A 62,441-nucleotide genomic window follows, 5' to 3' on the forward strand; every position below is an offset into this window, starting at 1 on the left:
TTAACTCACATATGCAACGCATCAAAACTTCATAAAATATATCTAATTGATAATAAAATCGGTAACTTAACAGTAGCCGACAGATTTATATGGAATATAGTTAACCTAGCTTACACCTGCATTGCCAACGCCAACCTTAACTGTGGTGAATTGCACAGCAGCCTTCAATCATCTCTTTGAAATTTGGCTCTATTTTATTAAAATTTTTCTTTTAAAGACGTTTGACTTTCGCGTAATGATATATCTGGGAAGAGGTGTTGAAATGTGTTCAAAACCTGCTAACATGTGAATATGAAGGCGTTTACAGAAAATACCACACGGATAATGGTGAAGTTTTTTATCAATCTGGCTATCATTTGTTTATTGTTTAATCATTAAAATACATTGGTATAGTTAATACACACAACACACATTTTTAAGACAGTTGCATTCCTTTTGCATTCGTTTGACTGAAAAGAACTTTGGAACCACAAAAGAAATAAAGGAGTAGAAGAAAAGAAATATACTCAGAACGATTTTTGTTTTGTTTTGTAAATTAGCGTTTGATCGTGTTATCTTTTTAATTCTTTATATTTGTGTGTGGCATTTCTCATTACCTGATTGTGTACATGCTTTTCATCAAAGGTGATCACCCGGGAAAAACATTGAGCGCTTAAATTTCTTATAGTGAAATGAGCCGCGTCCACGACAAAACAACATAGTGCGTTGCGACCAGCATGGGATCCAGACAAGCCTGCGCATCCGCGCAGTCTGATCAGGATCCATGCTGTCCGCTATCAAGTTTCTCTACTTGTTATAGGGTTTGTATGCGAACAGATGGATCCTGATCAGACTGCGCGGATGCGCAGGCTGGTCTGGATCCATGCTGATCGCAAACCCATTATGTTGGTTATGACGCGGCTCAAATGTACTTTTATTTTAGTTAGGTATTGTCTAGATTAAAGTATTATCTAGAGAACTAGAATGTCCAAGTGACCTCAAACAGCGGCTATACTAGAGCTTCCCAGTAATCTTAATGTAGTACCATTGGCGTTTTTTAACATGCAAAAAAAAAAAGAAATCTCAAACATGTGTTTTGTTTATACAATATCGAAGTCGCAACTAGAGAATCCAAACGTGCTCGTCACCGGGCAAAAGAATGGGTGTTATGTTCAGGTGAACAATTTTAAGTGTATTCGCCAAATAATTATTGTTGTTGTAAATGCCTCGCTCCAATCTGGAATAGTTTTAGATGATGTTTTATACAGATGATTATTACTCTTTTCTTACTTTAATATAAAAAGTTCATATTTAATGTTCTTGTAGAATCAATTTATCTACTTTGATATACTAGATAATGGATAAATATTTTAAATAGATAAAAATAAAATTACGATGCAGAATGACTGCATTCCCTTAAATATAACATTCAACGATATTTTTGCAAACAATAAGAATGCAAACTGATTTGTCTTTCGCTCCAAGTTCACCTTTACCTTTAACCTGCTGAAATTGTGCTAATGACTTTATCTAGCTTTGAGTTTTGCATCCGACCATTCAACACTTGAGCTACCCACACGGATGTGCCGACTGACCTTTGCACTGGTGGGAAAAGGCTAATATCTTGCTGTTTCAGCAGGGAATGGCTTAAGAACAGTACATTTCAATGCAGGTATTTAGACCCCTTCTAATTACACTTAGAAATGAGTATTATAATTATTTTGCAGCCAAGAAATATTCACACTAACTATACCTGGGTTGGGATTATACATATTGTACGAATGAATATCCGGTTGTCTGCAGAAAGAGTACTTGTTGATAAACGTTGATAATTGACTTGGAAGTGTGTGGTTTGTACAAAAATGGTTATTTAGAAGAGCATAAAAAAACCTGGTATACATGTATACATCTTCTAGGAAACATTCTGTTGGCAGTATTCTTAATGGTATGCGTGAAATATCCCAATTAGGAATGCGTTTTGTAAGCTCTTGCTAGATAACACAACGCAATATAATAACCGTAAGAGTATGACTGACAATAAACTATATCTCTCAGTAAACTTGTCTTTATTTTCCTTGTTCTATAAAAATGGTAATTTATTTTAAAGGTTATTGAGCATACATCAATGTCTATTTATGATGGTGTGTTATTGATGACAGGTAATTCATCAGAAGATATAATATAAAGGAAACGACATAGCGTAATATAGCATCACCTGATGTCGTCTTGTATCATGAACAGTGACTTTGTGACTCATGAAATAGGTTAATGTTTTAATGCAGACACCTGACACTCAAACATGTCTTCCCTACGAGCACACATGACGAAATATATACATAAATGGAGTTTTAATGCAAAAAATAACGTTACACACTGTTATTTATGTTAGATAGATAGTTTACAACGAAATTATCATTTAGAATTTTGATTTTTCTCAAGAATATCTTGGTTTCTTGCCTGCTGGAATCAAGAAACATACACGTTGGTGTGGACAGTTGATTCGTTAAGAACAAAGATAGAAGGTCAAATGTAGTCACTATTTATTTTATTTTAGCACCACTTTGTTTACAATGTGATCTAATGAAGGGAAATTGTTTGTCGTGTTACATATACAGCAGGAAAAGTCGATCTGACATATGCTTAACAGGTTGAGACAATTTGCTAAGCAAGTTAGAGTTCGGCCATGACATAATCGTTTTCGTTAGACCTTTGCAATAATACAAAGGTAACTATAAACATAAGCCAAACGCAATTGCACGTACATCATCTTTTAAGTTTTATATAAAGTTTTATGCTGTACGATAAACCTATGTAATATATTATATAATTTACTCAGGTTAAAAAGGCAATTCATAACATTCAAGTTGTATGAAATATACTGTGTATGTGCTATACTAGAATTATAAGCAAAACTTAAGCAAACTTACTAATAAAAGAATGCAGAATAATGTTTTCTCTAAAAGGAATACAAAAATATTTGATATTGAAATTTGGTTGAAACTAGTAACATAAAAAACACAATGCAGCATTTAATCATACCTGAAAGAAAGCAACACGTACCTTAAACCTTTATATATTAGTAATTGTTCAGATAAATGTTCATGTATAGCTTCCTGAAAAAACCAAAAAGTTCCCGTTCCTTTTCAATTTAAATTGCTAAGCATTTCAAATCGTTCCACATTTTTAAAAATTGACCCAATTACCACTTCAACATAATTTAAACAAAATTGTATGTTTAAATTTTTTGAAAAACGGCCCTTGCAGCCGCTGTTAAGTTGTAAAGTGTAGCACAGATTTTAAATTCCTTAGAAAAAAATTTCTTTTAGTTTAAAAAAAAAGTTTTTTTAATTTCTATATTAAAAAAAAAAATCTTTTGAAGCAATTTTCTATTAACGTAGCCATTTTTTTCACCCAAAACCCGGGAACACTGACTGTTTTAAAAGTCCCGTAAATTTTATGTAATTTTTCAATTCTTTAAAAATTCATTACTCAGCTTAAAATTAAAAATTGCAGACCTAAAATATTGTTTACAGTAACATACGTGTGTCCCGATTAGTACACGCGTAATCAGACACCTGCATTGCTCGCGCTACATATGTGTTTAAGCATATCCTACAGGTTTAAAAGTTAGAAAAAGCATTTAAATGTTATTAAAATCGCCACCTCTAAATTCATGCAGAATGCCTTTTCTTACCTAGTACGAGATGGAATCTATTCCCATAGAATAATCGAACGAAGGTATAAATCGAGAATCTAAACACTGACTTCAGTGAATACTCAGCAATAGACGGAAGCCATAGAATTCAAAAAGAAATACACATACTCGAAAACGTCTGTCTATTCTATTATTGGAACATTAAAATTACGTACAGGTAGACAAGATACGAAAAGAGCTTAGAGAAACCCTATCTTCTGCTACTGCTTGCCATATTTGTAACGCGATCCCAGAACGAGGCACCGGACCAATATGACCTCCATGCGAAGAGGTCGTTTCCATATAGAGATTACTGATTGGCCAATGGGTTTACGTTGAAGCGCGCGGCGTTTCTCTACAGGTATTACTTGGTGTTTTTTCACACTGAGTATAATGCTTTCACGGCAACAGCCGAGATGGAAATTTGCTGGCAATATCTGTTTGTTTTATGCTTTATATAATACAAGTGAAAATAGTATACTGTTGTTAAATGCTTCGTAGACATAATTTCTAAGGAAGGGTCGTTAAAAATGTTCCACTTGCTAAAATTTTAATTTTCTTATGATTAGCATAAATGTATGTTTTTGCAAAATATGCTAGAAATTTAAAATCCTATCAAAAAAAGAAAAAAAAATGAATACGAATTTACAAGTTTTTGCGTACAGAAATATGAAAACATACATTGTATGTTTCATATCTTAAATATAACAGAGGTGTAGATTATTGGAAAAATTTTAAAAAAACAGAAGTTTTTCGGGAGGCCTAAAAATTTTAATTTTCGTTTTTCATTAATTTTTGAAATACGGATTAAAATTGGCAAAGATAAAAAAAATTTTTGTTCCCGTATGTACAAATAAACAATATTTCATATCTTTAATATACAAAAATTTAATTACCTACATTTTTTTTAATAAACTGGCTTTGACAATGTTAAGATTCGTTTACCAATTCACATATTAACGCCAGTTTTTTGTGTGACCTGCTTTAGAAGTATAATTTAAAAGGATTATGATAGTACTCGTAAAGAATTCTTGATTTTTTTTTATTTTATATGGAAAGTTTTAATTTGCATTTAGGATGAAATATATCACAAAAATCTAAAAGTACATTTGTGTATCTCTTTGTCATACCGCCATGTTGTGCAATGGAAATAACGATTCTGTTATCGTTGGTACTGCGTTGCATGACATGGTTAAACTCGTGCTTACAAGTATGTTATTTAATATTTTTATATATTTTATGAGTACAGCATATTTGTTACAATTATTTGCATTGTTATACCGAAATAAATATATCTTTCTAACAGTTCTGAATTGTTACCAAAATTAATCATTTTTGTTTAAGGCATAATTTGATATCAAATTAATAAATTGATGTTCTAAACACCTAGCTACCACCAACAACAAAGTTAACAATATGTATTTTCATAAAACGCGAGTACTGTAGATAGACACAGTTTGTCGTCTTTTACCGTCATTTTACACAGTACGATTCTTCTAGATCTGAAATAAGTTAAGCACAATATAATTATATCTTATAAACAAAACTGAAATATTCACAAGTTTTATTGTACCAAATTCCCATAGTGCGAACGGCATAAATATGTTATACATTTAGAAATATTAATTAAAATATGAAAAGTGTTCAAACACATTGCTTGCCTTTTGAACTCGTTTAGATTTTTAAAGTAATATTTTGTGCACGATTAAAATTGCTATTTAAAAATAAAAAGTACCGATATTGTTCTGTTATTACGGGTTTTATCACAGGTAACCTATTATAACAGTACAATTCTTATAGCTACACATGTTAACGCTTGAAAATAAAAAAGTATGAAGTAGCTAATAAACAGTATGTATTAACAAAAAAGTCGAAAAAGTCCCAACATCATCGAAGCAATTATGTTTCTTGAAAAGATATATCAAAACATGATCTTTTAGATTAGCCTGGGGAAATTATTCTTTTTTTTTCTCTGTTACGTAATCAAGAACAAATATGATTGCCATTCTTCCTGTTTCTGTGACAAAAATATAAATTACTTTACCATAATCAATGTTTCTTATTGCGCCAAAATGCATTCCTTGCAATATTGTATATATGAGCCGCGTCATGACAAAACCAACATAATGGGTTTGCGACCAGCATGGATCCAGACCACCCTGCGCATCCGCGCAGTCTGATCAGGATCCATGCTGTTCGCTTACAAACCCTATTACAAGTAGAGAAACTGAAAGCGAACAGCATGGATCCTGATCAGACTGCGCGGATGCGCAGGCTGGGATGGATCCATGCTGGTCGCAAACCCATTATGTTGGTTTTGTTATGACACGGCTCAATTATGTATAAACATACAAAAGCTCGACAGAGAACACGTGAATTTGATGATCTTATTGTTCAAGATGTCTCGAAAAGAAAATGCCTATGTTGCATTACATAACGTTTTATTATTTTCCTGCAATGATAGAAAAGATTTTTTCGCACTTGCTTGGCATTGTTATATTAAGTTTACTCCTTATCTCTTAATAGCAAAAATGCCATGTAAGAATTTTCTTTATAATGCACGGTACAAACATTGTAAACAACTAAACAGGAAACTGCTTATATAAATCAAAGCACTGAGAGCACGGTAAATCAATATCAAATATAGTTATTCTGTTTTCTCTATTTTACTGGAAAGGCATCTAGTAGGACATCATGTACAGGAACGGATCAGTCGGGACATCTCGGCTATTATCAATAATAACTTCTTAAGTTTGACGGAAAGGACCAAAAAGATGCGATTGAGGTACGGGTAAAAAATGTGTAGTAACGACTTAGTTTATACGAATTTATTTAACTTCGATTGTGCTTATTGAATCACTCTCAAATCCGTTCCTGGAACCAACCAGTACTAAATAAGTGTAAATCAAGTGTAAAGAATCTTGCTCACAGAAACAACGGCTCGGTCTTAACGGGGTTTCAGCCAACGCAGCCAGAAAGCCTCAGATCTTTAGTCCAACGTGTTAACCATTCGACTACGCCGCCGTAACGATTTGACTCCTGTGACACATATCAGTCCATTTAACAAGGTTGACGCCTCATTTATTCCGCTGCAGAATGATTGTCTTTCTGCCAGCACTTGCAAAGCCGACTTATAAGCAAACTTCATTTAAGGATATTAAAACACGTAAGCTTTAAGCCATTACCGCATGAGCATTTTGTGAAAAATGGCTGTTTTCATTGAAAAGTCTCCTATTACAAGTTCAAGTTGCTATAAAACTATAAAAACTGCTTCAATACTAATCAAACTTGGCACAAATGTTGACTGGACCATTGCCTTTGTAACAACATGCTCAGTCTTAAATTTCCTGTTACCATGGCAACTAGGGTACATCTTAAAATTGCAAAAAATCACTATTTTGCGTTGATTTTTTTCATCAAAATTGATTTCAAAGTGCTGCCACTTTTCAATGGATTGAGATAGAGTCAAAGGCTTTTCAGCGTTGGTTACACGTTACCTTGTGATCGACCTTGGGTCATTTTTAGGCTCTCACAAGTCCAAAAGTTTCTTGGCGATGAGGGGGACTACCGCCCCCCCTTCAAACCCCCCAAACAGAAGGGGGCACATCCCCCTTCTAGCAACCCTCTGATGTATCTTCTAGATGGGGGACGGCGCCGAAAAAGTGGTCACTTTTTTTAACAACATTTCTCAAACAAAAAAAAGTGTTGGGGGCCTAAATAAGGCATTTTTTCACCATTTGAGAAAGCAAAAAGGGGGGGGGGGGTGAAAAAGGCGTAGAAAGGCGTATATATCTGGTAATGGGTTAAAGCATTATGCATGCATAGATCACTGAAAAGGCCTTATCAACACCAAATTTTAACCGGCGTATTCTATTTCGTTCAATTTTATTTCCTTATAATGATCTAGAATAATATGTAATACTGTAATCATGGAAATCAATTCGACGAGAAATTAGAAAGATAAATCCACAGATGTGCGCATTGCTTGAAAAGACATGACGTAATTATCACCCAAAATGGACGTCACATTGAACATTTGTTATAAATATTATTTTGGATATACAGACAGCGCACATTCCTTATTTAAGAATGGTATGTTATACATCAAACAAAGCCTCTTGATTATTACTATGTGAAAATTATATGCCCGTGTTTGATGATATTAACGCTTTTAAATTTTAAAGTGTATCAAATATTATGAATCACTTTGTATGAACAAGTTAGAGGGTTTCCTGTGGGGAGAATTTTATTTAAACTTTAAGGATAACAGACCTTAAATACTTAAAAACATCTTCAAAGACACATAAACAAGTTGTGAAAATAGGAATAAAGTGACTAACAACAATTTTGATGTTGATACATATAGACGACTTATGTTTGGCCGTTGTTTCTTATTTGCATTGATCAATTGTTGTTTGCATGTATTCTATTTTTTAGCACATGTATGTTCTTATTATTGCACATCTAGGCTAATCACTTGATAAAAGATGTTAATATCAATGAAAATGTGATATTAATAAGGTTTCGGAGAACTTCAGATCTTTCAAACCTGAAGCGAACGTCTTCATGACCTGTACAGGAAACCTCGAGGAAAAGCCAGGGTATAATCAATGTTAGGGGAAGTAATCAAGATTAACTTCGAGCACATTATTTCAACACACTATTCTTTAATCTTTAATATATTTAAAATGAATGTTTTGTTTATGCATTTTTAGTGATTTTTTTGATGTTTTACATGTATCAAAATATCTATGAAATAATTATAAATCATTTTTAATAAAAGACTAATGATCAATCATGTACGGCTTACATATCACGTCTTCCTTCATGTACATATTAAAAACTCGTTTTCTCGTTTCACCAATTTCATTAAATATTTTGAGCGGCTTCGGAAAAAGTTTTTTTAATGACTCGAATTTGAAATAGATGATGGGAATGTGCTATCAACTAAGAATAACCGAAATTTATGCTTCGTTAATAAAATTTTTCTAAGAGACTAATGATACAATATTATACTAATTATTTGCATGTTGTAATTTTTTTTTTTACAAAACAAAGCAAGTTTTTTTAAAATGTAATTCGTTTTTACTAATCATAAGGTCTTCAAATTTCAATGCATTAGGATATCTATAACAATAAGTTTTTCTCTGTATTTATGAATATTGGCATTTTATTATTCATACATCTAAATTTAACAAAGCTGAAGACAGTTGCCAAGGAGGTATGATAAAATAATCTTCTAATACAAACTCTGATTTATAAAAACGGTAGTTTAAACATTTGCTGGAAGGGTGGACTTCATTGTTCCAACTTTGGATGAACCGATTTCGAAGTTTGAACTTAACAAGACTTTTGAAATTAAGCAGACTGGGTACAGATTGACTTAACCAATAATTTGATAAAAGTCCAAAGTATCTATATAAAATATTACAAATCTTATCATCTTTACCATTCAAAAGTTTACACCAGATTTCAGATTTTATTCAATACTCTCATGGTTCATTAGAACATTTGACAAAATTGTTAACATGTTACAACCGGAACACAAACATATATACATGAAAATATACATAAAACAGGAGAATGAGTGATTATTATATTTTACCAATAAAATAAAAAAGATATGATTAGATTTTCAATATTTACCGGAATTTATGCTTCAATAACAAAATTTGTAGGAGACTAATGATACAACACTATACTTATTACTTGCATGTTGTATTTATTTATTTTTTTAAAATAAAGCAAGTTTTTTTTTAATGTGACTCGTTTTTACTATTCATATAAGGATATCTATAAAAAAATACGGTTTAATAATTTTACGTCTACTATTAACAAAATGTGAACAATAAAAGAGATAGTGAAATTCATCACCCAGTTGGTTTGACTCACATAAAGTACATATACGTAAATTTCTCTCTATATTTAAGAATCTACCTTTCCCAATTGGCATTTTATGATTCATACATCTAAATTCTAACAAGGCTAAAGACAGTTGCCAAAGAAGTATGTTAAAATAAGTTTCGAATTCAAACTCTGATCTATATAAATGGTAATGAACTGATCTCGAAGTCTGAACTTAAATTGACTTTTGAAATTAAACGGACTAAGTACAGATTGACTGAACCAATAATTCGATAAACCAAGTTCGTCCAAAGTATCCTCCACGGTTATTCAGTTTTATATCTAATATATATACTGAGTATGCAGTCTTATATAAAATATTACAAATCTTATCATCTTTACCTCTTCTCCAAATCCCTCCAGATGCGTGCACGTCGCGGAGAAGGCACACGGCAGGTCAAGTCACATTAAGTACCAGAGATGATTGGTTGACATGTCGTGACTAACTCTGGAGGGTTGGCGTTAACAAGGGTCGTTTTTGTTATCGTTGGTCAGGCAGCTGATGTCGTCTCCTTCACCACCACTGAACGAAGAACAGGCTACCAGAAGATTCAGCATGAAAAAAACGTCCCCGATGTGACTATCATAGTGGACCGGCAAGGATGCTACACTATCGGACATATTGTTAATTCCGGCGCCGAGTATAAATAAACTCAAAAACAAACAAATCATCTTTACCATTCAAAAGCTTACACCAGTAGTTAATAATTCTTTTTATTTGCAAAGAGTAAATCCAAGTTCACCATATAACATTGGGAGTACTTTGCTTGAGCTTAAGTATAATTTTGTAAAATTTAAGCTGAAACTGATCAATACACTTTAATTTTTCTAATCCCCAAACTTCAGAGCCATAACAAAGAATAGGAACAATCATTTTGTTAAACAAGTGACAAGTGGATCTGTAGATTTACAGATAGTAACAATTTTCTAGTGTTTTGTTTGTTTGTTTGTTTTTTTCAGAAAGAGCATTGTTTTCTTCGCTTGATCAAAATTAACAAATTTACCATTTTCCATAAATTGAATAGATCTACCTAGATAAGAAAAATCATGTACTAATTCTAAGTTTTCATTAACAAAATAAAATTGAGGTGCATCTTCCATACGATTCCTGCTACCAAGACAGTTAATAATCTTTTCGCTCTTTGCTCTTCTTGTCGCTAAAAAAATCAGCATGGCGAACTTGCGAGACGAAATTTTGAAACTCACGAATCCAACGCCAGTTTTCAAAGATCTTGAGGACAATTCAGATGATGGTAATAAAAATGATTTCTAAACTAAATGATTGTGAGATGCCATCGGTTTTACATACGATCAACATATTTTTTTATTATTTATTCATTGTTGTCACATATTTTCGCGAGGATGTTATTTGCATATTTTTAATTTCTGCAAAAACGGTCTAATAACTTTATTAATTTCTTGAAGTTTGAATTTGTATCATTTTTAACGCCTAATAAATGGATTTTGTTTTAAATTTTTTTTATTTTTATTATTTATTAAAATATATATGCAGTTACAGTCTATTCTAGGAAGGGGGGGGGGGGGATTCATTCTTATTTTTGAGAATTCCCCCTATTTTTTCAGAATCAGGGGGAAAATTTTACAGAGAAAGAAGGAAAAGATTGTCAGATGTAATAAATTCTCACTTTTTGATAAAAATCCCCCGTTTTTCAATCCTAGAATAGACACTGTATATCATTATTTGCCTTCGTGATTTCCCATCAATTTGTGACCTGGTGGTGGTGTTGCCCAGAGCACATATCAGCCACCGCATTGTTCCTGGATGGGGTGTCAATCATTTTTAGCAGTACTAGTTGCCTTCATTCAAGCAAGGAACTGAGTACTTCTATACGTGTAGAGGTACAGTGCGAATGACTAGAAAGGATTTCATGATCAATCACAACTAAAGTGAACTGGGTCGTCTCAGAATCAAACCCAGGTCTCCCAATTCACAGTCCAATGCTCTACCTATTGAGCTAACCAGACGTCTACACCTATTCTTGACCTAGATAAATGTCAGGTATAAATACTCTTGTTAGGACATATGTTATACAAAAACTACACAAGTTTTTAGCCAGACTTCCCGAAATACGTCCGTCCGATGGACATGTCCGATAAATTATGATCCGGTCCGACGATTTTTTATTCCGGATCGGTCTAACTGTCCGGCTTTTATCGAAGCCGCATCTATACAAAATGGAGTCGCTAAAGGTGCCAAACCTGGGAAAAAATGAAAATCTACGTTATGGGAGTGCGCAGAACAGCAATAAAAGGATGAAAAGAATAGACCTGAGACAAAATTTAATGAAAAATGGAAGCAGGACCATGAATCGTTGGTGTATGACAGGGAGAGATTAAAATGCGCTGTATGGAATGTGCCGATTTATACGGAGAAAAAATTAAAACCAAAAAGTGTGTAGAAATACAAACACAAGTTTTTCCTTGATTTTGATCAATTTTATTTGGTCTGACAGATTTCATTTCGGTCCGACAGATTTTCATGGTTTGTCAGACCGAATGTCTTGACAGTTTTTTTTTAACTTTCGGGAAGTCTGTTTAGCTGACACTCGATCCTTAAGTTTATCCAATCAAAATGCATAATAGAACAGGTTTAAATATGTTTATCCTACAGTCCGTTTGATGACCTAATCACTTTATTGATCTTATATTGAATGTTGATGTAATAAATTTATCAAATACACATACAATCAAGCAAAAAAAAAATTCTCAAGATTTTGAAACAAATATTGATCAGATCTGACGTAAAATAACCAAGCTAGCATTTAGTGGGTGATTATAAGTCGTGATGACATCACAAGGCTAATAGGATTTCATGAGTCAACGTGTAGGCGATCAGCTTAAACTTAAAGACAGTTTTGATTCACATGTTCAGATGCTCTGTTCTTTGAACAGTTGTTTTAAGAAATAATTGAAAGTTTTATGAACTTTTAGATATTGAATTTATTTAACATTTTTTTAAAAATGAGCAAATTGTATAGTATTACCTGTGAAATGTGTTGTACATGTGCAATATTTCTGAATAAGAATTACGAATCAGCAAAAGAAAAGCATAAGTTTTAAGTTGTAAGCCCAATTATCCATTTTGACCATCCAGTGAAAAACTGAACATTGCATGAAGAAATGATTTCATTTGAATATTGTACATATGAGGCAGTGTTTTTTTTTCTTTATATAACTACAACCCTAAAACGGTACCATTCCCAATAGAAAAGAGACATTAAAATTCCCAATTTCCAATGTTAAATTCCCAAAATGGCTGTCCTAAATGCCCACAAGGCCAAGTGATTTTTCTAAAATCATTTAAATCCAACATATTCATATAAATCACCACTCAATAGTTCTATTTTGACAGTAGAAGCTGTTAGCTATCTTTATTCATGATGTCTAATCTCATTTGTAGCTGAAAAAATGCATTAAAAAAATTCCCAATTTTAGTTAAAATAACGCATTTTTTTCCCAATCAGTCTGGTACCGGCACCATTCCCAAAGTAGAGAAAAAAATGCTGTGAGGTGACTCGTGTACATGTATGTAGATGAAAGAAAATTTGTTTGTTTTAATTGTAAAATCAAGGTATATTTGCTTGTAAACACATGCTCTTATATTTTCTTTTGTGGCACTTATGAAAATATTACATCTCGTGTTCAACATACATGTGGATATATATTAATCTTACAAACAATTGTCCTCTATGAATTGCATGTAGTTCAATTTTTAATGAGTTTAAAGTTTTATACATTTTGTTATTGCAGATACAAATGCCAAGGTTGTAGATCATGATTTAGATCATTATGAAGAGATCACTCAGCCGAGTAAATTGAGACAGAAAACAGCAATAATACTTGCTGATACAGATAAGAAGTATGCAGGAAAGAAGACATCAAGGAAACATTTTAACACTGAACTTAGTGATGGTTAGATATATTAAATTTCTACAAATTTGGAGTGTTTTAAAAACTAACAAAAAACTGTATATATGCATTCTTAAATGCTAAACATAACATTGGTATTAGTTTTAAACCTTTGAAGTGAGCCTTTGTCAATTTTTTTCTTAAGTGAAGTTAAAATATTAAAATGTCATTTGCATGTATAAAGTAGTTTATTTCAATTTTACCTTTTTTTAAAAAAATCTTTGTTAAATGTTTTGCGTTTTTAATTCATTTGTGAAAAGCATGGGGAGATCATTTGCTTTGACTGACTTGCTTTGGAGTTGAAACTTTGAAGACATTTCGATTTTTTTCTGTTGTGGAAGCTATCCAGATAGTTTTCTGTGGGTGGGTAGATCATTTAGGGTGTTTGCTTATTCCTGAAATTACACACATTACAGAGGAGCTCGTGTTGAATTCAACCATCAACATAGTTTATAAAAATTTCTTTATGACTTCTGTTAACTGTAGTGAGTATGGTAGTTAACTATGGACTATAAATGAATAAAATATGTAATACATGTTTGACTGGTAAATTTTCATTTACATTTCAGACAGTGGAGAAGAATCTAAGGACAGTTTTAATGATGATAATGAAATGGGGTCAGATGATGGCAGTGGCCTGTCTGATGATGATAAGCTTGTTATAGATGATGATGTTGGTGATGAAGAAGATGATGATGATGATGATAGTAATGATGATGATGATAACAATAGTGGTGAAGAAGAGGCATTGATGACTGTAAATAAGTTCAACAAATTTGGAGCAAATGAATTTTCGTAAGTTTCATAAAAAACCATAATGCAGAATTTTTGCTGTGGCTTGTTTTAAGGATGCAGTGTAACTCCCACCCTTCTGGAAGTGAAAGTGGTTAGCCCTTGCCACAATTATATACCTAGTCTGACCAGTCTCTACAGTATACTGTTGGCTGACTGTTAGTGACTTTCAGTATTTATTTTGATATCCAATACTAGTAGTTCATAATGGACAGTTCCAAATGGAATGCTGGTCAAGACCATTTAAGAAATTCAGCAGGTACAGGCTTAGGTTGGACATTTTGCTTAATGCTAAATAAATTGTTTATCATATTGCCAGCATAATTTCTTAACTGCAGCAAGTAAACTGCATAATTCTTTCAAAACTCTGATGTATATCAATTAAATATTTTTGCCTCGCCATGACAAAACCAACATAATGGGTTTTCGACCAGCATGGATCCAGACCAGCCTGCACAACCGCCCAGTCTGATCAGGATCCATGCTGTTCGCTATCAGTTTCTCTATTTGTATTAGAGTTTGTAAGCGAACAGCATGGATCCTGATCAGACTGTGCGGATGCGCAGGCTGGTCTGGATCCATGCTGGTCTCAAACGCATTACGCTGGTTTTGTCGTGGCGCAGCTCATTTATTAAATTTTTTCAGGTTTAAAGATGATGGAGATTATTCTAAGTTTGCTGATGATGAAGAATTTGATGATGATGATGATAATGATGAGGATGAAAGTGATGATGATGACAGTGGAAAAGGTGATGAAGAAATGAGTGATGAAGATTTTGATGATGATAATGGTGATATTAATGATGATAAGGAATTGGATAGTGAAGGTCTGTTTAACATGAGATTTCAATAAATTTTGATAAGATAGGAATTTTAAATGGTCTTAAAACATTTTATATATTATGATAACATGTGTCACCATCACATTTGTAATTTGTTTAAGTTTTTGCGTGCAAGTTGTTATTTTCAAAACTACTGAAGGGAATGGGTTGAAACTTCACACACTTGTTCTCTGTGATTATCTAACATGATAGGCACAGGTCCCATAACTCTGACTTTGAGTGCCAGTAAACAGACATTTTCACCTAAAATGACCTGTTCGTAAATTTAGTAAAAAGTTCACAAATTGAGAATAGCCCCTTTAATGTTCGACCAATTTTACATGTTGCTTTACTTGATTGTACATTACCTGATGCATATTTTAACTACCATGTTTTCAGATGAAGGAATACAGAAATTCTCTTCAGCAGCGACAGATGAAGTAGCCAAGGGTCAAGCTGCTAAACATCAACTTGGTATGTCTCTATACACTGACTTACTTGATGTACATATATGTAGGCAAAAAAAAATTTCTTCTTACACCTAAAGTACATTTGAAATTGTTTACATATACTGTTGACTCCACTTATAACGAACTTGCTTATAACGAATAATCGTTAATAGTGAACTGAATCTGAAATCCCAGGCCGATTCCTTCTTTATTTTATATTAAATCACATCGCTTAAACAAATTTTTGGCTGTATCGAACAATTTTTTCAATCCCAAAACGGAGAAAAACACACAAATTTTCTTGGTTTAAACAAACTGTTATAATTGAAATATCAGGATTCACTGGATTAAAGATCAGTACATAAATACTGCTATCCGATAATCATTCAATCAAGTTATTGCACAGTAAAGTTATGGCTTCAGGGAATAAAGATTTTTATTAAATGTTCTCACAACATAATTTCCTACTTGTTTTTCGCAATCTCATTTAATAAATTACTGTGAAATCCCGATAATTACCAAATTATCGATTCTCTGTATGAATATTAACCAAACAATAACAAATAGCAAAATAATGCAAATAGTAAGCATTTTATAGACAAGTCCTACATGTCTAAATACAGGTACATACATGTAATATATTGTTATATAAAATGCCCCGCATAAAATTACTGCTACCATAAAAAAAACGATTACACCGGTGACAGGTATGTCTTTTTCACAGCGAATTTGCCCACTTAACAAGTCAGCATGTTTTTGCTACTTCCCTTTTAACAAACTTCAGATATAACAAACAATATTTAAATGTCCCATTGAATTTGTTATTAGCAGAGTCAACTGTAGTTCAATACTATGGTTTTTTTCTGTGTTTAACATTTGTGGTGGAAACCCTTTTAACAAGTGAAGTTGGTCAAAACTTTCTGACAAATGTTATTTCCTTTAAGTTAACACACAGGAGTGAAATACATGCTTGTTATATATGCTTGTTTTAACCTGATATTTTTCTTTTCACAATGTTTGGAATGTGGAAGATCAACTCGGCTGAGATATTTTTGAATAGAGAAAAAAGTTAAATTGGACAAAATAATATCTATGATATTTACATATTTTTAAGATTATTTTCAAAAATTGAGTTATTTTTAGCAGTTGTAAACACATATATTTAGTAATTTATCAGTTTACTACAGATGGTAAATAAAACAGTAATCTACCAGTACTACCAGTATTTAACTCAGATTATTATTTATAAATTTAACTAGGATTATGGGATACATTACTGGAGGGTAGAATTAAACTACAGAAGGCAGTATCTATTGTAAACCAGCTTCCACAGAAACAAACATGGTCACAATTTGAGCAGACGTCAGATATGTTTGAAGAGGAGGCCGGGAAAGGTAATTTAAAATAGACAACAACAGATGAACCTGTGGCATTTATTTTTAAATATTTATCTATTCTATTTCACTGAAAGACTATTACTTGACATGTTTTTAAATATGCAAGTGGTACCTTGATTCTGTAAAATATCATGAAAATTGTAAAAATAGTAAAAATTTTAAACATATTTTATATAGATTTTATATATTGTTATCACTGGTCTAAGTATTGGAATACTTTTAACATAAGAACTTAGGGCCTTTTGATAAAAATATTTGTCTAAATATGAAACATGCACAAGAGCCAGTATAAAGTCTCCCCTTTATAAAAAACCAAACAAAATTTTGCTTTCACAATGTTTCAAAATCCAAGATTGTGTACAAAATGGTCTTCAGTTCTTGGCTATTTATATCATGATGTTTATGAGGAATTGCAATATTAGTAAACTTATGAACTGTCATAATACTCTATTATGAACAATTGGTCTTTAAGTTTTTCTATATTTTGTCTTTCTCAGATAGCAAATCAATCTCATTAAAAGATTTATTAAGTTTATTATCCTCTTAAGAGGATATTATGACAGCAAGTTCTCTATCTTAATAGAAGCACTAACCTTTGTAAGATAGCTGCATTAATAGTCAAAAATGCAAATCTGAAAGGATACTAAAAAGGCAAAATTGAAAAAGTTGCTGGCTTGGTTTAATGGAGTCTGTTCATGGATAGAAGTGGAAAATGCAAGCTTCCAACCAAGCCCCCTGGCACTGACATTTAAATATGTAAAAGGTGAAATAATTTTCGAATTTGAAACATTTGTAGATGGGTTAATACAGCTGTAATCATGCAACCAATAAAGAGAAAAGATTCAAAGTTGGTAACCTCAGTCACTTGGCCGTAGAGGCTGCTCATACCAATGAAATGGCTGATGCAATGTTGTTACTTTTAAACTGTTGTTTAGATGTATTTTCTGTTGTGAAATAAACTGAAAGTGTTACATTAATCAGACATGTATATTGTTTGTTACAGCTCAACAAGCGTTAGGACACCTACTTGCTAGTCTTGTACATCTACAAGATCTGATGCTGCACCAAAATACAGAAACTAGACATATCCTTGATGGCAAACCAGACACTAATAAAAAGTAAAATTGTTTCTTACAACAGAATTTAGTTTAGTTCCAATTTTATCAAGACATTGTAATGCTTCCTGAAATGTTTCAGTGCTGTATTAATTTAGTTTCTAGTTTATGCTGACCTTCAATAACACTTAAGTTTTCAATAAAATTTAAAAAAAGGGTGATCCCTTGGAAGCATTAATCACAATTTACATGAAAGTTGTAGAGTCGATTTGATTGAGTCTGTTCATGAGAAAAGTGCAACATCCCTAACGTCCCCTAGCACTGGCTTGAGCAGTACTCAATTTTCAGTGCTGGAATAAATGATCCAAAAGGATTAGAAAATATTACAACACTTCCATTTATTGACTGATATCCTAGAGGTTTTGTTTTGTTGATACCTTCCATTAAATGCTGGAATTTGGTGGTTTTATTGTTAGTTGTATAAAGGTCACTTAGACTGAAAATAGTTTTCTCATTCAAAGGGCTAAGGCCATGTTTATAGACTATAGTAATTAAAGAATTTATGGCCAGAAAACCACAAGTCATTCAGGCTAGTGGTTGTCATCTATTAGCACAATTATGTTTTGACAAGCCCAAAACGTGAAAAGTTAGGTCAATAGAATAATGAGTTACACAGTTGGTTTGTAATACAATTTTCTACACAGAGGTACTACATTATATTTGAAATCCATTAGAATCTAAGGTTATTGACTGCTAAATTTTCACAGGCCAGTTGGCCTAGTTACTTTGAACATTAAATGAGCCTTACTGAAAATCAAACAGCCATTTCCCAAATGCTGTAGACTGTTTTTGTCCATCTACTTGTAATCCAAAAGATAGATATTACCTAAATGATAATTTCACTGGTTCTGTATTGAATGTAAGATAGTTGTTTTAAGATTTTAAAAGATATTATATGTTATACCTTAAGAGCATCTGACATTAATGATGATGATGATGAAGAAATACCAAGTGACACTGATGAAGAGATAGATAAAGAGGAAGCCAAGCCTGCATCATCTACAATAGTTAGAAAAAGAAAACTGAAGTTAGACGAGTATCCTGAAGTATTAAAGAAAAGACACACCAGTTTTACAGAATATAGGTAATGTCACAACAACTTTTTTTACAGGTAGAGAAAGAGACCCCACTCTTCCCTTAAGTTTTGGGAAAAATAATACAGTATTTTTGCAAAAGAGAAGAAAAAACTTGGGTGCAAATTGAACTTTTGGCAAAAGCTGCATGATTCGAAAGAATTGTCTTGAGGGGAAGTAGTCCTTCTATATAAGTAAAAGAGGCCCTCAGAATAAACATTGAAACTAGAAGTGAAGATGGTCTGGTATGAATGACAACATGAATGGTTAAAAAAGCTTGGTATTTGATGGCCCAATCAATGACCTGTTCAGCTTACTAGAAAACTTTTGTCATTTTACATATGTAGAATGTATTTTGAAAGAAATTATTAATAAATTGTTTTACATAGTATGCTAAAGCTCATATTCTCTGGCTAAGCTTATTATCAAGAGCATCAGATTTGGAATTGACTTATTTGATTCTCAAGCAAGGTGAATTTCTCTGTGACAATTGATTTAGTGACATTGTGTCATATGGTCATTTCTCTCTTACTGCTGATTCAGAAATCATGTGGGATTAGTAGTCGGTCACTTGCAGAGAAATTGGTATTTATTGGCTAGATATCAAGGAAGGCTCTTGATATTTGGCATACAGCATTAACTAGTGGTCCCATAACTTTGGATTCTATTTCATATCTGTCGCTCATCCATTTCCTGTTCACCGACTTAGATAAATTTTCGACATTAATGATCAATGGTAGGAAATTTTCGTAACAGTTTTCTCAGCAACTACCAATCACAGTCTCTTGATATTTGGCATACAACATTTACATGTGGTCCCATAATGTGGGATTCGATTTCAGATCTGTGGCTCATCCACTTCCTGTTTACTGACTTAGTTAAATTTTCGACATTAATGGTCAATGGTAAACTTTTTTATTTAACATCACATCCTCATGATATTTGGGATACAAATGCAACCCGGCCTTTTCTGTCTATGACCCATTTTATTAAAAATCACATTGTTAAATGAAACACTTATTGTTTCAAATCTGTTGACAATAACATATTTCATTAATATTACAGAAATTCTACCATACAGAAATGGTATGACAAGACAAGGCTAGCAGCTGGTAAAGTGAAGGGTAAATCATTTAGTGCATTCGATCAATCAGCTGTTGTACAGATTAATCAGGTTTGTATCTTTTTTATACATCACACAGTCGAAATAATGATTACATTGAATAACACAAAAATGGGTGAAAATTTTTTGGTGATGATAAGATATGAATTTTTGCTGTATTAAAAGTTTCTCAAACAGCTTACCTCCAGATTCAAGCTATTTTTTTCGGAAAGAATTTGAAGGAGAACAATTTGTCCAGTTAGCAAAAAAAGTAACTTAAGAAAGCACAGGGTATAACAAAAAAAACAGCACAAAATGAGTTAGGGACTTTCCCTGGAATCACTAATTTTGTAACTTAAAAGTTAGCCAAAACAGCAGTTAATTTGAATTATGATAATATCATTATTCATGCGGGTACAAAGATATTAATAGTTTATCTGCAGGAGAAATGATAAATAAATGATCATAACTAGATAACTGCAAAATTACTAAACTTTAGAATGATAGACAAATCAATCCACAAATAAAGTATTAATCTTTATAAACATTTACCAGAACGCAGTACTTATATAACTAAATGCAATAAAACATATTGCACAAAAATGACATTGAAATAATGAGAAATAAAAATATTTTTGCTTTTGTGAATTTTGTGATTTCACCAAGACTTGTAAAGAACATGTTAACACTTACATGGAATTTATTCAAGAACATTCATATTTTTTAATCTAAGAGGAACCAAGTTATAAATCAATTCATGATTCATCCAGTGAACAAACAGTAGGAAAAACGTTGATAGCTCTTAATTAAACATTTTTCTTCTACTTCAGTGTTATATACTGAAACAAAAAAGAAACTTTCTCCAAGTTTGAATGTAGATATGTTAGTACAGTTTTTCAATCCTTTTGAAACTCGATTTTTACGTTGAATAAACATATCGGGCTTTTATACGGGGATTAGCTGACCGGTTTTGCAAACAAAACGAGTTTTACAAGCTACTACATGTATATATGTATGTACATTTAAGTGGTACCCTTGAACAACTGGCACATACTTTGCGAAAGTTTCTTTTTTGGATCAGTATATTAAATTCCAAAAAACACATACTTCCTACCTTGTGGTTTCAGCATTAATGTATTTATGCATTTTATGTTTTCAAGCTTGTGATTTCATTATAAGTTTATTGTATTATTTTATGTATTTTCAGATTTTAGCTGATAAAGACAGATTGGTAAAGAGAACACAACTGAAGAGAACAGTATATAGAGTACTTGGTACCAAGCCTAAAGTTGACCAACCAGAGATCTTACCAGCTCCACAGGAAGTTAGTGAAGCTTTTATATGTTGTATAGAAGATGTTGTTTTTATCTTGACTGTACAGAATTGTAAACGTGGAAAGCACATTCTGTATCATCACACTTATAAACTTTTCCAAACAACCAATTGAGATATTACTTTCAGACATTTTACACAGGAGAACATTACTCTGTTATGAACTGAACAAAATGTTCTTGTTTTAATTTTGACCTTAAGTTAGGATTTTGTACAACTTTTTTTTTTCCACGGGCCATCCCTTCTTACCTTGAGATATTGGTTTGAAATATTGAAAATTCATTTATGACCTTGATGCCCATTAAGGCAATTATAGTTGACTTGTTTGACTTTTGCCCCATTTTACTTACAAAGTTTTGTTCTTATTCCATTTTCTAACCTGAAGAATAGTAGAGCTCTTGTAAAAAAACACATTAAAACAAGGAATTGCAATCATCTTTCAAGTCTATTGTATTACAAAGTTGGTGTTTAATCTTGTATGATTTACAACCTCATTTATACAAGTATACATGTTATTTTCAACTCTTAACGGTATTTTGTAGATAAAGCACACCGATTATACAAGCAAATTTATGTATAAAATCCTTCATTGTTACCATAACTCATACATGTATATGGGTTGTTACTTGAATGTATTTACCTCCCTTTACTGGCAACATACTTACAAAGCCATCTTTTAAAAATCTACATAAACATGAAAAGTAAATTCCACATACCACTGTAATTAATTTGTTTGGTTTGGTATATATAGAATTTATTTTAGTTTGATTTTGTAGGAAGCTATTAGCTTAAACATGTAGTTTCTGGAACTAACCAGTGTTAAAACTTAAAAGGCTCTTGCTCAAGGTAATAAGAGCTTGCCCACTGACAGGGTTTGAACCCATGCAGCCAACAATACTGAGAAGGGTTCATCACTTGACCACCCACCATTTGTTATAAATTCAGTCAAATGGTTTGTTATAAATGGCTATTTTTATGAATACTTTTAATGGACACACATTTATTTTTGTTATCTAGCACATTATGCCTAAAAAATGTGGTGTTTTTTAAAAATTCTTTAACAATGTTGAAAAAATGTAAGTATGTTTTAATGATGGATTTAGAGAATGTTAGTTGTGAACAACTGAAGAAAGTAGCACTGAACATGCAGTAATATCTCCAAAAGGTAGCAAAATGTAAACAAAGTAGTGTTTTGACTTCCCTACAAACTACTAATTAACTATAATAATACCGATTGCCAACAGAGCTTTAGTTGCAAAAGAAAGTCAATGTATGTAACAAATGAGTATTACTTTTAAAACTGTAACAAGATACTAAATATTAAAAGTTTTAGAGAAATTAGATTGGTGGCATCTCTGAGTCATAATGTGCCTTTAAAATTATAAATATTATAATGATTGTTTCAGGGAGATGAGAATGTTGTTAAGAAGGATCATGAGAAAGACATTGACATGGAGATATTTGATGATGATGACTTCTATCATCAGTTGTTGAGAGAGCTGATAGAGAAAAAAACTTCTGATGTCAGTGACCCTGTTGCCCTCAGCAGGTAAACATACTGTCTGTTTGGTTTTAAACTCATGTATTGATTCTCATTGATGATGAAAGGCACAAGCTTTTTTTAATTACATTTGTATGTACTTACTGGACTGGCTACTAAAAATTGTCACTGAACCAAGCAGAGCAGGTATCACAGAGTTGTCATTAGGACTAGAAAACACAATTTGTGATATGTAACAAAGTATCAAAAAATGACTGCCTCAAATTCAAACCAAACTGTCAAAGAAATTGTTTAAAGACAACGCTATTTCATGTTTAGATTAAAATGTTACTGAACTTTAAAAGATTGAAACCCATTTGAGTTAAACCGTTTGAACCCAGGAAGAAAAGATGCTATAATACTTTGGTTGAGTGACAGACAGATAGACACCTTAATCATAAGGACACAGCCCCCTTGATATCCCCAAAAAAGAAAATGATAAAAAAACTACTTAAAGGGTGTTTCCCAGCACTCCATTCTCCATTTGAGCCAAGTCTAACAAAACTTAATGCATTTGAGACCAGCATGGATCCAGACCAGCCTGCGCATCCACGCAGTCTGATCAGGATCCATGCTATTCGCTTACAAACCCTATTACAAGTAGAGAAACTGATAGCGAATAGCATGGATCCTGATCAGACTGTGGTGATGCGCAGGCTTGTCTGGATCCATGCTGGTCGCAAACGCACTATGTTGGTTTTGTTGTGACGCAGCTCATATGGATGTTCAGTTATTTTGTTAGCAAGTTGAAACTTAAATCACATACTTATTTTAAGTAATGTATTTATGATCTTACAGACAATGGTTAGAGATACAAAAAATGCGATCTAAGAACAAGAAAGCAGTGGACAATAAAGCTAGTAAAGGGAGAAAAGTCAGGTAAGCAGCTATCTTATCCCTTCAAGTAATTCTATGTAAGTCTTGGCTTGTTTGCTGGCTTAATTTTCAGACAAACTATATTGATCAAACTTTGAATGTGGCTTTACTATAATTTGCTGACTATTTTGTGATTGTAGTGAGAAATGGCCTCACCCTGCGGATCACTTATTTAACATAGACTTCTTATAGTAAAAATGCCTCAAAAATCTTCTTTGAAAAAAAAAAAAATACCAAGAGCTTAGATAGTTTGCATGAAGCATCAACTTCAATTAAGTAAATCTTGTACCTTGGGTACAAAATGACCCCACCCTGGGTGCCATTTATTTTACAAAGACTTGTATAGTAATTTAGCTAAAAAGACTTCTCTTTGGAAACTACAATGCCCAGAGCTTAGATATTTTAGTAGCAGTATCTAGTGGTCTTCTTCAAAAAGTTATATAATCATGCCCCTGGGGTCAAAATTGGCCCTGCCCAAGGGGTCACTTAATTTATACTGACTTAAACCTTTTATAGTAGTGTAACTCAGGTGACCATTCCCGGGCCATGATGTCACTCTTGATATTATTGTCATTTAGTTGACGAAGTATTCAAATTCAAAATCAAATGGTGTACAAATGTGCTTACTCTCATGCATAGTTCAGTCGAGGGAAAATATGATAAATTATAAATGAAAGAAATGCTGTATTATTCGTATTGCAGGTATGACGTACACAAGAAACTGGTAAACTTTATGGCTCCAGTAGATGATTGTAAATGGTCTCACGAAGCAAGGTGGGTGAAGTCTTGTTATAAATACATGATTAAATTCTTCATGTACTCAATTATAATCATAGCAGTTGAATTTACACTTGGAGAATTTAATGTTGGCCAGGCAACAGTATAGATTTTGCTCAGACTGTACACAATTTCAGACTGGCCTGTCTCTATAATGGTTGCATACATTACATTTATCACATTCTGTTTATGTAGACATTGTTCTTTAAAGGAATGCTTTCTTTTGGTGCATAGTAAATATACATACTAGTTCCTTGAAGTCATCAAATAGACAACAAATCATACGAAATACTATTTTTTTCATGACTTTTTTCTTTAAAAAATCTGCTTAACTGTTAAGGACAGTTCAAAGTTTAAAGATTATTAGTCCCCTACCGGTTTAACCGTCTGTCTGTCTATCTGTCTGTCTGTCAGTCTGTACGAACCCAGAGGTACTTGTGTGACTTGGAGAGCAATGGGTAACAGTAAATTCTCTTTGATCCTATTCATTCTGTTTTTACTTGTGTGTCTTTTTTAAAGCTTTGTGTGACTAAAAATGGCCAAAAAGATCAAAGGAAAAGTCACATAAGTACCATTTTGTGAGTACGTCCTTCATTCGGTCCGTCAACAAAACTGGATCCCGCGATAATGCAAAAAGTACTGAAAATATTTCTATGAAACTTGATATATAGATAAATGGCAGTATGGAGATTATGCATGTCTTTTTCTTTTCTTCCTATGTTGAAAATTCTGGTTGCTATGGCAACAAATAGACTGAAAATATGGCAAATTTTACACATAAACTTAATCCAGTGATAACTCAAAAAGTACTGAAAATATTTTCATGAAACTTCAAATATGGGTAGATGACAGTCTGGAAATTATACACATCTTTTCTTTTCTTCCTATGTTGAAAATTCTGGTTGCTATGGCAACAAATAGACTGAGTTTCAAGATTTCTGATTTGAAATTATCAGAATTACCTCCCATGAATTTAGAATTTTTATGAAAAAAATATTTTGTTTTTTTAATAACTTCTTTATTTCCTAATGAATCTACTTCAAACTTCATATATATGTTTCTTATTATCACTCAACATTAGTGAGAAGGTTAAATACTCTAGCAAGACTATTTCTAGAATTATGTCCCTCTTGAACATAGATTATTTTCGAGAAATTGGTATATTTTACTCCATCTTCTTCATTCCTTAAAGGATTTACTTTAAAATCCCACATCATAATAATATGACAAGGTTTATAAATCTAGACCCATATCTTAGAATTATCTCCCCCTTAAGCTTTGAATTTTTCTTATTCATTCTTTAACTTTCTTATTTCTTCATGGATTTTCTAAAAATTCAAAATAAACATTCATTATCAACACCTACATTATATTTTTGTTTTTAATTTTCCTCTTTGTTAGTTACTATACATTATAGTTAATGCTATATTTGAAAATTGTTATTTTTTTTTACTTATCTTCTTTGTGACTATATGGTATCTTTAAACTTAAAGTAAAACTCACATCAATGTTCATAAATCTAGCATCGTTATTTCAAGAGTTATCTCCTCTTTAAGAATTTTGTATTAAAATATGTTATCTTTTGGTAACAGGGATGTTTAAAAAATAACTTAAGAGTCTCCTTCAATCTGTCTGTCTGTCTGTTCATAAGAACTGTTTCCTGAGATCACTTTTAAAGATTTTTTCCAACAAATTTACTTAAAATAGAGAAAAGTTGAAACATTAGAGTCAATGTACCCGGTTCCTTACAGGACCCGGTCCCGCACACTTTCCCATTTTTCATTTTTTCTTGAAAATTCAAATGAATATATTCAGTTTTCATTTGTGTTTCACTGAACTGGCATGTTTTCAACAGGATATGACATAATTTGGGATCTTGCACCCTAGCCTCTCCCAGGAGAGTGCAGACGAAAATGTAAATTCATGTACGTGGCTGTGTAGGTCACACATAAAAACAACTTATTCAGCAAGTAAACCATGCTAATTTCTATTTTAATATTAAGATTATTATAAAATATATATTTGAAAAGAAATGTATGTTTTTGTTAATATGGCAAATTTGCTGTTAGTTATGAAATATATGCACATGAATTAACTTCTCCCAACTACCAAACGTCAAGTCATTTCTCCTTGATTCTTTTGTTAAAAATAATACCAAACTCTTAATCAAACAAATCATAACTAAATAGATGAAAAAACTTTCAATAATATTTTTTTATGTCTGTGTTCACTACCTACAAGTGGTAAAAACATATGTTTCCATTGCTATTACATGTTTCCTGTGTGCTAAGTATGCTTGGAAATAAATGTTTGTATACTGTAGTAAGAATGTGCATTAAATTTGTTTGAAGTCTTGAAAATTTGCAAAATTTTTTTATCTTATCTGAATTTAGAGATGTTAAAAAATTTATAAAACATGTTTAAGATGTAAAATAACCTTTCAGTATAAAAATGGCCTTGTGTACTGAACTGAGTCCACTATTTATTATATTTTGCCCATTCCTGTTGCTTAAAATCAAGTGCGCCTAGAAGTATGACCTACTTAAGATAGAAACGTTTTGGTAATCAGTTTTTATGGGCAATGGATGTAATTTTCAAAATAATATCAATTTTAAGAAGAATTTTAATTATAAAATAATTTTCTAATTTTTCCTTAAAAAAGTGTACGACACTGGGTACACTGACTCTAGTTATACTTATTCATCCTGAGAAAATTGGACCTTTGGATTATCTGTTGTATAAACATAATTTCCTTACTAGGCAGGGAAACTTAACACATTACTATGATATAAACAAACTTAGAACTCAAAAGATTTAAGTTCATTTATGTCATTCATTCACTGGTAAAATTGAATGGCTAATGGCCCATCAGAATGTTGTTGGTGTTCTAATCGGTAGGGGACTTATGGATTGCTTGCAATACTTTGATAAATGCTTGTTTTCTCAAACAATTAGATCATTGTTGGTTTCACTAACTTCTAAGTAGAATTGACTTTTTCTTAATGTCTTTGAATTAAGTTTGGTTAAAAAAAATCCTAAATTTGACTTTCTTTAGTTGAAGAAAAACCTCACAACTTTAATGTATAGAAATATATTGACTGAAAGCTGCATGCCTGCAGATGAGCCAAAATATTTCAAGAAAATCAATATGGAGAAAAATGTACTAAAATTTTAAGAAAAGTAAAAACATTCAAGATCCAAGTTATATTTTACATGTTATGTGCGGTTTAAGACTGATTTTGCAGTATTGTATCACCATATTTCTACTGCATTACTAATGCACTAAGGGCTGTGTTTGCATATATTGACCACTTTTTGGTAATTTTCTTGGGTTGTAAGAGCTGATTGCAATATGTAAATTACTTTATTTATTCACCTCACAATATTTTACATTTAAATACATTTCATAAATTTTCATGAAAGTTAACATGAAACTGGAGGAGTGCTGCTTTAAAGACCATAATTATGTGTTTTTTACTGTCTAAAATTATTGATTTTGTATTTTCTTTTTGTTTTATCACATCAGATACAATAATTGTTATGTTTGTTTGTGTTTCAGGGATGATCTTTTCAAGTCCTTGTTTGGGAAGAGATTTTCAGGAATACAGCTTTGATAATGTCCTATAATATTAAACTAAAATTATTGATTATTATTGTTTGATTTGTACAGTACATGAATGATTTAATGAATAAATACATTATGTATATAATTTTGTCATTTCTGGTGTTTTTCAACTACATGTTCATTATCTGTTGCAGCAAAATTACAGTGATATCAATAGTTGCTTTCCCTGTAATGATTAGAGAGATAATCTGAATGTTTTACCTTTTCCTTTATGAATGTGTATAAAGATCTTGTCCTGATTTGGAATAATCAATTAGTAGTGAAACATTTAGCCTGTATCGTCTGTATGTACCAATGCAGATCAAGACTAGTCGGCACATACGTTTGTTCATGGTCTGCACTGTCAGCTATCCGGTCAGTACTTGAAATTTTCCCTGGAGATGTTGAATGGTTTTGTCCCGATGAAAAGATGGGCAAGTCCATTTAAGATATTTAGCATGGTAAGGGTTTGGAGACTTTGATATGAAAATGCATGAATAAAGCAGCCAATAACAGAACCCGGTCAGACTGAATAGACAACATACTGTTTTAACCAGTTAGTCTTGCAGCATGGAATGGTTTGAATTACTTATGATATTGTGATAAAAGTATAGTGTAGAGATAATGAATAGAAAGATCTTGTCAAGGTACTTAATTGACTTCCATTTTCCATGACTTATCTCCCCTTAAAACTGGTTAAGGTGCATTGTATTTATGCAAGTAAGATAAATGTCTATGACATTATCCAATATATGATTGTTTCAGATAACATTACTGCAGCATTCTTTTTCCTTAGTTTTCTATTTTATTCACTGATTATGACTGCAACATTTTTAGCTCGACTTTTTTTTTTTTTTTTTTAAAAGTAGAGGTATTGTTATAGTCAGGTCGGCGTTGCCGTTGCCGTTCCCGTCTGCAAACTTGTACCTGGATCATAACTTTTTTATTTCTTGGTGTATTGTCTTCATACTTGGCTACAACAACCCTTGGGACAAGACCTTTCAGTAGACCACACTAACCTTGACCTTCATCCATAAATGACCTTGACCTTCAAGGTTAAAAGTCCAATTTTTGCTTGTTCATGCTGTTATTGGCTGTAACTTTGTTATTTTTGAATGGATTGTCTTCAAACTTGAACATAATAATCTTCAAGGATATCCCTTAAAAATAACCCGCCAGACCTTGACCTTCACTCATAAATGACCTTGACTTTGAAGGTCAAATTATTGAAATTTTCATTTTTTTGGCTATTATTGGCTGTAACTTTGTTATTTTTGAATGGATTGTCTTCAAACTTGAACATAATAATCTTCAGAGATATCCCTTAAAAATAACTAGACAGACCTTGACCTTCACTCATAAATGACCTTGACTTTGAAGGTCAAATTATTGAAATTTTCATTTTTTGGCTATTATTAGCTGTAACTTTATTATTTTTGAATGGATTGTCTTGAAACTTGAACATAATAATCTTCAAAGATAACTGTTAAAAATATACCGAAAGACCTTGACCTTCACTCATTAATGACATTGTCTTTGAAGGTCAAATTATTGAAATTTTCATTGTTTTGGCGGTAACTGACTGTAACTTTGCTATTATTGAAGGGATCAACTTCATATTATAACAGAACATTCTTAAGGACCAGACCTCGTTGTTTATCAAACCCAAATTTGCTTGGGCTCTTTAATGACCTTGACCTTGAAGGTTAAATTACTGAATTTTCTCAGATTTGTGCATTAAATGACCATAATTATATATTTATTGGTGTGTGTGTGTGTGTGTATATATATATATTTACAACAACAACAACAACAAGAATTGCGTCATTGTTTCTATTTATAGAATTGCGTCATTGTTTCTATTTTTAGAAATTGCGTCATTGTTGCTATTTTTAAAAATTGTGTCATTGTTGCTATTTTTAGAAATTGCGTCATTGTTTCTATTTTTAGGAATTGCGTCATTGTTATGCATCATTGTTTCTATTTTTAGGAATTGCGTCATAGTTTCTATTTTTAGAAATTGCGTCATTGTTTCTTATTTTTAGAAATTGCGTCATAGTTTCTATTTTTAGAAATTGCGTCATTGTTGCTATTTTTAGAAATTGCGTCATTGTTGCTATTTTTAGAAATTGCGTCCTAGTTTCTATTTTTTGAAATTGCGTCATTGTTTCTATTTTTAGAAATTGCGTCATTGTTTCTATTTTTAGAAATTGCGTCATTGTTGCTATTTTTAGAAATTGCGTCATTGTTTCTATTTTTAGAAATTGCGTCATTGTTTCTATTTTTAGAAATTGAGTCATTGTTGCTATTTTTAGAAATTGCGTCATTGTTTCTATTTTTAGAAATTGCGTCATTGTTGCTATTTATAGAAATTGCGTCATTGTTGCTATTTTTAGAAATTGCGTCACTGTTTATATTTTTAGAAATTGTGTCATTGTTTCTATTTTTAGAAATTGCGTCATTGTTGCTATTTATAGAAATTGCGTCATTGTTGCTATTTTTAGAAATTGCGTCATTGTTTCTATTTTTAGAAATTGCGTCATGTTGCTATTTTTAGAAATTGCGTAATGTTGCTATTTTTAGAAATTGCGTAATGTTTCTATTCATATATATATACAAAATATATAAACAAAACTAATGTGACAAGACAGACCAACTAAATTTATAAAAAGGAAACGCTAAGATATGTTCAAACCTTTCTATGTTTGCGTTTAGAAAAAGTAAAAAGTCGAGCGTTGCCCCCGCCCGGCGGTGGCTCTTGTTATTCCCAAGTTATAAAAGGGTAAGGCTAACCTTATTACCAGGTTGGTATATCTAAAGTTCTACTAGTCGTTGTTTCTATGAGCAAGAACCTTTACACTAATTGCTTTGAACTGGTTTGTTTCAAGGACAGATTCGAGTGTTTGAAGAAGCTTATGGCTTCCAACACGGTTTTAGTTTATAAACTAGTGGCTCCATATTGTACACCCTTATTTTTTGATCAGAGATTAGTTATTAGGTCTATCATTACCTGGTGATCTGCTAATGTTACTTAAGCCGTAACAGGGACCTGGGTCATAACTGGGTCCAGCTGTATTGTGACAGTTTACATTGGAAAACATTTAAATCTTGTGGAAAACTGCCATTGCCTAGTGAATATCAACAAATTTTGAATAAATAAATCCCTGGGATCAACATCGTTGTCATACTTTGGGGCGACATCTAAATCTTTTGTCCTTGGACTTAGATATTTGGCGTATAGCATTGAATATGCCTCGCCTACAAATAGCACTGATAAACAAGCGAAACAGACTATTTAAAACTTGAGATTGAAAAAAAACTTGCTATAAAAACCTGTTATATAAACGAGAACATTCAGCATGCGCCTGCTGGCTGCTACCCTAAATGACAGCAAATCGCTTATCTACGGTGTCCTGAGCGTGCCACGACAATGCGAAATGAAATCGCGACGACAAAAATATACATTTTCTTTCTGTTTTAAAGACAGTGCAATATTTTGTTTGACATTGTCCCCAGACACTTTGCGTTTATGTAGTAATATTTATCTGGCTGTATTGTAACTATACTTAGAAGTAATTAAGGCTACTTCCTGTAATCACTTACATGTTAAATAATTATCATATGTTCATGCGCTCACATATTGTTGTAATTGTACATAGTTCATCCTCTTGTATATGCTCATATTATGCTTACTTGTTTTCAGTGAGTTTAATCATTCATGTCTTTTTTTTGTATTTGTCATGTGTAATATGTATATATGTTAATTGTATCATGTAACAAGAAACATAACTTGTTTACGTTACTTAATAAAGAATCTTGAATCTTGAATCTTGTATTCAAATTGACATCAAGTTATCCGTAATATAACACGTACTGTCTTGCTAACGATTTAAATAATTCATGAAATTCTTAAAGCGTTAATGTAATAATCAATATTACCCTGCAAAGTGGAAAAGATATACCTTACACCCCTTGTGTATATAATGTGCAAGTCGATATAAATAATCTTAATAAAGTTTAAACGACTTTAAATTTGTATATTGTATTGTAACCATAAAATAACAGAGTTTTATAGCGTTGTACTTCATCCGTGACACACATCACATCTACAATGTAATATGCGATTTAAAAATGCATCTAAATAATTTTCAGAAAAAAGTCAATACCTACCTATATAGTTAAAGTAGACTTCACCGATGATAGTTTTACGCATGCGCAAAGAAACACGGAGGGCGGATGAATTAAAGCATTTTCATACATCATAATTGTGTGTATATTTAAAAAAAATAGGATTTCTCTTTTCTCAAGTGCTTTGTGTGATAATTTTGGTTTCATAAAATTGTTTATTGTGGAAACAAAACGAAAGGCTGTTCAAATTATTAGTATAAACTAAAGTAAGTGACTTTTTACACATACTAAACAGTAGTGTTTTCTCCACCAACTAGTTACGATTCATTTCCTCCATTAAAATATTTATATATGTCCCTGAATTAAACTGAACTTACTCTCGTATTATTGGTTGTATATCACCATACATAATGTTTTTTTTCTTCTTTAACAACAATTTTCATAATATCGATGTTGTGTTATAAACTTTTACATTAGTTGGTTAATGTTAATTAATGCGATATCTGCATGTTTGCAGCTATGAAATGCATTGATTCAAGCTGCATACAGTATTTGAACATTTCGTTAATCTATTCTAATTTATACTAATAGGCAGGGGAACAAGAAAAACCAGAAACACTATCAATTAAAATCAAGAAAATGGAAAATTTAGATGGAAATGTTGACATTGTTACAACATCATCAGAGGAATATGTTCCTAATATTTGCGAACATTGTGACAGTGATGGAAAGCGCGCTGAAGCCGACGGGTTTTGTGTTGATTGCAGTGAATATTTGTGTAATTGCTGTTTGTTGTACCATACGAAGTATAAACCTGAACATTCAACTAAAAGAAAGGATGAAATGCCCCTGGATGTACGTTTTGAGAAATGTTTGAAGCATCACATGAAACAAATGAAGTATTTTTGCACGGAATGTAATAACTTCGCATGCGCAGAATGTATAACAAACGAAGGTTGTAATCACGAAGACGGATGTCGAAATAAAACATGGACATCTCTTTACAAAGTTGCTTGGGAAAACAAGGTATCGAAAACACAAGTTGACACGAAACTTGCTGAAGCAACTGATAAACTGGCAAACATTGAAGACACAATCGATAAATTAACGACAAAAAGGAAAGATAAAATTCGAGAATCTATAAAACAACACAGACAAAACTTGGAAAGTAAGATCAAAGAGCTTGAATGTCATTTCCTAAAGAAAAGTGATGAGATTGAAAACACTTTTAAACCTTCGATAGATTCTCTGTCGTGCAACGTTCAATCTATGAAAACTATGTTACGTTCTGTGGAGTCTCAATCGGACAACTGTTGCTCAAACTTTACTGCCGTCAAAAACATAGACCGGATCATTGCTCCAGTCGAGAAGGGTCTTGAATGCTTAAAGAATCAAACTGAGCTTATGAAATACGAATTCAAAGCAAACAAAGGCCGCATAGTTGACAAATCTGACTTTGGAAACATATTGTTCTCAGAAACTTTCCTGACAAAAACAGCTTGTTATAAGCATGATATTGATGTTGATCTGTCTTATTTATGGTTAAGTCCTACAAACATGAGTCATTTATTAATCAAAGATGATTGCATCGTTGTTGTAGCATACATGCGTAATGCGATTGTGTTGGTTGACCCAATCCGGCGAAATGTTTTATCAAAATTATTTATGTCATCAAGTCCAATGAGTGCAGTATCCATTAATGGGACTAGAGTAGCAGTATCTTTCCCACTTGATGGCAAAATCAAATTCTTTGACATTATGAACTCAGAATTTGTCGATAGAAAGGAAGACATTGAAGTCGGAAAGGATTGCTACAGTCTGGCGTACAGCAAAAGTCAATGTTGTTTGTATGTGTCACATAATGAACCTACAAGCAAAATTACAATACTCAATAAAAGTGGTAAAGTAGTTAGATTACTGGATAGAGACTATTTTGGAAACAAGTTGTTTACGGATCCGAGAAGTATAATTCTAAGCTTGGACGAAGAATCGCTCTATGTTTCTGATGCACATAGAAATGTGGTGATCAAAATACATTCCGATGGTAGAATTGGAGCTGTGTTTAAGGACAAGGAACTAAATAGCCCCAGAGGATTAGCGATAGATGAACATGGAACGGTTTTTGTTGCTGGCAGGAAGTCAAACAATATTTTTCAATTAACCTCGGACTTGACAAAAATAGGAATCCTAGTTGGATCGAAAGATGTATATGGGCCTTTGAGTATCGCAATTGATAAGCATACAGGGAAAGAATGTTTATACGTGGGTATGGTAGATAATACTAAAATCAAAACATTCGAAATCAGATGCATGAAACAAACTATACTTTAAGCAAAAATCAAAGATATAGGTCTAGTATTATGGTTTGCTGACATCGTCTTTTAACGGACATGTGTTATGAGTCAACTTTGTTTTTGTAAATTACCTTAAGCACCATTTTAGTATACACTTATGGTCTGGTAAAACCTGAGCGAAACAAATTAAATGGCATGTCACACTGTCACATGTGGCATGTGTGTACGTGCAAAAGTGGTAACTTGTTTAATGTTTGATGTAGAAGCACAAGTTTTATAATATTTGTTTAAAGTGACACTATATGAGAGAATAGTTAAACATTCAATAATATTAACACCTTTTAGTAAACAAAAATATCAAAGACTACTGATTAGTAGGGACATACTCTATAATGTCCTATTTATGGAGTAAGTATCTTTCTAAGCTTTCTTATTTAAGTGAATATATTGCATCTTTTTTGACCGTGTTTTTGTAGACTGCTATGGACTTAAAAACTTATTTACAATCTTTTCTCCTATTTTGAGAATTTTCGTTTAAAGAATTTTGAACGACCACATTGAAATTAATTGTAAATATATAAATTAAATGTCTTATTTTAACTTCCTTGAGCCTTTAAAGGCAACTACCCGTATTTACAAGTTGCTCCAGAAAAGGACTCAAATGATTAGAAATAATTTATTTTTCCACGGTCATGTTATATGCTATTGATAATACTTGAAGGAATTGTTGGACAACAAATGTTTAATTACTTTTATTTGGATATGCATGGATTTCACAAACTGTGATTAAAAATGTTTAAAAATTTATTGAAAATTGTCGTACTCAGAACCAACATGATAATGTTAATTTATGCCCGTCGCGTTTCTCATAAGTAAATACCAAGAGTTTGTGAAGCTTGAAAGACACAAAAATAAAACAACGCAATTGCATAAGTTGTATATGGACTTTTATTTTAAGCCGATAAATGGATAACATTTTACATGTACATTTTTTATGTCTTAACTAATAACTTAAGTCGCGCCGACTTATATTATAACCAATTTGAGAGTTTGCTTTTTGTCTATTTAAAAGCCATTAAAACATTAAATTGCTTAATCAAAGTTCAGATGTTCAACATAGAGATAGGCAGACATTTAAATATTTCACACAATGATCGTTTATGTGCTACTTGCTTAGAAAGGAACATTAGATGTATAGAATGTGAATATCATGCATTTGCAACTGTTGTAAATATACCGATGTTAGAAATGTATATCTATTTAGCTGGTATAATTCTGGAACTAGTGTAGAAAACTTCTGTTATTTGTTATCAGTTATCCACCTATATCAATCATCGTTTGGAATGTATTAAAAGTAGTAGATAACGTCATACACTCGTAAATATTAAATTTTTATTAATATTATATTGACATAACCATATAAAAATGCTGTTTTTATTGTTTGATATATATTTTGGACCAGAAGCCTTAAATTATGAAAGAAAAAGTTGAGTCTTATATTTAAAGATATACTATGCTCATCGTTGAGTAAAATATGTGAATCGCAGAAAATTATTGATATCTGTGAAATTCTTTCTATTTGTCTAATTTGAATAAAACAACGAATAAACTATGTATGGGAAGCTGCGTTCCCTTTTACATGTCAAGAAAAGTTGGTCTTTTCTTAACCAAAAAAAAAATCGCAGATTTTTAATAACAGTTATAATACTATAATTTCATATTGTGACCACCTATTAGTGTGTATAATTTTAAAATTTCTACTTTGTGTGAAGTCGATAATGTTTATTTAATATTCACAAAGAGACAGTGTAGCAATTACTAATATTTTCTAATATCAGATTTGAGTATAGTCTGTAGTATTGTTGTGCTTACGTATGAAGAAAAGTCCATGCATAAATAACACAGTTATATTTCATTATCGCACAAATCAAGCAAAATTCAATCATTTTGGCCTTCAAGTTCTGAGTCATTGATGATTGAAGGCACAAATCAATTTGATCTACCTAAAGCTCTTTTCCAAAAGATTATTTAATCCAGTTATGAAGATACTCCATTTATAAATTACAAAGTTATAGCCAATTGCAAAATTCAAAACTTTGACATTGAGTGATTTACAATTCAAATTGACAAAGGGTACTTATTCATATTGGATTTTGGTTACGAAAAATGATCCTTTGTTCAAAATAAGATAAATAAACGGCCCCCTGAGTAGCCTTTAAGGTGAAACTATAGAACATATCTTTTGGGAATGTATTCACAGCAATAAATCAATGCACTAATTTTGTATAGATAAACTAAACATGCCAAAATTGAATAAAGAAACCATGCTATTTGGTTACACTAACGGAAACCAAAAAAATGTGAACAAGATATAGTTCTTCAGTATATCAAAATGTATATTTTTACATGTCAAAACAATAGTAACAATGCTATCTTTTGCTGGAGCAATAAGTTATATTTCATATGTTCTTAAGGTAAATTAAGCAAACTTTATCAAATGTGGGTATCTTGACCAGTTTTAGAAAGACTTGGATTTAAATACATGTCAATACTCAAAGTAATAATAGTTTCCTACCCAGTTTTTTCCTATTCTGACAGTGATAATATGAATTAGCAAAATATATTTGATATGTGGATGTTTGGAGCGGCCGTTGTCATCTAGCATTGAGTATACTTTTAATTACTAAGAATAAATTCATATTGAAGTATATTTCTGCACTGGTCAAAAGTGTATCTTTGATGTTTTGTTGTGTTATATTGTTTTCTTTTGTAAATATTCCTTTCATTATCTCTTCTATCCTCAGACCTGGCAACTTACCCCATTTAGTAATGTAACTTAAAAAGTTGCTATGAGTACCCCAAATAAATTGTGCCCCGTAAAAACTGTTTTGTAGTGATATTTTCTACTTTTTTACCTTATGACCTCCTTGACATATTTATTTTTTCTAATAAATGTGTGCAGTGTTTTACATATGATATTTCTATGTCAAATTATAATACTTTTTATTTTTATGCTTTTGATAGTAATCCATTGAAAATTTCACAGTGAAAATGATCAGAATATAATTTCACACTTTTCAATGAACAGACTACTTTTAAAAGAAGATTTTCTGCATGTGGTACATGTACCTCTCTTTTGTTTGTGCTTAACATTCCGACATTGTCAGGGTTGTTTAGAGAAAAGCAAAGCTGAAATTAATAATTAATTTAATTTTCAAACGTTCTAAAAAGATAAAACCTTCTTCACCATTGGCCATATATCGTCTCTAAGTTTTGATTTCATTTAAACAGTCTGAAAAATAAACTTCCTTCCACATGACATTTCGGCATATTTTAGTATCCTATGAGCAATAACTGTAATGCAATGTGAAAAGCAATGACAGTCACCACCCCCAAAAGATAAGTTAACAACCCAACGTTCATAAGACAGCCTTAAAAAATCCATGTTTTCCAAATTCTACATGCCATTATTAAGATTTATTCTTAATTTCCATCAAATATTTTAGTTCTTTTATGAAAAATAGACTCTTAAGTGCAATAGTTACAGTGGCGTCAACTGGATTTGGACATTGGATTGTTAACTTTTACCTGTTATCTCTTACAGTGGATTTAGGAGGGATTTCCCCTCCTAAAGACTTAAAATCTTTTAAATGACGCTTTTCCCACACTTTCTAATGATTTTATGATAGCGTTTTAAAAATTATTAACGGTATTCTTCATATTTTGTTTACTTATGATTTACGTTATCGAGTTGCTCACGAAAATAATGCTCAGTGAACTTATTTTGTTATTGGAGCGTTCTTTTAAAAAACATTTTTCAAGCACTCGTCGTACTTTGGAAAAGTTTATCCAGCAAGATGGTATCTCCAAAAAACTGAAGGGTGGGGTATATTTGAGGGTAAAAAGTAACTGTTCAAGGTCCATAACTCCAACATGGATTTTATCATAATCTTTTTATCATCGAAAAATATACATTACTACGGCTCTCATTTTACTTTCAAGCACGGAAAGTCGAGCAAGTTGTCCAACTGACACTCTTATTATGAATATGCTTTAGAAATGCTTTTATTTTTATTTATCGAAAATTTATTTATTTTCGGTGATTTGTGATTTTTTCCAAAAGATTACTTATGGGCCAATAACTTAAACCATCTTTTCCTTATATTAGTTATAAAAGAAGGTAAAAATAGAAATATTGAAAGAAACCAACAATTCTGTACAAAATGCAATATGAAACAAATTGAAACTGAAATTGAAAATCTTTTTTATTGGTATATGTATGTCCATGTTTACCTAGATAATATTGCTCATGACCTACCCAGATAAATTCATATCAATAAAAAATGTACAAACAAAATTGTAATTGTTGACTTAGCAAAATATCTTTAATCAGCAATGCAACTATGAATTGAATCTACTTAAAACATTTGTTCGAATTATTGTACACTGAAACATATGTAGATTTTATATTTATAAGTTTTAATGTTAAATTCATAATGTATAATTCATAATGTATCTTACTGTTCTCTACATATACTACTCAAAATTTGCTAAGAATCACTTTTTCTACAGTGCGTTACTTTTGTGTAATTGTAATAAATGTGAAAATTGATTAAAAGGAATTAAGTATAATTAGTTAGGTTAGAGTTAGGTGTACATGACAAATCGATAACTTAAGTACACACGATTTTGAGGTCCCCAAGGTGTATCGTTAGCGGAAATATGATTTCAATATGATGATTATAGGACTGAAATATGCAATGTCAAAAAGGTGATCCGTAGCATATTTTGTGTATATATTGTACCGTCAAGATGCTACTTGGCGAGGACATATATATGTTTTTACCAGTAAATAAATTATGTGACTTTTTGACTTGACTTCTATCATTTTGGCAATAAATGAAATTATGGTGATCCAGTATTTTGTAATTGGAACTCAAAATACTATTTTGTTTACATTTTCCTACTTTAGGACAAATAATTTCATATTACGTCCTACTTTTTTCCTGGTATCAGCAGCGAAAATGATATAAAATCATTCAATCGCTATAAAACTTATGTAAGCCCTTCCTAACGAAGGGTAACATTATTGGTTTCTCAGGCATTATGTGCCTTTAAACAAGCAAAAAATGCATTGATATTAATACCACATAATATCCATCTTGTTCAACAATTTATGTCAAGATCTTGCTGCGAGTTCTATCTGCATGTATTTCGATGACTGATACTTCATACCATTACGAAAATGAATAAATTATGTTGCTTCAATACTTGAACAGCGCGGTAGGAAGTTTATAAAAAGCCCATTAGCTAGTCTATTAATATTCTACTATTCATATTGCAAATGGTAATACCGACAGGAAAAAAAATATAAACGCTTGTTCTGTCAGAGAAAGACGGTTGGAACTACATTGTATTTGCAAATGCATTTGCTAATTCGGATGACCTTAGTTCAGGTATATTGTGCTGGCAATGTCAAACAGGGTATACTGCATGATTTGAAAATTATGGTTTAAATATTGACAGGTGATCCTATAATAATAAGTAATTTGAAACCTGCAGCGGTTCAAATTAATACAGCACACATGAAATTGATACAGAGTGACGGGCAAAATAGGCTGTAACGTAATACAAAGTAAGTCCCTAAATGGGCATTTACAATGCTGGACGTAACTCTTTTCGTTGGATATTTGTGACGCTTATATAGTTTAAAAAAAAACACCACTGCTGTCAATTTTATATAGTACACACACGGCTGTCGTCACTTTAACAAGAAATTATTTTTTTCTCTCTGAATGATTCGATGAAGTCGTTATAAATAAAAAAATGTACCTAATTATATACATGTAAAATGAGCAGCTCACATTACAAGACGACACGGCCATACATAGGAAATATAGGTCTGCTTCACTTTTAATAAACATTCCTGGTAAGTAAAGCAATGTTACACCGCACTTTGGGGGTCAAACATACTGTTGGACCCCAAAATGCGGTAAACTGCACAGCACACTTTGTTATTGATCCCAAAGTGTGTTAATATGCTAATTATCAAAGTACTTTGGGTTCCAGAGTTCTGAACGTTTCGACCGAGTTGTTACTTATTTTTGATCTGCAACCTAGAAATATTTAAGTGAGTTCAATAATATGACTGTCAATGCTTAGGTATATCACTGGGCAATCTTAATAAGTGCCATTTAAATTCTGATGTAGCAGTAATGAAATATTTTATTATATATTAGTTGCTTAAGTGGTAAATGTTTTATGAGTTTTACTACTTTAAATACGATATATTTTTCTCCGTGTTGAATATACCTCACCTACAAAAAGCACTGATAAACAAGAGAAACTGAGATAAAAAAAAACACAACAAAAACAATTAAATCTTGCTATAAATGAGAAAATTCAGCATCCGCCTGCTGTCTCACTTCCCACTTCCCCTCGGAGCGTGCACGTCGCTGAGAAGGCAAAGGGCATCGGCAGAAGATTTACAGCTTGGCTGGTAGCAAACACAACTCAACTAAATAGAAGCCCCCCGTAGGCTGTAACAACGGGATCGCTACTTCGTCAACAACTGCGGACCAGCTGCCGGTGTCCTGACAAATGCCGAGAGGGGAGTGGCCCTACAAGTAGGCTGAGACGACGAGGATGGTGTGCTAGGGTGCGTGAGCCTTTAGTACAGATAGACGGCTTGTAAGGCTGGCCTTTTGCTGGCACCAACAGCCCTTTTCAGGGCTAACCTTTCATATTGTCACAAGTTACTGTACATTTAGGATCTCATTGACCGCCGTACAGTGACCTTCTTTTGGCTCAAAATTCATATCTTTGGCTAATACCCCGTGGAAATTGCATGGAGGTAAATTATCACCAATTTGTGCTTCAAAATTAACTCTTTAAGGGCATGACTGGTGACATGTCCGGGGTCCGTACTCGACAGCGAAAAGTTGCATTTTGTGCCCGAAAGGGCGGATGGACCCTCATTAAGCATTAACTACATACAGTCTAACTTGCCCATGCGACCACGTGTATTAAGCGACTTTTGTCTTAAACGACCACTTTAAATTCCCCCCGATAATTTTCTCTCTATATCTTTAATGTATTAAGCGACTTTTGCTCAACGCGACCAGCGACCGCTAATTAGTCACCTAATTGACATCAATCTTTTCATTAAACGACCACTTTTACCTGTCAAGTAATTGTGTTTTTAGAGAACGCCACCTCATTATGTCACAAGTGTCAGCAATCAAAACACAACAATAAACGTGTGAAAAACTCTATTTCCCATACCGTTTTAGCGTATGCAAATCAAGTTAAATATACGCGTGACGTGTATTATCCAATAATATCGGATAAACAATGCAACGCTCCGCCCATACTGAGATGGTGTATACGCTTCGCTTGTTGACATTTAGACTGCATTGAATTGACCTTGAACTTGATCAGCCATTAAATTAATCGTAACAAATAGATGTAGTTTGTTTATTTCAAATGCAAAAATGCACAACAGAAAACATCTTCACTAATAGGGTTTTCGTGTTGGAGACAAGGAAACACAACGGAGAAGTTAAAAAATTCTGGAAAAAATGTCAAACATGTACGTAATGGATCAAAACTGATTTTGTCAATAAATATCAGAACGTTATTTGTACATTTGCATCCGTTTAGATTATCGGAGCGTACTTATTATTCAACATTTATATAAAAATGAAGTTGAAAAACAATTCCATCGAATAAAAAAGATGTCATTTATAAATTTTGACTTTTATATCATGCTGACTGTCTTAAGAGACCGTTTCATTAAGCGACCGTTTTGGTGTTTCCCTTGCCCGGTCGCTTAATACACGTTTGACTGTACATACCGCCTGCTGGCTAGCAAATCGCTTATCTACGGTGTCCTGATCGTGCCAGTTATAATGTCGTCTGTCGTGTTAATGCGTCTACACACGACAATGTGAAGTAACATCACGACGAAAATAATATATCGTCCTTTTTTGAAACTTTCGTTTGGAATTGTCCACAGACACGTGGGGTTATGTGAGTCGCTCCCTTTCGTATACATCACAACTAAATTAACCTAGAATACCGCTTATTTGACCACGTTTAAAACTCCCTAAAATGTCATAAAGTGGGTAAAAGAAATGGCCTTTTTAAAATGAAACAAAATCCTGTAAAAAATTGTTAAACTGGTATGTACATAAGTCTGTTATCTCTATCCTTTTCATTAACATTGTATTGCGTGTAATCATGGGAAGTAATCCATAGTACTATGCAAACTGCAAATATTTACCTTACACCCCTTGTGCTTATAATATAAAGGATTAAAACTTTGTCATTCATTGTACTGTAACCATAAAATAACGGGGGTTTATAACGTTTTATCACACACCCGTGCCGATTTTGCGACTCCGTAAATATGGTATTGCACGGCCGTGCATATATTTTGACGTGACGTCATTAGCGTAATACAAACATAGTGTAAAGACGCGCTAAATGTTAGCGTTATACTATAGGCGCGTCAATGAAAAATGACTCTTATTTCACTTTAAATGGTCTTTATTTTGGGTATGTGATAAATAGAATATTAAATTCGTGTAAGTTCATTACTGAATTTATTGCACTCGTTGAATAAAATAATATTATGCTGGCCAGAGGCTCGCATAATATAATTTTATTCAACTCGTGCAATAAATTCAGTATTGAACTTACACTCATTCAATATCCTCTATGTACTACACCCCTGTCACACACCGAAAGTATGTGATCATATCAACAATGTAATTTGTGATTTAAAAATGAAACTCATAATGAACTTTTCAGGAAATAAACCGGAACCTTACTATATAGTTAAAGTAGACTTTTCCGATAACAGTTTTGACAATCCAACAATACGCATGCGCAATGAAACACGAAAGCAGTTTCATACCGCATATGAACAGGATTTCTCTTTTTTCAAGTAATTAAAATTGTGAATTTGAAATGGCAATTTTGTTTTAAATTATCAATTATACAACTGTTTATTGTGGAAACAAAACAAAATCTGTTCTAAGTAAGTGACTTTTTGCAAATACTATTTCTCCATCCAACAAATTACGATTCATTTCTAAAGAATTCTATTTATCAATGTCCCCAACTTAAACTGAACTAACTCTCGTATTACGTCTCAGTTCATTTTTACCGTCATGCAATTCTTGTATTTCTATTATTGTGAATGTCGTTGTAGCTCAAAGAAAAAAATTTAAGTATCTGTAGTTTATTCAAATCGAAATTTGAACAGAAAGTTAATAAATGACAACGTTTTATTGATACGAAATACCCGAACCGAATACGCTACGGCCAGTAATTCTGTATGGGGCAGGGGACATATTCGAATGATGGCCCCGGGTCAAATTTTTTAATAACTCAGACATGGTGTTTTGAAGGTACTGATAACTTCTGATATTTCTCTGTCATTGTAATTCTTTTATGTTTGTGTGTAGGAAATGAGCAGTATTTTTGGGTTTTAGCTTTGACAGTTGGCACCAAACAAGTAAGAAACTTTGGATAAATTTTTGTGAAAAATCTAAACGTATGACAGACATTTTATTGGTCATTTTTGAAAATGCCATGGTTTGCACTGCGTGTTACTGATATTTTTAAAGGAATCGGGCGGATTCTGGAGTATGCTGCACCTTCATGAAGATTGCCCATATTGGTATATTTTAGGTGTGATTTTGGCTGGGTGGGGGTAAATATTAATTGCTGTCAGTTTTTTTTGAAGGAGCAATGCATGCAAACTATTATTTTCTTCAATGTATGTCATATATCATTGAATAATGCTGTGCAACTGGTTATCTGCCTTTGAAACATATTTTGAAATATTTGGAATTGTGTTTCTGGTCACACTGAAATACAAAATTTTTCATTTTTAGGTCCCCTGCCCCCTTAAGGAGAAATCACTGCGTGGGAGAATGCAGATTTGCAACACCTTTGGAAATAACGAAAAAAAACCTGAAACCCGAAAAAGAACCAAAAGAAAGCTTTTTTAATCTAAAATACTTTGACAAACATTTATTATAAACAAATCATTCAATCGTTAGCGATTATATAAATACTTCATAAATATGTCAAATAAATGAAAATTATAAACTTTGTATCCATTTCACATAATAACTGATAATGCCGGATAAGTTCGTTTTTCTTGTGTGCTTTTCGCTATAAGTACCCGAGATCATGGCCGTACTTGTAAGTGGTGGTCTCGTTAATGTTTGATAAAATTTATAACTTGTTAAAGCAGCATCAAATAATCTGTAGGTGGATGTGTGGTAATATAGAAGTTGAGTAGGCATTATATATCTGAAATTTAATTTGTTAGTAATTTAAGAACTGACCAATGAAATGTTTTCAAGATTTCAAGATTTATTCAATACTGTCATTGTTCATAGGAACCTGTGACATAAAATACAAAATTGTGAACATGTATGAACCGGAATACAGAAAAATATACATAAAAGCAGGAGAATGAGTGACAATTATCTTGTACCCGTAAAATAAAATGAAGATATGACTACATTTTTAATAATAACCGGAATCTATGCTTCATTAACAATTTTTTTCTAGGAGACTATTGATAAGGTCAATAGTTTATAAGATTATATAATGTTGGATATAGACTATAAGATCTTCAAATTTGAATGCATTAGGATACTTATAATAATGTGGTCTTATAAATTTACGTCTATTATTAACAAAACAAAATGTAAATAATAAAAAAGTTAGTGAAATTAATCACCCGGTTGGTTTGATTCACATAAAGTATATATACGTAAGTTTCTCTCTATATTTAGGAATCTACATTTCACAATTGACATTTTATGATTTATACATCTTAATTTTAACAAAGATGAAGACAGTTGCCAAGGAAATATAAGATGATTTAGATTTATATTTAGATTTTATTCAAATATACATAAAACAGGAGAATGAGTGACAATTATATTGTACCCATAAAATAAGAAAAAAAAGATATGACTAGATTCTCAATAATAACCGGAATTTATGCTTCAACGACAAAATTTCTAGGAGACTAATGATATAATATTATACTTTTTATTTGCATGTTGTAATTATTTCTTTACAAAATAAAGGTTACACATAGGAAATATAGGCCTGTTATTTGAGCAAATACAATCTGTAGTTATTTAGCAAGGTTTTTTAAATGTGACTTGTTTTTACTATTCATAAGATCTTCAAATTTCAATGCATTAGGATACCTATAATAATACGGTTTAATAAATTTACGTCTACTATTAACAAAATGTGAACAATAAAAGAGATAGTGAAATTCGCCACCCAGTTGGATTGACTCACATAAAGTATATATACGTAAATTTCTCTCTATATTTAGGAATCTACCTTTCTCAATTGGCATTTAATGATTTATACATCTTAATTTTAACAAGGCTGAAGACTGTTGCCAAGGAAGTATGTTAAAATAATCTTCGAATACAAACTCTGAGTTATATTAACGGTAGTAAAAAAATTGCTTTAAAGATTGGACATCACTGTTCCAACTTTGGATGAACTAATCTCGAAGTCTGCTTTTGAAATTAAACGGACTAGGTACAAATTGACTTAACCAATCATTTGATAAACCAAGTCCGTCCAAAGTATCCCTAACAAAATAAAGCCACGGTAATTCAGTTCTATATCTAACATATACTGAGTATGCAGTCTTATTAAAATATTACAAATCTTATCATATTTACCATTCCAAGCTTACACCAGTAGTTAATAATTCTACTTTTTATTTGCAAAGATATCGGAGTAACTCCAAGTTCACTATATAACATACAATTGGGAGTACTTTGCTTGAGGTTTAGTATAATTTTGTAAAATTTAAGCTGAAACTGATTAATACACTTTAAATTTTCTATTCCCAAACTTCAGAGCCATAACAAAGAATAGGAACAATCATTGTTTTAAACATGCGGATCTGTAGATCTACAGATACTAACAATTTTCTAGCTTTTTTACCAGAGAGAACATAGCTTTCTTCGCTTGATCAATAAGACGTTTTCTAGTTTAACAAATTTACCATTTTCTATAAATTAAATACCTAGATAAGAAAATATGTACTAATTCTAAGTTCTCATTATCAAAAGAAAATTGACGTGCATCACCCATACGATTCCTGCCCCTAGAAAATATTACAACATTTGTTTTTGCAGAGTTCTCCTTTACATTTATTCAGTTCTTTCCTGTAAATTTTACAGCCAGTCAAACAGAAAACAAACCGGCCTTCGCCCGGAAGAAAATTGCATGACACTAAAAATGAACTGAGACGAAAGAAAATGAATACGAAATAAATTGTTTTGTTTGTAGTTCTTATCTACTTCTTCTTTACTTATGAAGGATTAACTTCAGACTTTACATTTTGTTTCTATTTAAAATACTTTGCTTGTGCAAACATATGCATAAGATTTTAGTATTTCAAAAATTTAAAAGTAAAATTCAATAAATGGCACAATATCATATTCCTTATGATTCTTTTTCCATGTTTCCAAAGATACGATATACAAATAAACCAGTTTTTGTTGTTTTGCTTTCTTCTTAGACAACAATTTTCATAATCATCACCCCCCCTCCCTCAGAATATCAATGTTATCAAGACTAATTTATTTGTTATTAACCTTTACATTAGTTGGTTAACCATGTTAATTAATGCGATATCTGTATATTTTCAGCTATGACAATCTGCATACGGTGTTTGAACATATCGTAAATCTTTTCTATTTAAACTCATAGGTAGGCAACAAGAAAACCAGACACGCTATCAATAATTCAAGAAGATGGAAAATTTAGATGGAAAAATGGACATTGAAACAACATCGTCAGAGGAGTACATTCCTAATATTTGCGAACACTGTGACAGTGATGGAAAGCGTGCTGAAGCCGATGGGTTTTGCGTTGATTGTAGTGAATATTTGTGTAACTGCTGTTTGTCGTGCCATGCTAAGTATAAGCCTGAACATTCAACTAAAAGTAGGGATGAAATGCCCATAGATGTACGTTTTGAAAAATGTTTGAAGCATGATATGAAACAAATGAAGTATTATTGCATAGAATGTAATAACGTCGCATGCGAAAAATGTATAACAAATGAAGGTTGTTATCACGAAGACGGATGTCAAAGTAAAAAATGGACATCGCTTTACAAAGTTGCTTTGGAAAACAAGGTATCGAAAACACAAGTTGACACAAAAATTGCTGAAGCAACTGATAAACTGGCAAACATTGAAGACACAATCGATAAACTAACGACAAAAAGGAAAGATAAAATTCGAGAATCTATAAAACAACACAGACAAAACATGGAAGGTAAGATCAAAGAGGTTGAAAGTCATTTCCTAAAGAAATGTGATGAGATTGAAAACACGTTTGAACCGTCGATAGATTCTCTGTCATGCAACGTTCAGTCTATGAAAACTATGTTACGTTCCGTGGTGTCTCAATCGGACAACTGCTGCTCAAACTTTATTGCCGTCAAAAACATAGATCAAAGTATTGCTCCCGTCGAGAAGGGTCTTGAATGCTTAAAGAACCAAACGGAGATTATGGCATACGAATTCAAAGCAAACCAAAGCCGCATAGTTGACAAATCCGACTTTGGAAACATATTGTTCTCAGAAACTTTCCAGACAAAAACAGCTTGTTATAAGAACGATATTGATGTTAATCTATACTATAGCTGGATTTACCCTACAAATATGAGTGATTTATTAATCAAAGATGATCTACTCGTTGTTATATCATACATGTGCAGTGCCATTGTGTTGGTTGACCCCATCAAGCAGAATGTTTTATCAAAATTTTTTATGTCATCAAGTCCAAAGAGTGCAATATCCATAAATGGGACTGGAATAGCAGTAGCTCTACCACTTGATGGGAAAATTAAACTGTATGACATTATTAAGTCAGAATTTGTCGATAGAAAAAAAGACATTGAAGTTGGAAAGGATTGCTGCAGTCTGGCATACAGCAAAAGTCAATGTTATTTGTATGTGTCATATTAAAGAACCTACAAGCAAAATTACATACTAAATGAAACTGGTAAAGTAGTTCGCCTTGTTGGATAAAGACTGTTTGGGAAATATAGTTGTTTATGGATCCACGGTTTATAATTCTAAGCTTAGACGAAGAATCGCTCTATGTTCTGACGCACAAAAGAAATGCGGCTGAATCAAAATACATTCTGAATCGGTAGAATTGGAGCTGTGTTTAAGACGAGGAATTAAAAATGTCCAGAGGATTAGCAATAAATGAGAACATGGAACGATTTTTTGTTGCTGGCATGAATTCAAACAATTTTTCAATTTAACATCGAAACTTTTTGATAAAAAATAGGAATCCTCGTTGGATCGAAAGATGTATATAGGTCCTTTGAGTATCGCAATTGATAACCATACAGAGAAGGGATGTTCTACGTGGGTATCGAGAAAAAAATACTAAAATAAAAACATTCCAAATCAGATGCATTACAAGAAACTATCTTTTAATAATGGCAATCAAAAGCACAAAACAAAGATATGCTAATAGAGTCCGTAATTAAGAGAGTTGGTTACGGAAGGTCGGCGTTTTAGCGAGCACGTAAACAGTGTTAATGAAGTTCAAAATTTATTTTTGTTAAGTTCGCTTTAGGTACCATTTTAGTATAAACTTATCATGCTCGTTAAACTTAAAGAATGAAAAATTAAACGACCATGTCACAGACAATGGCACATGTTTAATTTATGGAAGGGACGTCGTGTGTACCTGCAAATATGTTAACTAGTGGTAACAGTTTTATAATGTTTGTATATGTGAGACCTTATAAGAGAGAAATATATATCGACATCTTTAAGTTAACAAAAATAATATAATACTACTTATTTGTTGGAACATAATGTTACAGTTACGTATGGAGTAAATATCTTTCTAAAAATCTGGAAACAAGTAAGTGATCCGCTCGGAAGCATTAATCACAACAAAATTACATAAGAACTTGCAGACTCGGTTTTGATTGAGTTTTCCTTATTTCAGTGAATTTATTGCATCATTTTTTTACCGAGTTTTTGTAGACTACTATGGACTTAAAACGCTTTATTTACATGAACACTTATTTACAATCTTTTTATTTTTTTATTTTGGGGAGAAATTTCCTTGCTAGAAATTTCAAATGAACATATTGAAATTATTTATAAATATAATTATCAAATCGCTCATTGTTTAATTTGCCCGAAAATGGTCCCTGTACAAACAACTAACGGATTTACAAGTTGCTTCTGAAAAACGACGCGAATAATTAAAAAATAATTTATTTCTCCCATTCATATTTTTCGGTCAAGTTGCGATAAATACATAATTGTAACATTCGTTTTTACGCCCGATCAAAATAATTTTGTCGTGTGTTGGTATATATGATTAAAAAGCGCTAAATGAACTTAATCCAGAATTGCATAAATCTAGTGATTTAAATTGAAGAAGTTTATATGTTACAGGTTTTATTTAAGCATAGTCACGCAACCCCGTAAAGCAAAAGGAGATTAAATTGATAATAAATGACCATGAGCTATTCTTATCAACTAAAGAACTAGACATGCCCTGAAATGCATCCGCACGGCAGTCCCATTATATTCTAGTGATAAACTTTGCTTGCATTCATTTATTGTATGCCCTTGCAATATATATACATGTAACATTATTTAGAATTATAAGAAAAAACGAGCCACAACAAATTAAGCTATGTTAAGCAAAATAACATCCTTTTGATTGGATTTAAGGGTATTACACAACAAAGTGTATAATTCTTTATGCTGTTACACATATACATTGATATTAGTTTGATAAAAAAACTAACAAAATGAATAATAATTTACAAATATGGAAAATAGGTGGCCCAGTATAACTAAATCTTTCGTTTAAAAAGGCTAATTTATAATGTTACAAAGGACCATAATCCAATAACACATTGAACTTCAGTGAAATTTTAAATCATTTCTTTATTGAAATACATATTCAGGCCAATAAAATCAAACCGAGACTGACAATTTTTATTGAAAGAACCTATTTTAAATTTTCAAGAGCACTATCATTCTATAATATATCAAATTCAAGAATCAGATTTTGACAGTAATTTGATGAGTTGAGTTTTAACCATATTACAATATACATTCATGTTGTATTTTCATTACATTCCCATTAACTACTCTCTAACTTTCCTTATAAATGTATTTTCACTAGTAAAAAGGCAATAACTCAAAGTTATCAAGTGAAGAGGTACATTTCCTATATATTGCATCAAATTATAAGTATAACGCTAATAATAACTAAAATATGTTCCTTTCAAAGTGTGATGGACAAAAGTAGAAAACATATTTAGAGTACATGATTTTTTTTATTTACATTTATGTGGCCTTTTCTCAACATGATATCGTGAAAATTTCTACTATAACCAATTAATTGGTCTATAATGTATCCTTCTTTTGAACTAAAATTATGAACGTAATGAGCCTAATAAAAAGTATATCGGTGGTTTTGTATTTGATATCTTATAGATAGTAAGCCTTAAAGTATTGTATTACTTTTTTAGGATTGTTGCAGAGATCCAGGGGAATGGTGGGCGGGGTGTCTGCCACCTCTGATTCCCATGTGAACACGTCTGTGCCCACTACCTCCCATGGACTGTCTGGGATAGGGTGACTTTTTAGAGGCTCTTTAGTGTTTTAATGTCTGTGTAAGGGCCCGTCTACACCTATCCAAGTCTTGAATGCAAGTATCATATTCTCTTGTATCGGATAGTGTAGACACCCTACTTGAATGAGTTTTAAAGAGAAATTATGTGACATCCAAGAAGATAATTCCTTGCAAGAAAGTTAGAACACATTCTATTTTTCTACAAGTTTTTGGCTGTCAAGACACTGATAACACCGGTTTGACACAAAACATGTGCCCGAAGGTTTGATAGTGCTGTTATTTTTTATTATTTTCTGACTTTTTTGTTGTTGATTCAGTGTACATGCCCTTTTGAATTTCAGTAAATGATTACAATGTCTTGGTCAAAGGAACAAACCAATACGCTGATACACAGAAGAGCAAAAAAACATAAATAAATAAAAATAATTTACATTGTAAAAAAATAAAAAAGAGCTCTTTTTCAAGTAGAGTCAAAATGGATTTAAAATGATCTTGTTCATTTAATGAATAACTTTCATCAAATAAAGAATTTGCATCAAAATAATTTTTTGTCACATTTTTTCAATTTTAAAAAAGAATGAACGCATTTCATTTACTCCATTCTGTTTTAGCTAATTGCATCATTTTCCCGCTTTTTTCACATATTTTACAGAAACATGATAGTCTTGCAAAGACAAAGGTATAAATCCTGGGCTATCTTAATGAGACATTTAAGTAAAAATTGTGCCTGAAAAAATGTTGAAAGGGCCATTTATTTAGCTTATCTAAATGTGACATGTAAGAAACTTGAATAGGTGTAGACACGGCCTAACATTATATCACCTGCTCGTTGCAAGTATTTTTAACGCCGCCGATATGACCTACATGAACAGCCTTTATCATTTCCTGCCTAACTTAGGGCGCGTCTACACACAATCAAGTATTGAATGCCAGTACAATATTCTTGTACTTTAAATAATGCAAATCATTTTTAATGAGAAATTAAAGATAATTCCTTGCGAGGAAACTTAGAACACGTTCTATTTTTCTACAAGGTTTTGGCTGACATGACACTGATAACAACGGTTTGACACAAAACATGTGCCCTGATGGTGTGATAGTGTTGTTATTCTTGGCGTCCGCGCCAAAGCGCGGCGCCAATCAGATTTTGTGACAGGGCGGCAGCAACTTCTCGGGCCTTTTCGTCGGTCATTCCGATTGGTATGAGGGTGTTTGATTATCAAAAATGAAATGTCGCGAACAATGAATAGCGAACTGGAGAATTTCGCAATGCAAACATATTCAAATGAAATTATCCGTCAATTAATCGCGCTCTTCGGGGTTTTTTTTATTAATCATTTTGTAGTACACACAGTGGGTTATTGTGTATAGCTGCGCCTATAAATAGAATGATGACCTTAACATTGTGAAAATCCGAAAATCTATTTATAAAAGTACATTTAGTGTAGCGCTATGGTTATAAATAACGAACTGGAGAATTTTGCAGGAAATGAAATATGAAAAATGAAACATATTCAAACAACTAATTGCACTTTGGATATTATAGACCTGAATTTTTTTGATATTATCGTTAATATTGATAGAATATCAAGTTATTGTAGAAAAAAATAATATTATAATCTCTAGCATGTCTACCAAAGTTCATGATGAACAATGTCTTTCGTCAGCCCATTCATAAATATTATACAATTCTGGTAAAAACCAATTAACCATTGAAAAGTTTATAAGAATATCTGGTCATCAGATGTCTACTAGTCAATTTTCACTTGCTGCATTTCTTGCATGGGCGCCATTTGATGCTTTGCATCAATGCTTTCCTTGTTACTGTTATATGTGTAAGAGTTTACAAAGTTACCAAACTCTTCCCCATATAACTGCAAATTGGCTCTTACAGATAAAAATAGAGAAAGTGTCAGCTCTTTAATTAAGCATAACATTCTTTTTCCCAAACAGTCACGTCCTTAGGTCTACAGGTGGATGGCGTCAAATTATTTTAACTAGCATATAAAACAATGAGTATCCACATCTTCATCATAGTCCCTCCCATTGAATTGATCCCCTCCCAATTGATCCCTTACATACTTTACTCACTAAAAAAAAATTCTCAATGAGTAATGCTTGAAACATCTCCATTTTTTTTTTAAAGACTATAATTGTCACAGGGCGAGATTAATGTGCAACCCGATCGAGACTCAAACTTGGGAGCCCCTCGGAATGCCTTACTGTGACTTTACTTACTGAGCTATCCGGCCGCCTGCAAACTTCCTCTCCTGATTAGTGAACAGTTCAATACCGTGACATAATCATTTTCTGAATAATTTGGGATTCGAACATACCACAACTTTGGGTCTCCTGAAAAAATTTTCAACATCATTTTTACCCCATCTTATTACTATGTTAACCTTTTAGCCCGTATTGTTCTGGAAGCGCATTATCAGGGGATAATTGGGAAATATGTCACCTGTCATCCTGGGAGGTCTGTTTCAACAAGTATTAAGAGAATAGAACATGTCCTGATCTTGTAAATAATAGTATTAAGTTGTATGAATTCAACACAAATAGTACCTTCAATACATATAAGATTTGCTTGTACATCTTAGTTTTAATTTCGTGTTGTCATGCAGTCGCTATCGTGTGTTAGGTCGTGAAATTATAATCCTAAGAAATATCTGACTGTTTATATTTTCCGTATCAAAAAGATTCAAAAGTTACTCTGTTGTTTTATTTGTCTCTGCGAGCTCGCGTGTATTATCTTTGCTATAAATTTGAAAATATCCTCATATTGAGAACACCTGACCTCGCCTAATGAAAATCTGCCTATCTCAGCACAGGTCTCTTCATAAAACAAGAGGACCATGAAGGCCCTGAAGTCGCTCACCTGTATATGGGCGACCCCGGGGCGAGGCCAATTTAAACCCCAGGGCTTTTATTTGAACAAATTTGGTAGAAACCCATTAGAAGATGTTTGATGCATAAATATCTAAGCTCTAGCTCTTTGATTTTTTAAAAGAAGATTTTAAGTTTTTATTTCACACGTATAGGGAAAAACAGTGAACCCCCCCGTCTGGCGGGTCCAATTTTTTCCCCAGGGTTTTTATTTGAACAAACTTGGTAGACTCTCACTCAGCGGTGTTTCATGCTAAATATCTAAACTCTAGCTCTTTGAGGTTTTACTTTACACATATAAAAGGAAAATCAATGACCCCCCCCCCTGCGGGGCCAATTTTAACCCAAGGGCTTTTATTTGAATAAACTTGGTACTTTAAACATATAGTTAAAAGAATGACACCCCTAGGGCTGGGCCAAGGGCTTTTATTTCAACAAACTTTGTAGACAGGAATGAACTGCATTTTCAATCCTAGATATTGTTTTACATGCAAGATTAAGTAATTGGACCCCGTCCACCTGTAGACCTAATTAAGGAAGTGTTTTTGTACGTGGCTGCTGAGAAAACATAATGTGGTTCTTATTCAAAGAGGTGACACTTTCTCTATTTATATCTGATATGGAGTTGTAAGAGCCATTGGTAAGAGTTTGGTAGGACTCGCTAAGGTCGTCTTAATACAAACTCTTACCCATACTTAATCACGGGGGAGGAACTGTTACACGAAGGATGGAGTTCTTATGATAGTTTGTATCATTTTATACCATAATAAACAAGTATATAACCATAATAATGTCCACACCTATGTCTCAAAAAAGTACGATACAGGATAGAAACTCAATTGTGGTTGACTCTAACTACCGATCTCTAGAACAAATGTGCACGTCCCTCCAGGTTTGAGCGAACTTAGTTTGACTATATAGTCTTGTTATCAATTACAAACATAAAAGTAGCAGAGTTTCCTTCACTAACATTACATAGGGTAAATACTCATCAAACATCGACAGAAAAATATACATGAAAATACCATATTTATTGAGAGTATTTTTCAACGCGGCATTTTATCACGTATGTAAATGCTCTACATAAATCCGTTTTCCCAGTCTACGAAATCTGTATCAGAAAAAAAAATTTATGAAAAGAAACGGGGGTAAGAACTAATATCTCTGGAAGTAAAATACACTCAAAACAAACATTATATATCATAATTTTTGTGCAAACGATGAGCGTACTACATTTTCATAATGATTTACAATCTCGTTTTGAATAATAAACAAGAAAAATATTACATACATTCGTATGTAATATAGGTACGATTGCATACTAACTTCTGTGAATACTTTTTATGCTTGCTGCATGAAAGGTGTTATGTAAAATGAACAAATATGTCATCAGATATTTTTTATATCTTTAAAAATTTTCATGGAATGTAATAAATCGTGAATATATTTTGTAATATAAATCCGTGGGAATAAATGTATCATAATATTAAAGTTGTATGCTTCAGATGAGAAAAAGAAAAGAACAATGCATGCACGACCAATTTACTGCTTTCAAAACATAAACACAAATTTACACACATCTTCCACTGAACAGACCATATGAAAATCTTGCAAACCCACAGAAATAGAAATATAAACAATAAAAACCCGTTTTTGCTCGAGTATTTCTTTGCTTTCTGAACTCGTAAATCTGATCACCAGTTTATAAAAAAAACAAAGCTAACACGGACACGATCTTTTTTCTTTCTTTTTTTATCTTACAGTACATTAAAAACCATTCTAATATATTAAAGGAAGAATTTCATTGAAAATCATAGTCACAGATTTGAGATATTATTATATATTTACAAAAAAAATATCATTATTTGTTATCGATTGATCCAATAAAACCCAAAAGATACGGTTTGTAAATATTTATTACAAATATATATAAAAAGACATTTCCTATCCTATACGATAGTTAGCCCATGTTAGCTACATATATATTTATACTTCCCGCGTTAAGTTAAGGGCATGACTGGTGACATGCCCGGGGTCCGTACTCGACAGCGAAAGCTGCATTTTGTGCACTTACGGGCGGATGGACCCTCATTTAGCATTAACTACATACATAAATACATAAGTCGCGGTGGTGCTTGGGATAATCACGTGATACTGAAACGGCAGCCATATTACGATACCAAAATGCCTGGTCCTCCTCGGACAGTTTCTTCAGCCGGAAATATAATATGAAATTAATACTTGCAATTCAAAGTTTGTTTGCTACATAAAAATTTACTAATTGCAAACCTTTTCCATGCCCGACTATGTTGATGTTTTGTCATTGGCTAAAACTATCACGTGATCAATACACATTAAGATGTGAACTAGTTTCATGGTCATTAAAATTATGCCTTTAATCGGACATATAACAATTTTATTTACAAATAAATTGATAAAACAATCCCAGAATCATTTAAAATAATTGAAGTCGTCGAAAAATAGTAAATGCATATAAATTGTAAATTTCTGTAATATGACAACTCACCCCCTAAACAAAACATAATAGACTCAACCAAAACAAGCGTCTGCTTCTTTACCTAATTATGTAGTTGCATGACCATGATTTGCAAACCAAATTGAAGTGTAAAAAATAATATTATGACCATAGCAGATTTCGTACAGAAAACGCTAAAATGTGCCGTGATTTAGCGTAAGAGACACACTGGAAATAACAAAAGTTATCATAAGAACTCTGTGACATCTTCAGAGTTATCACAAAAACTCAAGGACATTTGAAAAATCGGGTATAAATTTGTTAGCCGGTGCGTTTTGTTTGCAATTTTGCATTATAACTACATGTAGGTAATTATGTATGGCAAGGATGAAGACCAGAAATAAACAGGTCAATACTTGTGAATTGGCAAATAAATTGAAAATTTTACTCAAAACTACCAGATTTTTAAGCAAGAGGCGATGAAAAATGGCCTTTGAATTAGTTTTTGACACATAATACAAGATGTGAGACAAGCTTAATCATTAAAGTATAATTTAGCACCTAAACCTAATTTTTAGAAATGAAAATAACCATTTTGACGAGTGTTTTTGTAGTATATACAGATGTTTTCCGACGAACTCCGTGACAGTTATCACAAGAACTCCTGAACAAGTTATCATAAGAACTCCATCCTTCGTGTAACAGTTCCTCCCCCGTGTAAATGTGACATGTAAACTTGACTACGTGTAGATGTGGCCTAAAAGTGAGAGGTATGATTTATTTTTGACCTCTTAATATTTAGTCTTTTCACGAATAAGTCATCACTGTGATTCCAGAAATCTATGACGGCCAACCACTTAAAATTGTATCAGTTAGCAACTGACATTGCATATCACTGCTAATTGCTTGTGTAACTTGTTCTTTTTTATGGTCGCTCACAGCTATGCTTGAAATCACTGTGTGAATATGTAGGTCAAGATCTACTTATATAATTCAGGATATGTTTCTGGACAAAAGATCACTTGGGACATGGACAATATTCACATCATATTTCTGCAACTGTAACAACATTCGTTGTAACTATGCTGCATTACATCATGAGGCTTGTGATCAGATTCTGGAGAAATTACTTTATAATTACTGTAAACATGCTGATGAAAGTGCTTGCATGAAGAAAAAAAACCTATAATTGACATTTCTTTCTCAATTTGGGCATAGTTTATTTTAGTTTTTGTAAGCGTTTTTAAAGCACAGACTTCGAGCTTCCCGTCCTGGAATAAACACTCCCTAGCCCATCCTTCGAAGCATCACATTGTATAGTAATTGGTTTTGTATGATCAAAGAATGTAAGAACAGGGACAGATGACAGAATAGTTTTGACTTCCTGAAAAACCTGATTTTGTGCATCTTTCAACTCAAATTCTACAGCTTTCTTAAGTAAAGCACGCATAGGGGCTGTGACAGTAGCTAATTTTGAAGAAAATTTTGACATGTAAGATATTTAGGCAGGAATACATGTTACACAGAATCATCGGAAGTATATACTTGCTATAGCGATGATATAAATGAATTTTAAGTACGTAATTCAACAGGTATGTGATTAATAGAATACATGTATTAAATTCAATTCGAAATGCTATATACACTGACAAATATACTGACCATATTGTACAACAGGCAACAAAACTGAAGTTCGAGACTATATTAAATGTTGCAATAGTCTTGATATAACTGCAACGCAGATACAAAATGAATTATCTGACGTATATATGGACCACCGGCTATTTCAAAGCGCTAAATCTTTCGGTGGATCAAAGCTTTTAAAGCTGGGAAATGGTCAGTCAAAGATGAATACAATTCAGGTAGGCCTACAACCTCGGTTACCAAAGCAAACATTGTTGCTGTAAAAGTTATAGTAGAGCATGATGCATGATTATCAATAAAATAGATGTAGTTGTATTGGCTAACAGAATTCTAAACAAGTGTCTGGGTCTAAGAAAGGTTTGCGCTAGGTGGGTACCCCATTTTGGTCATCAATGAGCAAAGAAAGCAATGACTTAAGTGTGCCAAAGATTTTCTGAAAGCATACAAAGACTGTGATAGTCGGGTTATTGCTAACTTGTGACAGGTCGTGAAACTTGGATGCGTATGTTTGAGCCTAAAAAAAGGTCCGATTACAAACAGTAGTTACGAAAAGATAAAAAGCGGCCCTGTATTGCAAAAAGGACCATTAGTACAAAGATGTTGAATGCGATTTTCTGCAATGCCAATGGATCAGTTGTAAACTATTCGCCTTTTTCTTCTGACTGAAGCCTCTGCGACTTCTTTCAGTCTTACAGGCTTAAGAAAAAGCTTTCTACTATATATTTGTCAAGGAGTTCTCTTGGCAGCGGAATTAATAGGTGTCTGTGACAGATTTCAAAATACTATTTTTCGAAACTGGACATTTCCGTGGAGGGGAATACATTGTAGGTTTGAAATAAAATCATTCTTTATAAAACGTAGCAGTTACTAGTCTGAACCACGTGGCAGAACTTCCGGAGTAACCTTCGTAAATAACTACAATCTCGTTTAGTTATGCTTAAGTTTTCATCATTCATTTGTAAAAATCTTTAAAACTTTTCGGAGACTTTCGCTTATGAACTTATTTTGATTTTTGGGCGTCTTTAATAAATCCTTTCTTCTCATTGTTATGTAATATAAGAGGATGGTTATGTCCAATAATGTGTTAATAATATATACTTTGTAAAAGAAGAAAATTATAAATTAAATTATTCTCTCACACCCTCATCACCTCTCGTTAAACTTTGTGTTGCAAGTTGGTATCTCCAAAACAACTGAAGGAAATATTTCACTTATTTGATAATATAAAAGGAGGTCACTGTCTAAGTTACACAACTCCAACATGGATTTTGACATAATTATGGCCCTTTTTGAATATAGAAGAGTTTACATTACCATTCCTCTTTTTAATTTTCATGCTCGGAGAATAGTCGAGCACGTTGTCCAACTGACAGCTCTTGTTATTATATAAACTTGTTACAAAAATTACCTATAGTTTAATCACAAAATTGAACAAGAGGATCATGATGGCCCTGAAATCGCTCACCTTAATATAAAAACTGACAAAGGACAAGTAATATTTTAAATTATCAACAAAAGCAGGTATAAAATATTATCTTAAACCGATATCACAAAGTTCAAATTTGTTTCTGAAATAGTGCATGTGTATTAACATTACTGGTTGCTATTGCTAAGGGAAAACAGGAAAACAACAGTTCCAAAAGATGTGTACATATAAGGAAAATCAATGACATCCTGGGGCGGGGCCAATTTTGACCCAGGACACTCACTAGACACTCACTAGAAGATGTTCCATGCTAAATATCTAAGCTTTTGCTCTTTAGGGTTTTTTTAAAAGAATTTTCTATACGTTTTTACTCTTTACATAAAGGGAAATTCAATAACCCCCTTGGGCGGGCCAATTTATACTCAATGGGTTTTATTTGAACAAATTTAAAGAGATGTCGTTTAAAGTAAAACATACAGCCGGACAAATTGTGATCACAAAATAAAAACTCATGTGTTATAAAAATATATAAGTATAACTACATTAAATGAGCAAGAAATGTATTAATGTCAATACAAAAATAATATCCATTTGGTTTAACAATTCATGTCAAAATGTTACAATTTCAATCTACATGTCTACTAAGACTTTAAACCATTAATAATGTTGTTTCAATGCTTGAACAGCGCCAATAGAAGTCTATAAAATGCCTGTAAGCTTATCTATTAATACGAGGGTTGTCCAAAAAATTCGTGCACTGCAGTTATTGTCGTGAGAGTTATTAATAAAAACAAATGAATTATATATCACTTGAAAGAGAAATCTGTCTCAAATAAGAAAACAAAAGAAAAAGCCGAGTAACCGGCGTGTCGTGTAAAAGAATGGTCATTGAGTTTTAAAAGCAGTGATATTGATGGAAATGTAGCAGATTTTTTTATTGATTCAAACGAATTTATTGCACCATATCTTGTCAAAATTTTTAATGTTATTTATGATAAAGGTGAATATCCTGAGACATGGAGTAAAGGAGCAATTGTTTCAATTCATAAAAAGGGTGATTATACTGACCCTGCTAATTATAGAGGGATAACTCTTGTAAATGTTGTTGCTAAGATATTTTCGCTTGTATTACGTAATCGTATTAATAAATTTTGTGAAAATGAAAATGTATTGAATGACAGCCAATTTGGGTTCAGAGATAAGCGTAGTACTGCCGATTGTATTTTTTCTTTTGCATGCGATAATTCAGAAGGTTTTGTTAAATAAGTGTAAACTCTATTGTGCCTTTATTGACTACGAGAAAGCTTTCGATACTGTAATACACGAGGCTTTATGGATAAAATTAGTACAGTCTGGAATTAGCTGCAAAATTATTAAAATGATAAAAGCGATTTATGAAAATGTTAAGTCGTGTATAAAAAATCATGATAATAGCTCGAATGCTCAATTCTTTGATATCTCACTCGGACTGAAACAAGGGGAACCACTCTCGCCCCTTCTTTTTATTTTATTTGTAAATGATATATCTTCTTGTATTAATTTCTCACAACTTTCCAATGATGATATGATTTATTGTCAATGTACATGTTATTGTTTGCTGACGACATTGCACTATTTACTACCAATCCTGACAGTCTACAACTCCAACTCAACCAGGTATATGAGTATTCACGAAAATGGGGTTTGAAAATTAATGTAGATAAAACCAAAATATGTATTTTTGAAAAGAGAAAATCTAGACATAACTATACCTGGTTTGTTGATAATGAGCCTATTGAAATAGTTGATTCATTTTGTTATCTTGGTATACAATTCTTTTATACTGGTTCTATGGTTAATGCTGTAAAAACTTTAAGCGACCAAGCTCTGAAGGCATATAACAATTTGTTGTCCGTGTTTAGTAGAATAAAACTAGACATTAAAACTAAATTGTCCCTATTCGACTCTCTCGTTGTTCCAATACTATTGTATGGATCTGAAGTCTGGGGAATATATAACTGCAAAGAAATCGACAAATTGCATCTCCGTTTTTGTAAAATAGTCCTTGGTGTTCGACCTCAGACTTCCAATGCTGCTGTGCTTGGAGAGCTTGGTCGCTTTCCTTTATCTGTTATCTGTAAAGAACGTGCTCTTAAATACTGGTTAAATATAATGAAATATCCAGGGTCATTAGTACATACAATATTTTTGGAACAATGTGCTTTGTTACCTAATAATACCATGTCTACTTGGTCATCGTCTGTTAAAAAACAACTTGATAGTCTTGGATATAGCTACTTATGGAATTCTCTAAACCTTGATATGAATTATTTGCCAATGTTAAAACAAAGGCTACGTGATCAGTACGTTCAAACATGGAATGATACAATAATGAATCAATCTAAGTTATATTATTATAGAAAATTCAAATGTGAGTTTAAATATGAAAAGTATCTAGATATTGTTACAAATGAGCATCAAAGAAAAGAATTGTCTCGTTTTAGACTCTGTTCCCA

General features: G+C 32.3%; 3 protein-coding genes across 4 annotated transcripts; all 3 read left to right on the forward strand.

Moving 5' to 3' along the window:
• The first annotated feature begins 10,683 nt into the window (after nucleotides 1-10,683).
• LOC132757195 (protein AATF-like) lies at nucleotides 10,684-28,478 on the forward strand. The gene is made up of 14 exons (XM_060748400.1): nucleotides 10,684-10,830; nucleotides 13,349-13,510; nucleotides 14,077-14,302; nucleotides 14,945-15,126; nucleotides 15,520-15,594; nucleotides 16,829-16,963; nucleotides 17,970-18,084; nucleotides 18,992-19,165; nucleotides 20,220-20,328; nucleotides 21,464-21,580; nucleotides 22,995-23,137; nucleotides 23,927-24,007; nucleotides 24,707-24,778; nucleotides 28,341-28,478. The coding sequence occupies exons 1-14, from the start codon at nucleotides 10,749-10,751 to the stop codon at nucleotides 28,393-28,395; spliced, it is 1,728 nt and encodes a 575-aa protein (XP_060604383.1). The 5' UTR covers nucleotides 10,684-10,748; the 3' UTR covers nucleotides 28,396-28,478.
• Nucleotides 28,479-33,124: 4,646 nt separating this feature from the next.
• LOC132757196 (uncharacterized) lies at nucleotides 33,125-39,592 on the forward strand. Its single transcript, XM_060748401.1, has one exon. It carries the CDS (start codon nucleotides 33,153-33,155, stop codon nucleotides 34,842-34,844), a length of 1,692 nt encoding a protein of 563 aa, XP_060604384.1. The 5' UTR covers nucleotides 33,125-33,152; the 3' UTR covers nucleotides 34,845-39,592.
• Nucleotides 39,593-43,660: 4,068 nt separating this feature from the next.
• On the forward strand, nucleotides 43,661-48,868 carry LOC132757200 (uncharacterized). 2 transcript variants are annotated; one of them, XM_060748407.1, is made up of 2 exons: nucleotides 43,661-43,850; nucleotides 47,527-48,868. In XM_060748407.1, the coding sequence occupies exon 2, from the start codon at nucleotides 47,632-47,634 to the stop codon at nucleotides 48,853-48,855; it is 1,224 nt and encodes a 407-aa protein (XP_060604390.1). In that variant the 5' UTR covers nucleotides 43,661-43,850; nucleotides 47,527-47,631; the 3' UTR covers nucleotides 48,856-48,868. The 2 variants fall into 2 exon arrangements, with proteins under 2 accessions (XP_060604390.1, XP_060604389.1); XM_060748406.1 differs by having other exon boundaries at nucleotides 43,663-43,850; nucleotides 47,588-48,868.
• The last annotated feature ends 13,573 nt before the right edge of the window (nucleotides 48,869-62,441 follow it).

The sequence above is a fragment of the Ruditapes philippinarum genome, unplaced genomic scaffold (genome assembly GCF_026571515.1).
Source record: "Ruditapes philippinarum isolate M1 unplaced genomic scaffold, ASM2657151v2 ctg5372_1_1_1_1, whole genome shotgun sequence".
Classification (NCBI taxonomy): Eukaryota; Metazoa; Mollusca; class Bivalvia; order Venerida; family Veneridae; genus Ruditapes; species Ruditapes philippinarum.

Coding starts and splice junctions, on each gene's coding strand:
- LOC132757195 (XM_060748400.1), top strand. CDS start 10,749: ATGGCGAACTTGCGAGACGAAATTTTGAAACTCACGAATCCAACGCCA. Junction 21,581..22,994: donor TCTTACCAGCTCCACAGGAA/GTTAGTGAAGCT, acceptor TGATTGTTTCAG/GGAGATGAGAATGTTGTTAA. Junction 24,008..24,706: donor AGTAAAGGGAGAAAAGTCAG/GTAAGCAGCTAT, acceptor TTCGTATTGCAG/GTATGACGTACACAAGAAAC.
- LOC132757200 (XM_060748407.1), top strand. CDS start 47,632: ATGGAAAATTTAGATGGAAAAATGGACATTGAAACAACATCGTCAGAG.
- LOC132757196 (XM_060748401.1), top strand. CDS start 33,153: ATGGAAAATTTAGATGGAAATGTTGACATTGTTACAACATCATCAGAG.